Source organism: Vidua chalybeata, chromosome 6 (genome assembly GCF_026979565.1).
Source record: "Vidua chalybeata isolate OUT-0048 chromosome 6, bVidCha1 merged haplotype, whole genome shotgun sequence".
Lineage (NCBI taxonomy): Eukaryota > Metazoa > Chordata > Aves > Passeriformes > Viduidae > Vidua > Vidua chalybeata.
In genome coordinates this window covers 25,646,998-25,719,086 of record NC_071535.1, presented here as the reverse complement: position 1 = coordinate 25,719,086, position 72,089 = coordinate 25,646,998, and the positions used below count along the sequence as shown (strand labels likewise).

At 42.1% G+C, this 72,089-nt stretch overlaps 1 protein-coding gene across 1 annotated transcript; it reads right to left on the bottom strand.

Moving 5' to 3' along the window:
* Positions 1-23,926: 23,926 nt before the first annotated feature.
* Positions 23,927-51,957, bottom strand: EGLN3 (egl-9 family hypoxia inducible factor 3). The gene is made up of 5 exons (XM_053946586.1): positions 51,340-51,957; positions 31,232-31,351; positions 29,260-29,396; positions 28,501-28,574; positions 23,927-27,435 (listed from the first exon to the last, which is right to left on the bottom strand). Exons 1-5 carry the CDS (start codon positions 51,694-51,696, stop codon positions 27,398-27,400), a joined length of 726 nt encoding a protein of 241 aa, XP_053802561.1. The 5' UTR covers positions 51,697-51,957; the 3' UTR covers positions 23,927-27,397.
* Positions 51,958-72,089: the final 20,132 nt, after the last annotated feature.

Sequence of the window (72,089 nt, the reverse complement as noted above, 5' to 3'; positions counted from 1 at the left end):
ATAGCCAAAATCTCTAAGCAGCTTTGAGTGCCTAATCTCTTCTCTTCTGTATGTCCACTTAGAAATTAATGCTGCTGGGCTAGTCATTCTGGGCCAAATTCTGCTTGCCTTATAAATGCTGAGTAAAACTGTCTATTCACAGTTTGCAGCACAACTCTTTACTGTGAAACATACACTCGGCTGAAGTAAGAGCATGTGAATCTGGCTTGCTAGGCTGATTTTAAAAAAAAAAGTGTGCACAATTATAGCTCAGCGAGCCAGCCCAGTACCTTAATAGATTGAAGTCTGGCTCTTTCAGCTTCCAAGCAGTTCAGGATGCCCACTTCCCAGGCTCCAAGCATTGAGTTTGATACAACTCCACGTTGCAGGGGGTAGAAAGAAGCAGAGGTTAGCAGTGCTGCTTTCAGCTCTGCTTGCGTGTTCCAGTTGGCAGTGCATCCTGTTTATGAGGTAGCTAAGGGTGCCAATGCCAACCGAGAGGAAAACAGAATTTAAATGCAGATTGAAAGAACGACCAGAATAAAGCTTAATGGAAGAATAACGTGCCTGTTCCAAATAAGTGTTAAGCAGTATTACTAAAGCCACTAATTCCAAGAAGGGGCTTGAGAGGGGCATTTCTGAACAATTATAAGGTTTTTTTATATCTCAACCATACTGCCTACACATGCATCAGAGCATGGTCAAACTTAATGGACTGCTCTAAGATTTGCAGTTGAATGAGGAAGTTTGTGTATTAAAGAAGATTATGGAAAGGCCATTTCATGGAGGGGTTTTCCTAATGATGCTGTTGCATCTATCTCTGTTATCTGCAGCAACTTTAATAAACAAAATCAACTGCTTGAAGCCCTTTGAAAAGGTTTCAAAGCCCTTTGAAAAGGTTTCTTTGGGGTAGGCCTAGCTGCTATCTTTGTAATATTTGAGGAAAAACTCTGCCATGCAGGAAGTTGGGCAAACTTTCTCAAGTCATTTCATCAAAGAAGATTTCCCAAAACAACTAATCTTCTGTAACTGCCATCTCTAGAAAATTTGTTCCTGACCCACTTATTTTGCAAGGTGATGTATGCAGGTATTTAAAAGCTAGCTAAAGGGTCGCAAGAGGAAAAGGGCTCTTTCCAAGCCTCATGACGCTGAGAAGTTACAGTGAAAGAAAAATATTTCAGGAGTACTTAAATAATCAGCTCTGACAGCTTGCACTGGTGCTTTTGCACAGTGGTTGTGTCACTGGAGTAACTGCGATGCCCCTGACAGCACATTTATTGTTATGATTCTAGGAAATGCATTAGTTTAAATGTGTCAGTGCTCTCAGAGTTATTTGCATAGTATTTTCCCTTCTTACCATTGTAATTTCTTTATTTTCATTTTAGAGCTGGGGGAGGAGGGTGGAAAGACTGGATATGCATTGTCAACTAATTTAATGAACTGTCATCTATCCAGTGAGTTTACTGAAGAGCCTACAGAAATGTTAACAAATGGGATGTCACCAGAGCTACAGATGCTCAGGTAAGATCAAACCCTTTATAAATGCACATGCATGCACACAGGGTGGTACCTATGTATATATGCATAATAAAGGTTCTTTCTTCCTCTCTCACCTATTCTTTCATCTTTTCATACGTGAGAATTGGAAGTTATTTTCATAAAACCTATAAAATCACATCCACATTTTCCCAGCAAATCATAGACTCATAGAGTGCTTTGGGTTGGAAGAAACCTTAACAATCATTTAATTCCACCCCCCTCCAACTGCCCTCCATTGAGCAGGGATGCCACCCACTAGATCAGGTTGCTTAAGGCCCCACCCAACCCAGCCTTGAACACTTCAAGGCATGGTGATGCCTGGGTTGTCCACAACTCTGAGCAACATGTTCCAGTGATTCACCACCCTCTGAGTAAAGGATTTCTTCCTAGAATCTAATCTAAACCTGCCCTCTTTCTTCTTAGAAGCATTGTCCCTTGTCCTGTCACTATTTGTCTGTATAAAAAAAGTCCTTCTTCCTCCTTTTTTATAAACCCCCTTATGGTACTGGAAGGTTGCTAGGAAGTCTCCCTGAAGCCTCCTCTTCTCCATCTTGAACAACCCCAACTCTCTCAGCCTGTCCTCATAAAAAGGTGCTCCAAAGTTCTGATCATCTTAATAGCCCTAACAGGACCAAACAGAATCTTTTTGAAAGCAATACAACATGAGATAAGCCAAGGATTCAGATTTTTTCTTTTAATTGACCTGAATCAGGTTGGGTGTTCTCTCCTACAGTTTTGTTCAGAATCCTGAAGTCAGCAAGAGAGAGTGGAAGAACAGCTTTTATTTCCATAATCACCATGATGTGGGTCTTTCAGCAAAACAAAAACTCAGAGTCGTTCAGACTTCTTTTCATATAATATAGTTCACATTTCTAGAAGCAGCGTACTCTAGAAGTAAATACAGAAAGCTTAGTAACTCGAGTCTGAATCCAAGCAGACAAAGTCAATAACTATGATTTTGATTACATTTGTAGGAAGTCTTGAGTTTTTTCCCAACTTGTAGGAGCTGTGTAGACTAGATGCAATGTGGAAAATAAGGCTTCTTTTTGTAGACACCAAGAGTACAATGGGTACTGACTTAATGCTTGAGCAAAAAGATCATCAGGACCCAATAAAGGCTTATGGGATGTCAGTGAGAGAACGTTTGCATGCTTTGCAGATGGGAAACTGTATTGCCCAGCACTTTGTCTCAATTTACCTCTCACTGACTCTAGAGACATAGAAATATTGAGATTACCTTTCCCCTTATAAGTTTTCCTGAGCAGAAGGACTCCTTGTTTTTCTTCTTTGTAATAAAAGGGAACATAATATTTTCTGGCAAAAGGAAAGGAATCAGGTTTTCCTCTTGCTTTAAAAGCATTCACAGATTTATAGCGGAAATGACAGGAACAGGATGTATTAACCATATGACCCCAGCAGAATGAGTCTACGCTCTTGATTGATTTAAAAGTTTATCTCTGTCCTTTGAACAGCCACAAAGGGTCAAGTCTTGGTCTTGCTCAAATCAATGAGAGCTTGGCTAATGACTTTAATGGCTTCAAGACCAAAGTTTTGAGCCAATACTCATAATCAAATAACAAAGCACAGCCTATAGCATGAACCACTGACCAATGAGTCAGGCTAATTGTTACCCTGCATTGTTTCCTTTCTAATCCTGTACCACATCAGTCACACTCTGAGAAGCTCTTTTTTGTTTAATTAAAAAGCCTTTCCCAGTTTTCCCAAGCTGTATGGCCTGATGCATCCAGAGATTCCTACCTTTAAAACAGGTGAGGACTGAGGCAAAGGCATAGGTAGGCCTGCAAAGACTGCCTTCTCACCTATGATCTGTGGGAGTGCACCTGGAAGCATGGGTCTTTTATATAAAAACAATGGTGGAAACTGTGCTGGACATCAAATCTTATATTTTCTTGAACTGACAGCAGTATTGAGTGATGGCACATCAATGTCACCAGCACAGCTTTCCCAGACCCTCTTTGAATACCATCCAAGAGACGGAAAGTTTACACTGTAAAGAGATGAGTATTCACTGAAACCAGTTTCCAATTTCTGTTCAGTACTGTGAATTTCTGAGGTCTCTTAATGTCCTCTGTTGACTTTCCTGTACTTCATTTCTTTCTTTTACCCAGTTGTCTGATTTATTACAGCATGTAAGGTAGCATCTTGCAGGGTAGTGGCAAAAAATTATACAATCTCAGGCAATCCAGTCTCCTTAGATCATAGAAAATGGAAGGAGCCAGTATTCTCCGAAGATTTCTTTGAGCTGAAAACACAACCTAAATGCTATGATTCATCCTCGTAGCAAGGACCAAGAGATCTTGGACTTTTCAGGATAAGATCAGTTTCTGAGAACGTGCCTCCCATTTATTGCTCATTGGCACCTTGAAAAAGCTGTAAATTTTGCCCTCTCTCCAATTTAAAAGGAAAGGTCCTTGATGCTCTGTATACTTTTGCCTTGCTACAAGACCTGCAGCTTTTGCACCTGACTTGAGCCCCTTCAGTTCCTAGACAATTTTCTTCACTGAATATTACCTGAAATTTCGAGTTGCATGTTGGCATGATCATTTGCTTTTCATGAGACTGTAGCCTGCCTTCATGTGATCTTTTTGGCAGTATTTTTCCTCTTTTTTCCACCACCTTTGTTTTTAGCTTTGCCCATCCTTATAACCTGTAGAATGTCTTCAAACACACACCCGAGGGTGCATAGCACTTCCCCAGCACGACCTATAACCATTACTGCCATTCCATGGGTCTTGTTACCCAGCCAATTTTATATCCAATTGAGTATTTTACTATCAGTCCCATACTTGCAAACCTTATAAATTAATCTGTTATGTGGCACTGTATCGAGAGCCTTTTCAAGTCCAAGTAAATTATGTCTCCTTCTTCATCGCTGTCCACTTTCATTGCCACTTCCTCAGAGAAATGAATCAAGATTGTTAAGGATGACCTCCTTTTTGTAAATCCATGCTGACTACCTCTAACCAATCTATATTAGATTGATATTAAATCAGGACACAGACTCAAAGGGGGGCCTGTTATATAAATGCAACCTAAGGTTGCTTCATGTGGAGGTGAGAGATGAGAATCACTTATACACTGAAGTTAGATGTACTAGGTCTGATGGTTTGCCAATAACTTATCAGTGGCCAGATCCCTCCCCAGGGTCTCAACCAGAACTTCCCCGGAGAGAAAAAAAGCGTTTATCTGCATGTGCCTAGCCTGTTTCTATTGCAGAAGTGAATGTGATCACCGAGAATGAGAGCTGGTTCTGCTTTTATTCATCCATGATTAAGTCTAAATCACAAAGACATTGCAAAACCCTCATTTTCAACAGAATGTTATCCCTCAGCTTCTGAGAGAGCTCATGTTCATGTTCATACATCATGAACAGCCTAAGATGTATGTCAAAAGGCAGCATGAGTGCTGCTTTCTGTACAAATGCAGCTAAAGGATGCCAAGAGAATCTCCCACCTTGGCCAAGGTGCTGGAGAGCGTGGGTGCCAACTGCAACAATTTTCCCGACATCCCATTAAGACATGGGATCTTGCTTCCCATGAAGCATGTGTCTACTCTAAATACACATCACTACTGATTAATGCCAGAAAAGCAAGTTTTTCCTCAGCAAGAGGTGGGGTCAGGGAATACAAGGTGCAGCTGTGTGAACTGCCCCATGTCTCCTTGCTTGCTTGCTGGGGTATGAAGTTGGCAGCCCACAGAAGCAGGATGAGGAAAGAGGCTCTCAGCAGTGAATCCTGGGAGCAGTTCAGGTATAAATTAAGAATGTTTTACCAGCTTTTCTACCCCAGTGACTGGAAATACCTCCCTCAATGGTGTAAGCATAGTGATGGTCTCTTCAGTTTGGAAGGAGAAGGCAAATCGATCCCAACATTCTGTCTTGACAATATGTGCATCAAGCACAGTGAGATCCAGAGGAAGTCAAAGACATCCCTCAGAAAACTAACCTCTGGCCCTCTGCCTCATAGGATACCCAAATTGCACAAAGTGAGCCTTCTAATATACACCCCGTGGATTCTTATTGCTTGTATCCTATATATACACATATGGCTCCCTTCAAATCAGAAATGTGGTAGTCCGTGTATGGTGGGAAAGATGCCCTTTGGGAGAGTTCAGCACAGTCAGTGCTGCTGCAGGACTTAGATATTCTGGCAAACATCCACTGAAATAAAGGAAAGAGCACCCCCCCAAACAGTTTGGCTTGTGTTCAAGGCCTTGACCCTGTAACAGCCAGCACAGACATGCTCAGAAAAATAACTTGCAGACACAGTAGGTCAATACAGAGAAGCATAACTTAAAGATAAGGGTTATAAGGGTATGAAGAAATAGTTGGAGCATGTCTTCCCTGTTTGGAAGGGAAGATTGCCCATGTGCTTTATGATGAAAGAGTTCTGAAGAGAAGTGTACTTCTCTTGCACTTCTTATGCAAATATTAAAGCAGTCTTGTCATTGGCATTAGATACATCATAGCTACATGGAGTCCCACAGTCAAAGAAACGTGGTTTAATATCAAGTGCATCACTTAAACTCATATATACAATCCATATTGCTTAATATCTTTAAAGAATCAACTGTTGAATAAGTACAGAACTTAGAAAATATATCAGATATCTGACAAGCAAGTTACATAACACACCCTTCAAGCAGAAATTAAAAGAATGTTTTTCTAAACAAATCTGGTCATAGGTGAGAAATCAGATGATGGTAAACCTCCCTTCTGATGGTAAAGCCCTGTTGAAACAGTGACCTTGCTGAAACTAATGAGAAGTCTGCTCTATATAAGCACAATTTGTAGAGTTGAATCTTAGACAAATTAGGAACAATAAAAAGTGAACCAAAAATTTAAACAAAACCAGCAGCAACATCATTTGCTGTGACTGTAAGGTTCTGGCTATGATTTCTAGCATACTTCTGTGAGTAAATAGTGAAGTTTGTAAAGGATCAAAAGCACCTTTTCATTACTATGTTTTCTCTATGCTACCCTGCAGCAGATGAGTTGTACTTGCAGGAGCCCACAGTGCACTTCAGAGAAAGAATCTGTGAGAGAAGAGGGTGGGAACTGACATTTGAGATAGGAGAGATATCCTTTGACTTCATCATTAAATGTCTGCATGACATTTGCCTTCTCTGCTTCTTTGTATCACAGCTGAAGCATCCCCATACACCAAAAGTGATCTGGCTCCCTATGATAAGCAGGGACTCACACCAGCCAGACAGCTTGAGCACTGAGTGGCAGAGTCACAGCAGGCAACAGAGGACTGGAACTCCACCAGAGACCTGCCTTACATACATCATTCCTGGCTGGCAGTGTTAGGGATACGGTGACTTGCATGGGTGTGAGCACAGCACAAAATTTCTAAATACACTTTGGACCATTAAAGTTAAAATCAAGTTGCTTAAAATATGAAAATTCATATTACCAGAAATCATACCCTGAAAACAATTCGCCCAAACTTCATAAAAATTAACTTCAACATTGGCTTAATACCAAGTTTAAAAAGAAGAATACAAAGCTCAAAAATTCTTCTGTTACTTTAAAGGTGTGGTGCTGAGGTGTGAATTGCCTCAAACATGCACCACTTCAGCTACATGATGCTGCAACAAGACACAGGAGTTTGTCACCTAGTCATGCATTTATTTCCATCACTTAAATTCATCTTGCAGACAAGAGGAGGTTTTTTTGAAACTGAAATAAACCACTGCAATATTCTAGACCTTTGCTTTGACCATGAGCACAAACCTTCCTTTATTACAGAGACTGCAGAGGGAAAGATATCTCCCTGTAGTCAACACACCCCCCTAAAAAGTGGGAAATCTAAAATGCCTTCTTTGAGAAGGCTCAAAATATCCTCTCCCCATCTATTTTGGTCAGGTCCAGAGGACAATAAAACATTCGAGAGAGTGATAAATAAATTAATCTGACAAAACAATTACTTGTACTTCCCTAAAAATGTGTTGTGATACTACTTAGTAGCGCTGCTGAGTAATGATGCTGCTGCTGTTAGCAGTTGTATTAGCATCAGTAGTGATGTGCTGTACTGTAGTAATAGCATCACTTCTACTATCCCCTCCAGTAGTGATGGTACTAGTACAAGGATAAGTTCAAAGTACTTGCTGGATTTTCCTGTGCTTATGAAAGTGTACTTCACTGGGAATGTTTGCTTCCAACTTCCTTGACCCTCTCTGCTTGCTTTTACCCCTTTTGGTTACTGATAGATTAATTTTTTCATTTGTGTACAAGATACCACACTGTCAAAGGTTAGCAAAGGAGGCAATTTGGAGTCTTTATGTTAGAATATTATTTGTCAGTTGGCCTTGTAATACTATCATTTGATAACTGCATGTGACACCAGCATTTAATACTCTGTCTGGGCTGACAGATAAAATTCAAGGCACAAATCAGTAACTGTCCAAGGGCCTGATCACCACAAAGATGGCTTGCCTTTTCACGCCATGCACAAGCTAATGCTGCCCAAAGAAATCTGCATAAGCTATCAGGAGGGGTTCATCATGGTGGGTCACTGGTTCTCAAAATTAGCTACTTTATAATTTGCCACAGTGGGAACTTGACAGCCTTGTAAGAGGCATGCAAGGAGCTTTTCTTAGTTGTCTCAAACACCTGATAAATGCTGTGACGTTATATGTCAGAAATAACATTTTCTTTGATGATATGGGTGGGTCTGGGAATCTCTGCTCCATACTGTAAGAATATGTCCCAGACCAGGGCTCAAAGAGTATTTAAGTGCTGATCACTAACTCAAAACAGTACAATAGTGTTAAAAATAATGATAATAATGATGAATGGTAGCACAGTCTTATTCATAATTGTTCATTACAACTGACATCTGATTAGATCTTCAAACACATCTCATCCATATACCCGACAGCCCTCTGCTGAGCTATAAAGGTGAGTGGCACACGCTCAGTGAAGCTGACCCATGCAGTGAAATGGCTTATGAGAAATGACTATATATGATGAGAATACAAAACTTGATAATGGGTTTGTTTATTGATTGCAAACAAAATTCACGAACTGTGAAGCTGGAAATTGCACCAGAGAGAATTGGTCGAAGAGGACATTACAGGAGGAATGGGAGAGGGAAAAAGAGAATGTATTACATGTAAACTAAGTTAAAGGTTGCCTAAAGGCTTCTGATTCCACAAGCAGAGCCTCTGAGGATAGGATCTGAAAGCCTTTAATACTACTAAGGCTTTGTCAGTAAGATATTTGCATATTTTGCCTACAAACCCAAAATGCTGTATTAATTCATTTTTATTTACTTTTCTGCCACTTCTAAAAGAAACCTTGCAGGAAGCTATTAATGACACCGCTTCATAAGAGATAATTTTCAGAGAGGCTTTGCAGGTAGTGACTGAAGGGGGGAAAAAAATGTGTGTCAAATTTAGGTTATTAACAACATAATCCTTAAACAGACAGTATCTCAAAGACTAATTCATCTTCAAATTTGTCTGTAAAAACAGCATGATCCTTCACTGTGTGCATGCGAACTTATATTGCATGTCTTTTTTTCATCATGTTTACTAGAAAGCAAAGAAGGAGAGTTTTGCGGCGCTGGGCTGATGGCTGGAAAATACAATTTTGCCATGGCACCTTCATGCTGTATTCATTCAATCACCACATTCAAATTCAAGTCCCTTTCTCCACAGTCCACCAGCAAAACCAAGACAAGCAGCTTTCTCTCACAGACCACGTGCAAAGCAACACAGTAGCACCAGCAGTGAGATTGATGTATTTTGTTCTAAGTTACACAATATTTTTTGCTTAGTGCAATACCAGGTTCCTTCTGGACAAAGCTTTGGACAAGCTAAATTAGAAGCAATTGCTCTTAAATCTGTGGCTACAAGAAATCAGGAGTCCCATTTAATACAATTTTAACAGCATTTTTTAACCACAGTATGGCAAAAGGACTCTTGACCTTTTCCCTACTTAAGCATAAAATACTGAAACCTTTGTGTCTTCCCACACTGAGAGAAGACCTTTTTCTCATGTGAATTCATAATATTTGGTACAAGCTTCTTTTAAACTTTTGTTGGAGGTACATTTTTTCCTCCCTCTTCTAAGATCCTTTTAAGATATAATTTATTAGAGGTTTACTCTTCCTTCCTGTACTTTTCTGCTCTGGGTGTTCTATTTATAGTCTTTGTAATGTCAACATTTTCTCTGAGGGAAAACACAGTGTCATATATGTCTCCAACACAAATGGCACCCATTCCACTGCCCACTCCAGAGCCACAGCCTTTCTGGTGCCTCTCAGCCCTGCACCACATGGACATGGGCTAGCAGGGAGGGCAAAAGACAGCTATGGCAGCAATGACACGCGAGTGGAAAGGCCTCTGTCTACAGCAGAGCCTTATGTGTGGTCTAGGAAGGCTTTCATGACTCTGTACTGAAAGGCTACAGTGAGCTGCAGTTATATTTGTTCTTCACAGGTGCTGTTTTGTTTTCCTGGGGTTTTTCCACCCAAAGTGAGGAAACATTGCATCTGGAAAGTACAAGTTCTGCTCATGCCAGTAGCTATTTCTGGAGAAGCAGCCCTGTGACCATTAACACAGTTAATGAGTAGCAAACCTCAAAGATGTTTCTTAGATCATGGCACAAAGAGATAATAGAGAAAGTAAGAAAAACAAAAGTCTAAGTAGACATCTTCAAAATGGGATATACCCTGAACAAATTAATATGAGGGAATTTAAAAAAAAAAATGCTCAGCAATGTAAGGATGTCACAGAAGCACAGAATCACAGAATATGCTGAGTTGGAAGGGACCCACAAGAATCATTTAGTCCAAATCCTGGCCCTGCACAGGAACATCCCCAAGAGTCACACCCTGTGCCTGATAGTATTGTCCAAATCTTCTCAAACTCTTCTAGGCTTCCTGCTGTGACCACTTCTCTGAGGAGCCTGTTCCAGGGCTCAATCACCCTAATAGCCAATCTAAACCTCCCCTGACACAGCTTCAGGCTATTCCCTCTGATCCTGTCACTGTCACCACAGTCAAGAGATCAGTGCCTGCCCCTGCTCTTCCCCTCATGAGGAAGTTGTAACTGCAGTGAGGTCTCCCCTCAGTCTCCTCCAGGCTGAACAGAGCAAGTGACCTCAGCTGCTCCTCATATGGCTTCCTCTCAAGGCCCTTCACCATCTTTGTTGCTTCCTCTAAGCACAGGTGCTTGACATACCTTTGAAAACTTGCAGCAGCTCTGTGTGACAGCATCCTTTCCTCTGTGTGTTGCCCTGGGGACGTAGCAGGACAAGATGCCACAGTGGAGAAATCACATGTGTGGAAACAGGCTTCTCCAATGTGCCTGTTCACTGAGTGTGCAGGAGTAGTGTCTGGAAAGGTCTTTTGTGTTGACATTCATGCCCTGCAGTTCTAATGTGACAATTAGTTTATAATCCTTTAATATATTTTTACCTAATTTAAAGTTCAGTGCTGAAAGAAGATTAGCCATATAGCTCAATTACTTAAATGCTTAAGACTCTTCTTACACACCAAAAAGAAGGAAAGTTTAGGTATTTGAGCTTTAATGCCCCATGATAATTTCCCCCCCTTCCTTCAAAAACAGCTACAAAACAAATAAATTACATGAAACATTCAGGGCCACAAACACTTTCTCTTTGCTGCTCTTCAGAGGTCATTATCAAGGTTTTATGCTTGTTTGCACTCCAGTAAGACAAGCAAACCACAGACATGGTTTAGTGGCAAACACAGTGGTGCTGGTTGAACTCTGTGACCTTAGAGGTCTTTTTCAACTTAAACGATTCTGATTCTTTGACCTCCAGATATCTGGAAAGGTTAGTCTGGAATACCATGTACCTAATTCAGTTGCCGGGCAAGTCAGTAGTTGCAAACCCAGTCATTCAGCCCCTTGTCCCTGAAGGATTGAGTGCATCTGCTTCCAGGTGCACACAGGATCATCAGGACTGGGATGGGTCCAAAGATGATGCTCCTGGCTCTGGGCATGCTGTGTGCACACATCTGTCACCTACTGCCTTGAAAAAAAGCAGGACATGTCTTTGCTGCTAGTGTATTGCATATTGTTCATGATCATTTCAGTTTGGGCAAATCGCCTCCAGATTTGTTCTCACCCAACTATAGCTCTATAATATTTGGCCTACTGTTTTGATCACCAAAATATGCACACTCTGCTCAAAAAAAAAAAATACACCTGAGCTTTTTGGATTTCCTTTATTTTGTTTTGTTTCTGTTTTTTTCAACAAGATACAGAGATTCACTAGAGATTTAACAACTGCGGTAGAAGCACTATATCTATACCATAAGCAAAAGTAGAAACCGCTAGAAAGCTTCCTGGACTTCGTAAAATATTAATAAAAATAGAATGGTTCAAAATAGTTGTCTAGTTGTCAAATACCTTGCTTAAAACTACTCTTTATTGATGAACAGAATTATAGTTGAAGTCATGGTTGTCCAGTGATGCCAATTGTGTTTCATTTTTACATGGTTTTATGACAGTTGCTATTTATGTTTCTCTCTTCAGTAAGAGAAAGAGTTCAACAGAGGGGAAAAAAAGTATATACTTTGTCTATAAATACAGGTGCAACAGATATAGCCATGTACAAACTCTGTCTTAAGATTTGGCCTCTGCCATCTGCAATTTTTTATGGGAAAATAAAGAAAACCTAATTTTGCTATAATATTTTCCAGAATAATTACTTCATCTGCTAGTAAATGTATTATATCAAATTGTCTGCTTATTTATATCTATTAATTGTTTATTAAAGGAGCAGTAGTAAAACTAAGAACTGGAATAACTATATGCAATTGTGATGTCTAAAGAGGAGGCATCATATTGGAAAATAATTAGTTATTCAAAAATAATCACATTAAACTTACTCTGTATAACTAAAATATAAACCATTTTAGGCAAATCCCCCTGCTCCCATTAAGACATATTTTGTATAGATAGGATCCTAATTTTAATTCTTTCCCTCTGGGTAACAATGGTGTTATTAAGGTTAATATCATATTTTGCATTTATTTTAATTCTTTAATTGAATTTATAATGTTAAAAATAAAATTGAAATGTACTCACACTTGTAAGAGCTTTGGAAATCATGCAGCAAGGTTTTTTGAGATATTTTCTCCTGTTAAGTTTTAACAACACACACTTACCAATTCCCTTCTAGTGGTTCCTTTCAGGGGACCAGCTGCATTAATTTAACTCCTCTACTGTGATTTGTAGTTAACAAAGACTACACCTGGGGATAAAGGAGCTTGGTGACTGATTCTGCCTTTTGCCATCATTTGCTTGGTCTGAAGATAATGGTGGCATCACTGACAATGTTTAAAAAAAAAAATGGGGAGTACTTCAGATTTGCACTCTAAGAAACACATGACAGAGAGGAAGATAGAGGTTGTTGAGGCAAAAAAGTTGAGAAAATATGTCAGCTTCGAAAAAGCATCTTTTTAACCTATTTTTTTTCTGTTGGGCTCCAGTCCAGATGTTCAATTAATCTAAGCAGCCAGTCCAGCAGTACACTATCACCACTATCTCTGTGAGGGCCAACCACAATTTTCAGTTCTCCACACTCCTGCACCACCCTCATCTTCCCACCCACCAGCAGAAAGGACCATTCAGCTGGTCAGTTTGCTGGTGCCAGAGGCCACCTTGCACAGGAAGCAGAAGGGTATGAGACCTGCAGACCCTCTGCACCCCTGTCACGTGCTGGGATTGAAATATTCCTGTCCAGAGATGGGATCTGTGTGTGCATGTGCACAAGTCTCTGCATCACCCTGCCTTTTGCTGCCTTGTGCCCCAAGTGCCTCTGGGGAACCCTGTTCCCATGGGAGAGACATCTCTCAATAATAATGTGTGCCTCATAACATAAATTGCAAAGAAGCACCTCAATCTAGTTTCCAGAAAAAGTTTCTTTTTTTTTTTTTTTTTAATAATCTAGGATTTCTAAACAGCAGGGAAGCAAAAGACATTATTCAGCTCCTGCACAGTAATGAAAAATATGTGGCTAAAGTACAACATACTAAATACTTCAGCTGAAAAACAAAACACCTCAGCACACACATAAGCATCATTAAAAAATCATGTAAATCTGCACATGATTTCAAAAGGTCCCAAGTTCCTTAGGATGGGTTGCACTAGAAATGTCAGGGGAGGGCTGGGAAATTCCTCAGCCAGTCTCCAGGACCTGGGGGACACATTCCACTGTAGACCACTGTCTCTGCTCACATGTGAGGCTGAGGAGGGAGGGATATGCCACATCCCAACAAGACAGGGGGCTGCGTGAAGACTGCCAGAACTCCCATACATCCAGAAAGCCCTTCATGTTTGCCTCTCCACTGCCTACAGCTCCAGAAGAAGCTGAAAGAGGCATGTCATACATTCTGTGACTCCATGGAGATGGGTGCAAGCATCATCATTTAGCATCATGGGAAGTAAAATAAATCTCACACACACACACACAAAAATATAGGTAAACAAAGGAAAAAGGAATCTTTTTGTAAAACATCAGAGCATCTCAGATACATCACTGTGACCTAGAAGTTACGAAGCATTGCCTAATACAGTTTGTACCACTTGGTGGCAACACTTCCATGTTTGATTTATTGAACTTTTCTCATAATCTTTCTTCTGATACTTAAAAGGACAAGTGTAGGCTCTGGTGTGTGCAATTAATTACTGCAGAGAATAAAAATAAAAGGTTTGAATGGCTTTGGTACTACTTTCTGTCCAGGACTCATACTAAATTATTTTCAAGATTACATTGTTTTTTGTCCTGAGACATTTCTAATAGGAAAATTTCATATTCCTCGGGCATCAGCGAGAAGCCCTGCACAGCAATTTCATCTTAAATACTGGCAGAAGATATTTTTTTCAATGTGCAACCACAACCATGACAGAAAATGTTGAGCAGCTGCTTGCAGAGCACCAGGTGCTCAGGAAAGAGAAGTTAGATGGCTACCACTGTGCAGATTTCTCCACTGCAAATATGTTTTAAGACTGCAGGTGAACAATTGAAGGGCATTCAAGCTGTAGTCTTGCATGCTGCACAATAACAATGCCATGGCTCTCTCTTGCAGTTTAAGTTTAATCTACAAGACTCATTCTTCCAGCAAAGATGCTCAGTGTCCCCACCTGCTCAACTGTGGGCACCCCACTAAACCTGATAATCAACATCATTAACGTCAGTAATTTCTAAATTAAATGATGTGCAAACTCACTGGCATTGGGTTCATATACCTGCAGTTTGTGGTGTCCTGTTCTGCCACCTGTCTCTACGCTAACATGCCACTCTAAGGTTATCAAGGGCTAGGCAGGATAGCTTTGGGAAAAGCAGCCTGAAGTTACTCAGTGGCCCAGGGGTGGTACTGAGAATGAGGATGGTCCTGGGTCTCTGTTCACAGTCACAGGCACATTCTGGGTAGAAAGCAGGCCACAGACAACTGCAGGTGAGGCTCATGTGCTGCAATAGCCTGCAAGAGTGCTCACCAGCCCAGACCATGGCAGCCTCAGCAAGAATGGGGACAATGCATGTGGTTCTGTAATGATCAGGTGACTGGCCAGGATTTAGGAATGCTGAATGTCTGCAATCATTGCCAAATCAGGCAGCAGCCAAGTGAATAGAGCACCCAGGCTGCTGCTGGCTTCCCTGGGTCCTCTGCTGCATTTCAGCTTCCCTCCATGAGATTCGTAACTACAAGCCCCCTGTGAGACATTGGATTTTAAAAGGGTTTTTAAACAAATAGGTTTTTCCACCCACATTGAGCCTGTAGCCCAGGTTGCACTTGCAATACAAGGAGCCAGGGGTGGGTGGGTGTGCTGGCAGCCAAGCTCCTCCTCCACACACAGGTTCACCTCAGCAAGACAGAAGAAGCATTAGATCAGTCAGACACATGGGGACCCTGGCTCTGGCACATGTCCTGTCACTGCAGTTATAGCCACCAGTACAACCTACACAGACCCAGCCCTTCCAGCCCCAACACTAACCTGTTGATTTCCAGTGCAGACATGGGCACTGTGAAGGGAAGGTTTCTGAACTGCCCTAGCCTTCTAATTTACCCAAGTGCTAAATCAACACTGGGTATTAAATGATATTGCTGATAGCTTGAGCTGAGTAAGCATAAGCTTGAGCTCAGCTGGAACGTGCTGCAGGAGCCAGATCTGAGTGTCTGTGCAGCCAGAAGCCTGTGGAGCCAATGGGAACTGGGCAGCAGGGCAGGCAGGAAAGGGGCAGAGAATTGGAGGCAAAGGCATCAGGTGCAGGAACATATCAGGGTCCTGGGAAGCAATATCTTGTCAGGCTGGACTCCGCGAGCCCAGCAAGCTGAGACTCATCATGGCACTAGTGCAGTCCCTGGCAAGGAAACACTGCCTGGAAGAGGCTGGCAGCTGCCTTCTGCCCTTCAACAGATGCTGAAACGGGTAAGGTCTCACCAGACTGCTGAAATGCCAGGTCTCCAGCAAAGCCTACCAGCATGGTGAGGGACAGACAGGTCCTGACCTGTGCCAGCACCATCATGGTGCAAAACAGCTTCCTGGCTCACAGCCAGACACTCCTGAGCACCACGTGGCCAGGGATCTCTCAAACACAAACATGCAGTGGATGCCATGCACATGTCTACATAGGGGGTGATCCTGATAGAGCCACATTACTATATATATATAGATCTGTGAAAAAAAAAAATATATATATATGGCTCTCATATATATATGTGTCACCCAACTTATCACACCCAGGAAAACTAGCTCCACATTTCCTGCTCTTTAACATTTCCATCACTGCTACCACAATATCCTAGATTGGGCCAGAGTTACCCATCACAGGTGAAGAAAAACACTTGCTTGCAATGCTTTAAAACCTTCCCTATCTCACATGGGGAAAGGTGGGCAAGTGGAAAGGCCACCCATCCACCCATCCCAACACCTCCCCATTGGGGAGGTTGCTTCCCTGCCTATGCTACTCTTAGCAAGGGCAGCCACGCTGAACACCCCTCTGAAGGTCATCTTCTAGCCCAGGAGAGAAGCAGGCACCTGACACCGGCAGCTCTCACACACTACAGAGCTTTTCCTGGAATTGTTTCCTAAGCTGCCTCATGAGCTCAAAGGACTCCAGCAGCAAGACATGCTCCTCTAGCAGCTGTGAAGCCATGGCCCACAGTGAATTCACGTCTGCCTGCTGGATGTCCATAGAGTATTATCTGTTCCAAGCCTGGGGGGCCACAACAATGACATGGTCATGGGGTCATGCATCCATCACGAAGAAGGCAATGCAGGGGATCTCGTTGTGCAGGAGGTGCATGCCCTCCTGCATGGTGAAGGCCATGTTCACAGTGTACTGTTTGGCCATCCCCTCATTGTGCCCTGGGTCACTGGGATGCTGTCTAAATCAAAGAAGTGCACACTGGCAAACTGGAAGATACTGCTTTGGGCAGTTCTCCTGTTCCCTCCACAGCTCCAGGCTCCCCTGGGTTTTGCTGCATTTTGCCAGTTCCTGCCTAAAACTAGGGCTTGCCTTCTAGCTTGGATTTTTTTTAAGGGCAGAAAATGAGACAGTATAAAGCACAACTAAATTCACACACATGGCAAGGATTGAGCTGAAAACCCTCTTTGCACATATGGATGCTACTACTTCCAGTGCAAACTGGGAGAGTGTTTAGCAAGTGAAATGTCAATTAACATATTTTGCTTGACTTTTGTGTACTTAAGTCTGGGATAATTTGGCCGTAATGGTAAGCAAACACTTTGAGTCCCCTTGGGATGATGCCCTGTCCTGGGCTGTTTTCTCAACTGTTCCAAAGGTCTCCAAGACATACCCACTACTTTCTCCATTTGGTGCCTGCACTGTGATTAAACTGGGATTGATTTAAATCTCTCTGCCCTGGGAGGAAAGAAGCTGGTGCCCATGAGTTTGATTTGTCCTTCTTCCCTAGGAGACCCATGCAGAAAGGGGATTCCACCTCATGCCTGTTAATTACTGCCCAGTTTCCCTAATGATTCTGTAGCTGTATTCAGCTCTACGTAAAGTCATTTATTAAATAACGGGGACACTATTTACCAAACCCATATAGACTTTCTGGGCTGTGCACCAACAATTTAGCACTTTTAATGAGAAATACAAGCTTTGGATTAATTTTTAAGCCTTTCTTTGGTGTCCAGGAGCTGCTGGGGCTGAAGAGTATGGTGTGTGCTTCCAGATGGTGCCAGGATCTGGCAGGGGTGGCGCTTGGAGCCAGCCATGCGTTCAAGGGAGGAGATAAGAACAAGAAGTAAGGCTTGGATTCAGCTTGAGAGAAGCTGGGGAGGAAGAAATCCATCTGAAGAACTTTTGATAGTATGCAAAAAAGCCTAAAATCAGTTTCCATTGCAAACTCACAGGAAATAACCAAGATCAAGGCCTACATGGGCAGAGGAAAACCTGCAGTTCCAGTGTCAAACTCTGTTGAGGGTCCTGTAGAGCCATCCCCATCCCACAGGGCTCATGCTTTTCTTAGATCACAGAATATTCTGAGTTGGAAGGGACCCACAAGTATCACTGAGCCCAATTCCTTAGTGAATGGCCCATACAAGGATTGAGCCCACATCCTTCATCCATGCCCACATCTTTAATCCATGCTCTGACCAACTGAGCCAATCTCAGGGCCACCAGGAAAAGCTTCCTCCTGAGGCTGCAAGGCCTAAGCTGTGCAATCCCTAGGGTGCTGTGGCAGATGCTGCATTTTCCAGGCCTGAGCAGTCTGTAATTCCTGAGAATGGGAGGCCACATGTTGACCCTACATCTGCAGCCCTGCATGTGTCCCAAAGGCACTGAGGAGCCTCAGCCTGCCCCAGGAGCCCTTCTAGAAACCCATCATGGGGTTGCTGCTGCAGAAGCACAGGGCTGGGTGATGAAACAGGTAATCGTCAGAGCTGGGGTGCTTTTATCTATTCCTCAACTCTCAGGGGACAGAGCATAAATATAATAGCACAGAAACCTCAAAATCAGCAGTGGACACAGCAAATTGAGACATTGAGTCTTAAGATGGCAGGGGAGAAGACTCCTTTGTGCTGCTGCACAGGGTGATGCTGGTCAGGGTGCTGGCATGGGTGCTCTGGCCAGTGGGGATGGCAGAGGGATCCATCCCTTCAAAACACCAAGCCAGCTTGGGGAAAGCATGCCACCTGCAGAGGCTGGGGACACCCCATGTCCTCCAAACTGGCCTTGTCTACATCTTATGGTCATGATTTTCTGGCAAGGGGAATAAAAGGAAGCTGAGATTCCAACAATTTTCTTGTGTTCCCTGAGCACAGTCGCAGAGGCTAAGCAAAGGAAATACAATAACAATAAAGGGAAAATGTTTAGCTTATGATATTAGCATGTTTATAGCAGCAACAATAGTATAGGTTCCAACCTTATATAAAATTTTGATGAACTGCCAGTTTTAAAAGTGAAAGAAAAGTTTACAAGAGCTACTCGTGGTATTTAATATTAATAATAAACACATCTATGCTCAAGTACTGATATTCAAAGACATTGAATTTATGATCACATTAGTTAACTCGAGTCTTTTCAGATGTGTGAATTAATGACTCAACTGAGAATTATTTAAAATATAATTGGAAAGCAACATGGACTTTCAAAGGGGAGAAAATGTTTAATGGACATAGCAAACACTGACTCTCAGACACATGCATATTTTTTTTAATCAGAACATGAACTTTTGTAGAGAGTGGAGGTTCCTGCCTTTAAAACCATATGCCCCCAAAGGCTAACTTCTGATACCCCACTGTATATTTCTTCATCATTCCCTTTTTTTCCCTCCCAATATTATTTCCATGAGTAGTGAATGATTGATGACCTATAACACATTTCCTAGGAAACAGACAACCCAACCAGCTTCATGGCTGTTCTGGACAGGAGGGGAAGTTACTTCCTACTCTATCTTGAGTCTGGATACAAAAAGGCAGCACATTTAGGATTGCAATTCTTGAATTTGAGACAGGAAGAAGAGGATGAAAGGAATGCACAGCTTTAGGTTTGGATAACAAATAAGTGTAACCTGCATGAACTATCTTACAGCAAGCGGGTTCAAAAGGAGATACCAATGCCTCATTGCTGTGGAAAATGTGGGTTCAGCTCTTTGCTGCCCAAGAAGAGGAGAGGTGCTGTTCAGCACAGAGCAGTGCCAGGCAGCAGGATCCTCCTGAGGTGTGTGCTCACCAAGCCCAACTTGCCTGTGGTAACTGCAAGTGCATCATGACAGAAATAAAAGGGCACGGAGAACAACTGCGCATGGCAGGGTTGGGCTGAACTTCACTCCTGGGGAAGGGCAGCCCTGGTCTAGTCCTGCAACAATGCATGGTAGTGGTCTCTATAACCTTTACTGGAACAGGACAACCACATACCTCTTCCCTTCATGGGATACCTTGACCATGTAAGTTCCAAAATAATGCTAAGACACCATGACACAGAACATGCCATTTAACCTGATTGGTCCTTACTCATTGCTCCAAGAAAAAAAGAAAAACAACGACAGAAAAGAACTTCTACTTACATTAGTCCTGGCAGACATTTCTCCAACCAAGTCTTTGGTAAGGGCAACTCTACAACATCTTCAGATAGTCCAGTGGTTCAGCATCCCAGCCATAAGAAAGCTTTTCCCAACAAATGACTTGTAACTTCCTTGCTCCAATTTTATCCCATTATTTGTGTGCTATGCATCACAAGTATCGAGAACAATCTACTTATAATGCTTTTACTTCCTCCTTCACTTGTCTTCCCACTCTCCTTGTCCCTGGAAGGAACAGTATCAGATCTTTTAGCTTGTCCTCACAGATTATAGTTTGTAGGTCTCTGATCAAACTTATTTTTTCCAGTGGACTGATAGGGGAACATTTTTTTCCACATCTTTCTTGAAGACAGAAACCATAATATCTGAGTTCACACAAATTTCCTCTTGAATCAATGAAAATTTATTAATTCCCTCAGAAATGTAACAACTTAATGGGTTCAACAGAAAGGTCACATTCCTCCCTCATCATGTGGACATGCTGTGCAGCCTAATACTGAGGATCTTCTCCTGTGGGATAAATGAAGCCAGTCTGACTGTCCTTGGGTAAGCCTAGTGTCTGACCTTTGGCACCCTGCATCCATGCACTGACAGACAGGGATCAGAGAAGGGTAGAAAGGGCAACTCCTCTCCCTCCTGTTTTTGTCTCAGTGCTGGCTTTGGCTGGGGTAGTTAATTTTCTTCACAGCAGCTGTTTTGGATCTGTGCTGAACACAGGATTGATATAATACAGAGATGTTTTTGTTATCACTGGGAAATGCTCATACGGAGAAAACCTTTTCTGCTTTTTGTACTGCCACAATGGCAAGGGGGCTGGGGGTGCATGGGAGACTGGGAGGAGACACAGCCAGGACAGGTGAGCCCAAGTGACCAAAGGGATATTCCAGACCATATGACATCATGCTCAATATATAAGGTTGGGGGAAGAAGGAGGCATTTGGAGTGATGGTGTGTGTCTTCACAAGTCACTGTTACACTTGATGGGGCCCTGCTCTCCTAGAGATGGCTGAACACTTGCCTGCCCATGGGGAGCAGTGACTTAATATTTTGCTTTGTTAGTGTGCACAGGTTTTGCTTTCCTTTCCCCCGTGTTTATTTCAACCCACAAATTTTCAAGCTTTTACCCTTTTGATCTTCTCCACAGTCCAGCTGGTGGGGGAGTGAGCAGCTGTGTGGTACTTGGTTGCTGGCTGGGGTTAAACCATAGCATCCACATGGGACACAGGCGTAGAAGATTTATGTCCGCTCAGCCCTGCCTTAGGCAGCTCTTGACAAACTAGCAGGAGATCTGTTGGTGCTCTGGGAACTCTGCTAAAATAAATGTAGATGACTGTGGTTGTACGCAGGAGGTTGGGAAGCTCCAAGTGCAGACCTTTGGCATGCAGTGTAGCACTTGGGTACCCACGGCCACATGGTTATTACAGTTTAAAAAGCTGAGCTGCTTAACTGATGGTGGCTCAGGTTCCTCCATCTCATTGGCCCTGGAAGAGACCCAAGCACTGCACTTGTACAATTGCACCCAGACCACAGTACTCACTTGGGTCTATTATGTGCGTTCGTGCAGCATAGGGAGCTAAAAATAAAGTAATTGACCTTTCCCAAATCAAGGAAAGATATTGCAGGTGAGAATGAAGAGAGTAGAAGCTAAATAGAAAGCAAAATAAAACAGGTGAAGAAAGAAAAATCATAACTTTCTGTATTGACACTTGTTTTCAAACTAAAGACATAATTATCCCGTAGCAAGCCTTGGCTACAGAGAAAAGCATTTTGTTGGGAACTAATTAAAGAATTAGCCAGTATTTAGCTTCTCATAGATAAAGGAGCATAAGCTTTGAAACAGAAGTGTTTGCAGTATGCTTTTGAAAACTCTCTGAAGACAGCCGAGCTTAAGTCTGTTAAGACTCTTCCTTTGACAATTAAATGTCTGTTCAGATGTCTTTTTTTTCTTCCTTGATTTTTTTCTTCTTATAAAAGGAGCAGTCTGTACCTCTTAACAGCAGGCATTTTCTCCCTTGCTTAGAGGGGGAGGGGGGGGGTTACCATGTATCACAGTCATGAACACAGGTCATCCAGTGAAGCACTGTATAGGTGGGACAGGTGTCAAAGCTGGCATGAATTACAGTGTTTAGTAAATTAAAAGCAACCTGCTGGCACTGCATGCCACATCAACCCCCCAAGACTACATCCTAACCAGTCTTTTCCCTGGCACAAGGTGGATCAGCACCGTGTCCTTGACACAACCTCTGGGTGCTGCAGAGGAATGCCAAGTCCCTTTTAGGAAGCTAATCAACTTCTTGGTTCAGCAAGAGGGCACAATGATAGTAACCATTGTCCCTCATCCACTTTAACTCAACATCTTCTGCCAGGAAAAGAATAACCCATCCTGAAGAGGATGCTCTGCTCTGCTCCCTCTATCCAAGGAGCTGTGAACCCCTGTAACCACAAGTGATTTTTCAGAGCTCTACTAGTTTGGACTACAGGGTCTTTCTTTCCATGCTTCTCACCAGCCCCACACACAGCAGGGTTTTAAGAGCCAGTTACACTCTTGACTCCCCTCCTGTCAAATCAGGGTGTTGGCTAAGCTCAGGGATCACAAACTCCCTCCTCTCTAGCAGGACTGTGGGGGCCCAGCATACTGGCATTGACTCTGTTTGCTGCCAGTAAGAACTGCTGTTGATTGTCATTGACCCAGTGTGGTTTATTTAGCATCTCCAGCTTTGTTTAAAATAAGCACACATGCAGATTAAATTATCTCTGCTTTCTACAAGACAGATAAAAAAAACTCTATCTATGCCTTGTGGAAGATGATGAGAGTTTTAACCAACTCTCTGAAGTAGAAGTACTCCATGGAGACAACATTATGTGGGAAAGGGGAATCAAGTTTTACTAACCTCTCTCCCACTGTCATGCTCCTTCACAATTTTCAGTGCAACCTCCAATATCAGATGCACTCTCAAGAGTCATGAGAATTGTCAGTGCAAATATATTTAGCCATATCCCTTTGGGTAGGTGGGGGAGGAAAGAAACCCCTAAATAGCTGTAAGATAACAATTACTGCAAACATATTTGCTTAGAGAAAGTTTAGTCAGAGTTCAAAGTCCTTGGCAGCTGGATGGCCAATGGCCAGCTTCTTCTCAAGCTGTCCCTAGAAACTTTTACTCTTTGAGGAGCATGCTCAGAAGAGAAACCCCTCTGCTTTCCATAGGTCTTCTCTCTATGCTCTAAGAACTCCTCAGTCTAAAAGAAATGCTTTAATCAATGGTAAATTATTTAGACATCTCTTCCCTCTCTAAGAAACAAACGCCACAAGTCAAATCCAAGCCCTCCATGATAGAAACCATGTTTTATACATGAAAAGGGAAAAATCTCACTCTTCATAAGATTGTAAAGGAATCAGAAAGTTCACAGCTCTACCAAATGAGTGAAAATGCCCTGGCTTTCAGTCAACTGCACTGTTAGTGGGAGTGAGAAGTCATTTCCCACAGCCACAGGAGAAAACTGTGGGATTCAGACTGGAAAAGTAGCTGGGGAAGGACGTGAACACTGTTAAAAATAAAACTTATCAAACAACAATTGAATCGTGAGAATGTTATCTGGTTCAACAGGAGCCTGAAAACAAATGGGCATTTCAAGAAGAGGGTCACTAACAAGGTAAATAACTTCAAAATAGCAGGAAGTGACCAAGGGAATGTGCCAAGCCAAGGGGAACAAAAAAGGTCTCTCCAACAGCAGAAGACAGTTGTGGATACAGATTTCAGTGTCACCCTACATTGCAGCTGCATGGCACTGCACCCACCCCTTGCATCCCTGGCCACAGTAAGACACAAGACTGAAGAGATTTGCACAGGACAGTGTTTAACATGACCCAGTGTTTATTGACTCCTGCAACATTTTTTTTAATAGTAACAGGAACACAAAATGTGATGTGTGGTAAAATACTACTAGGGGTTTCTATATGAATCCAATGCAAAGTGCCAGCATTGTTGACCAGCATACAACCTGACAAGAGAAGATGTAGTCATAACTCACTCTCAGATATCTGCTGGGAGTACATCACAGTCAAAGTAGAACTAGTCATTTGCCTGCAAATAGACACATTTTCTTCTAGATGCAAGTGGTGTTAGAGCCAGCTATTTTGCAACAAGAAATACATATAATACATTCCAACATTTAAAAAAACACACAGGACTAAAACTGTTTAAAAATAGAAGGGGAAAAAAGACACTATTTTGTAGAAGTCATTCTTCATAGAACCAGAAGTAATCTAGAGAAAAAGATTTATTAGAGGCTACTTTGCTCAAAAGGCCAGTGCTCACAGGTTTAAGAATAAAAACAGTCTCTTGATTTTCAGCACTGTCTCCTGGCCTTTTTTCCTCCCTGCACAACAACAACCTCCTGCTGAAAATTGCAGTGGCTCTGCACATTTTTCCCATGCAATTGAAAAGGCAACCATGTTTTTTAGAGTCATCAAAAACTTGCATGACATGATATGTACGTGCAGCATGAAACATCTTCACAGATATGAATAATGAAGGCACATTACCTAAAGATTAAAAAAAAAAAAAAAAAACACCAGAATTTTGGAAGATTCAAAGTTAAATACCTTAGCATTCCTTTTCACAACTGGCTGACAAGTGCTGTTTAGCCATTTTATTCAACCAGTTTGCTATGAAGACAAAACACAAGGAAAAAGCCTCTTTGAAATACCCTCCCCATGTGTATGTCACACATGACCAACACCCCCTTAACACCCTACTCCCAGTTAAACTACAGCTTCTTCAAGGGGATCGTCCCACTGGAAATGGAGTAGAGATTGAAACAGAGGACTGAGGGATTGGTTTCAAGCTCTCAAGCCCCCAACCTTTTTTGCACTTGATTACAAGTGTTAATAAAGACAACACTCCCTGCCACAGAATAATTGCTCTGTCTTCTATATATGCAATATAGATGAGGAAGATATTCACAAAAAAGAAAATATGTATTTATTTACAATAAATGCAACTATACTGCTCCATGCTCCATTCACCACACGTATTGCTGACCACTGCAGAAACCTGGTGGTAGCAACAGTGATAACTGAAGTACCTTCCTTTTCCAGCCCTTACACAAAGCTTTTCCCCTTCCACCACATTGGTTTTCCACTGTTCCAGGCTCCAGTAAGATGTGTACTAACAATGCTTTCTAGTTCATTTTTAAGGTTACAGTTTCAAGAGGCAAAGCAATATTTGCTCTGCTCTGATTTATCTGATTTTTCTCCTTTTAAAATCATGCCGGAGTTTCAAATTTATGTGCCATTATCAACTTTGCATACTAATACAACAAGTTTTATTCTATCATCTTCTCTAAATAGTAATGCCATCTTTTCCAACACCTCTTACATTTCAAAGGGTTACCTCTCATTCTCAAGGAAGAGCCCAAACTCTTTCGCCTCCCACATGAACATTTCAGAATGAGAATTTCAAGTTACCACTTCAAGTCTCTGGTGTTACTTAGAAGCAACCATAGTAGAATAATGTTTTTCCTAACATTAAAAGACATTTATCATATTCCTTGTCTTTTTCTAGTCTTGAATTGTAAGAATATTAGTCACACATGTTCCCTCATATTCCTCTCTTAGGGTGCACAGTGGTCAGGCCTATAAGACCATAGCTGGATCTCTGGGAGATTCCAAAGAGAATAAGGGGTTACATTCAGCATTCATGGGCAGGCTGAAGGATGCTCAGCTTTTCTTTAAGAACAAAACTGCTTTAAAAATACTCCATTTTCTATTATCATTTTTTATGTCATGAAAGTTACTTCTTTTCTGTCCTATGCAGCTATTACCTTGCTGTCACTGACATTTAATAGTTGCCAATGCACACTACTTTTCCATTCCCTAGCTCAAGTGCGGCCCCATCACAGCAGGACAACCCAGCAGAGCGTGGGGAAGCGGAGCAGGGCCGGCGGTTCAGACACACCACCTTCACCACCATAGGCAGGTGGCACTGCCACTGAAGGGGGCATCTATTTGGAACATTTAATAGGGTCTGACACACACTGACAGCATGAGATAAAAATGAATGCAAGTGAGTGTATTAAGCTGAGAACAATTAGTGTGATAAATACATCCACTGCCAGATCCCAGCTTCGTTAAGAGCTATTCTGAACTGCATAGTAAGTGCTGGTTGTAGAAGTTTAGACATATTAGGAATAGGTCACCAGTTACTCATTGAGTCTAATAAGTTAAAAAAAAATAGAGAAAAAAAGTGTGTGTTTTGCCATTGAATAACTCTGATCTCACAGCTTGGGCACAGCAGTAGTAGTTACCTGGCATCACAGATCAATTGAATCGGAATTGCAGTTTCATTCAAATTACATACGCATGCAAAATTAAACAAGTGTGTTCACTAAGAATATGCAGCATAAAAATCAAGTCTAAGTTACCCATTATTTATCATATATTTGTCAGACTGCCAGACATATCTTTCTCTTTCAGATTCATATCTATGTCTCACAGAACACAGCTGATGGAGAAATCACAAAGCAAACACTTCTCTACATATCACTGGCCTTAAGGGCCCATGCATTGTGTACCCATAAGCCTTCCAAGTTTACCAGACTTTTGGGAGAAAACAGCTGCTTTACCAAACTGTGAAAATAGAAAACATACAACCCAACCTGCTCAAAACAGAAAAAAAAAATGGTTTTATGAAGTTGTGAACAGATATATAACTACTTTCCCCTCGGTCCTGGGACATAAAGGGCAGTACAGCTGCAGAGCTGGAATGTGCCTCTAGAAGAGCAAACAAAATCCAGAAAATGTGATGACTGTGTAGACAAACATCTGGGAAGTCATGTTTCTGAAGAGCTGAACCAATGTTCTGCGCAGCAAAATGATGAACAGTACATCAACAGGTCCATTTGGGATAGACCGTAAAATGCTCTACAAATATCCGATTTCATTTCCCATTGAACTAGAACTTTTTCTCCCCATAAAGTGCAAATAAGACTCAGTTTTTTACCACTAGTTCCAATGACCATTATCTTACAAGAGTGATCAAAAGCCAATTGGCTGAGTCACTACCACTAGGCTTGAGTATCACATACTCTTTTTTTTTTTTTAACCCTGGTTATTTTTTCCAGCAAAAGGCAAAGAGCAAACAAGTCTTTCTTCTACCAGATGCAGCATGACAGGAGGCTGCCTTAAGTACCATCAGCATAAGATGCATGTGCTAGACACAACCAGTGCATTCTTGTGCATAAAAATGTTTTGCCCTTATTTGCTGGAAATGGAAGTCATCTTTGGGATCTTATTTCCTCACAAAGAGTTCATCAACAGATGATTAGTCTTCACTAAGAGGTGCTTCTCTCTTCCTCGCATCTACATCAAAAAGAAAAAAAAAAAAAAACCCAAGAAGTGGTTAAACCAGGGGGTTCTGACTGTATTCATCTGAAAACTCAGAAACAAAAAAAGTTGGTTTGTTTTCAATGGACAACACTTTCCATTTCAGAATCATGACATGAATCTACTATGTGAACTGAACTGCTTTATGATACCAGAGCATGTTAACAAGGACAGTCACACATTTTTCATGTTCAAATTGAAGATAACTCATGCAATATTTAAGTAGCCCAATAAACTGAGACTCCAGATCAGTGATACTTTTCCCCCACTGCCTCTTGGCCCCTTTTTCATGATCCTCTTTAAGGGTGAAACCAGTATTTGCTTTGCATACAAGCTACAGAGATGACAACAGTCTGTTCAATTTGACTAATTAAAATGTTGCCCCACTGCACACATTTTTAAAAAGAAAAGTGTTCTCCACACTGTATTTTGAGGAGGAAACCCCTGAAAACCACATCTTAAATTGCTCTGAACAGCAACCCTTAGATCATGGTCCCAGGGTGTTGGAACACATCTGGACAACTCAGTCCGTGACTCACATGCCATTACTACAGCAGCAGGCAATGTGGCTGCCATTAGAAAGCTGGGTCACCTCTTTGTGGGCTTCTGCCTTTCACTAATACAGAAGACAGATACTATTCATTCAGAACGTTTAGAGAACACAATTATTAAACTGTCTGTGAAAGTCCAAACAGGGTACTAAACAGGGTTTGGAGGAGGCAAAATATACCTCCCAAATAACAAAGAGCTGACGCCCTGTGATTGGAGTAGCCACCCGAGGTAGGAAAAAAATCTAAGTCATTTGGGACTCAAATAAGAAACTGTCTCTCCCATTCTCCCCATTTTGTTCATCAGGGATTCTTCTGTCACAACTTCTCCACTTTGCATAAAATAACTGACTAGCAATAAGAGGAGAAAAAGCTTTCTAAAAAAGTGTTACATATGCTTGTAGCTACAGAACCACTCCTGGTCTGTCTGTGACTTTGGAAATATCAAAATGCATTAAATTCTTTCTGGTGAACATTTATAAAAAAATCATACCGGTTAAGTTCCTGAACTTCTTTTTGGCTTCTGCTCTTTCTTCAGCATCAAAATACCACACAGTCATAGCATATCTATAAAAGAAAAACTTTGCATGTCTTTCCACCTTTGATATTAAAATAGGGCACTGGAGTTTTATGCTCATGGAGAAAACAAAAACAAAACTGGATTAGTAGATTAAAAAAGTAGAATGAAAATGACACATCTTTATAGGCAAACACAAACAGCATTTTAGTGTGTATTTTAACAAATCAGATAGAAATATAGGTGAGAATTTCTGCTGGAGGCACAAAAGAGAGCACAGCCCCTGGTAACAGAGGGCAAAAGTAGCTTCCAGACCTTTGCATGTTTTTCTGCTCTGGGACGCCTGTAGGCAGCTTGGGGGCTGCCCTGCATCACATCAGCTTTTCAAAGCCTGCTGACAGATGGTAGCCCCAACAATCCCTATAGTGCTACAAGGGCAAAAGACTAACCCAGCACCTCCCAGCTAAATAGCTATGCCCAGCTTGGAAGATTTCTCCTGTCAATGGTTAAGGGGCTTTTTTCTAGCATATAAGGAAATGTATCATTCGAGCTTGCTCCTCCTTACTTAATGAGAGAATTCCCAATGACTCAAAACCAGGAAATTCACTCAACATCTGTCTATTTTTTATGCACATGTATTTAAACATGATGGCCATAATTTTGGATAAAAATATTGGTAGGAGAGATGCTCTGGGTTTTTTCCTAGCCAAAACCAATATTAAATATGCTACTTACCTGGTTGCATAAGAAGGCTGGACTTCATGTGGGTTCCTTCGATCTGACCAAAAAAAAAGTAATCGGTCAAAAATTGGCTCAACATCTGCTACATAGGACTTTCCTTCTGGAAATATTCGAAGAATTCCACCATGCAGCTGAAAGAAACGGAAAGATTGAGTTTTTGCACATATAAACATCCACACAGTCACATGAGAAATAACTTATTTCTCTCTCCTCCACACCTAACAAATGGTGAATAAATATCTAATGATAAACACAACAGCTACATGACAACACTGGAAAACCTTACTGTGTCTTTTGGCCACTTTGATTTTGCCAATTTGTAATGTTTCAGCTTAAGCTTCTGTCTAAAGCAAATGAACCAAGATAAAGGTAACACCAGCCCTGCAACAAACACTGGGAAACTTCTAAGCTTCCAGTCACATTTCCAGAACCAGTGAATACCACAGAGCTGCTCTACGTGACCAGTCTGAGATCAGGCTCTCTCCCCAGCAATTGTTAGATACTGCTTCCAGTATTCAGAAGCCATGCTTGATCATTTAGGAGTTAACTTCTACACCTCTGTTGAAGTCTGTTTTGTTTTATTGTTCGATTTGTAAAACTTCTCAAACACATTACAGATTCCAGCCACCATTTTCCCTACTCATAACACAGCCTGGTTTCTCTACCATATAATTTCTGCCTTTCCATGTGCCATGATTTTCAGGAAAAAGGTCTGGTGATCTGCACACACTCTAGAAACTTCAAAAGCTGAAGATGAATCCTGCTGTTAGAGGGCTCTTTGGAGACTTTAATGCTGCATCACAGAGTGCAGTGCAGCACCGACCTGATGTGGTAGCTCCATGCCACATGCAGACCTCAGTGAGAAACTATTAAGCCAGGTTTAAAGCCACATGGTTGCTTTCAAAGCCCAGTATGATTATACTCTTATATTGCATGTCCTCCAGCATACGCTTACATAAAATCACCATCACATCTATATAATAAACTCCATCAGTGTCCTGCATTTCATTTAGCTTTTCTTAGTGCTCACTTGGGTGCCTCCTCACTATTTGGATAAGGGTGCAACGCACAAAATAAACTGGATATTTGCATTTCCTCCCACATGTCCTCATTCATTTTATTACATTGAGATGTTTCACTGTCATACTCCCTGTAACAAGATACGCTTTTCTGCAACACTGCATTTTTCAATGGCATTGCCTCTGTCTGAACTCACTTATTGGGGTTCATAGTATTTACCTGTTCTTAAAGAACATATTGGCCTAAAAAGAGGAGAGAAGCAAACAACATTGGACAATTTTCAAGCGATAACCCCCATGAACAGTTTGTGGTGTATTACGACAACAGACTTGCAAAGAGACATCCTGCAATTTTACAAACTCTTCTTTTGTTTCTAATTTAAAGGCATGGCACATTCAAGGCTGACTTAACTGCCTTATAGTAATATAGGCAGAAACAAGAGTTCCATCCAGTCAAGAGACCCACTGGTGGAATCAAACCATGTTTGCTCCTCTTCCTAAGCCCCACTGCTTCATAAATAAGAAAAGGGAGCTGCCTAGAATATCTTCTATGGGTTAATCTGAAGTATCAACAATGATAAAGTCACAAAATTGGGTCGTCATTTTACACTACTCCCACAATCCATTTGTTTTGTAGTGAATTGATTTTCTTTTTCTGCTGTTTCCTCTAAGCAAAGTGTTAAGAGCATACAGCTCAGTGCTTATAACTTTATCCTACAGCAACAAAACAGTATGTGTGTAGAATGGGAGAGAGGACATAAGGAAACAGTTCACATTCTTACATCCAAAGCGTTGCCAAAAACAGACAAAAAAAAAAAGAAGAGATGAAGAATGGACCAGCAATTCAGAAGTTCATCAGAGTTCACAGAAACAACAGACAGTTCCAAAACTCTGTTTCTGAAGTAGTTTTTCCTTCCTGTTCTGCCTCAACCCCATGGCTTACTCACCTTGGAGTCCCAGTTCTTATTCAGGTAATAAATACAGGTGATGCAGCGCCCGTCACCATTTGGATTGTCCACATGACGAACATACCCAGTTCCATTTCCAGGATAGCAAGCAACCATAGCCTGAAATATACAGATTGTAAAATAATTAATTCTACAAGATGCCTACCTTCAGTTTTAATTTGCTAAGCATCCTCCCACCACCAGTTTGGCTCACTATTTTTCAGATGATCAATCCAAAATCTAGAGCAGACATCACCTGAAGGTATCTTTGCACAAACGTCTTTCACAGGACAGCTCAGCCAGTGTGAAATTCAAAACTGGAAAATAAATACCCCTCATAATTCACAATAAATACACTAAAATAAAAGGGAAAAAATAAACTAGAGCACGAATATGCATGGTACAAGCTTGTTACAAGCAACGTGACTTTGAGGCAGTTTCAGCTGAAATTTGCTTCGGTTTCTACAGATAAGCAGTCATTGCAAAACAGATTTTCCAGTCATAATGAAAGTAGAAAGCAATCCCAGGATGTCATGCTTTACTACCACCATCATCCTCTATTCATATCTTCCAGTCACTGTCATATTCACTCCTGTGTGCAACTCAAAGTGAGTGGTCCCCAGGTGGTGTTGGTAAAACTCCATAGAGCAAAGTCTGCAAAAAGCTGAAACTCCTTTGCTCTGTGTTTGCACAGGACAGTGCATGTTTGCTTTCATGGACTGAGCCACAGAATTAACCAAAGAGCTTTCAGAGCATTTCTCTCTTTGATCATCCTCAGACTTGCTGATACAATCACTTAACTCATGGTTTAAATTTCACCTTGAATGATGAGATAAGCCTAACATGAATTACTCCAAACCACATGGCAATCAACAGGTCTTAAAAGGTTTTTACAGCAAAAACATATTAAACTTAGTTGATTTAATTAGCAGCCTAAGCAGAATGCGGGCAAGAGCAGGTGACACTGCTGCTAGGGTACTAGATCTTTGTCTCAGTCTCTCTTCACTACTGGGGCTACTTGGCAGTGATACCGATCACCCCTAAAGCTGTTGCAATAGAAGTCTTGTTCCCACTCCCCTGACATCTCCAGATTGCTTGCCAGTATTAGCAGCAAGAGTGATGGGAAATGATGGACTAAATTCAGCTGAAAAACTGCAGATAGTGTTCAGATGTGGTTTCTGCAGAGATGAGGAGAGAGCAATTATCACTCCTCAATCTGTGTGCTGTGCTCCCATAAATAAGTTGTGCAGGAAGCACACCATAGGCTTAAGTTCAGCTCACTGTCCACCAGGATGAGCTGAGGGTTCCCAGGTTCCCCTGGGGAGGAGATCTGCTGGCAGCTCCCAACCTGTACTTCTGCAAGGGACCCTTCCTTCCCAGGTGCAGGAGTCAAATTTACCCATGTTTAATTTCATAAGGTTCTGTTGGCCTGTTTCCCCAGTCTATCTGGTTTCCTTTTAGTGGCAGCCTTGCCCTCAAGGGCATCAACTGGTCCCTCTCACTTTGGTGTCTTCTGCACAGTTGAAGAGCACACTCTGCCATCTGTTTCAGGTTGCTGATAAATAAAGTTGTTTAACATAACAGGTTCCATGATAGATCCCTGTGGTGCCCCATTTGGTAGCAGCCTCCAGGTATAAGAGGTCTGATAGACCATGACCCTCCAAGTCCGACCAGTTTTTTACCCATCCACTTTTCCATGTTTTCAGACAATAAAACCCTAACTTCACATGTAACAGTATTTTACATGCCTGTGCCACAGAATTATTTAATTGTGCACCATTTGCATGATCTGCTCCAATGATTTGATATGCACAGTTCATAATGTAATTGATAGTTGGAGATTGACAGTATAGGCCTTACTAAGAATTTTTTATTTAGGAACCCCAGAATTCTTGTTTTCTTCTTCCAAGCACATGCAAAAGGCACACTGTTCTCAAGGGACATGACCAAGTGCAGTTTAATCAACAAGGAAATTTTACTGTGCCAACAAACACCAGCACAGAAGCTACTGCCAGCCAGCGCAGTGGATCCCTTGAACCCTCTGCTACCAAGAACAAAACCTATCCATAGGAGTCAGCAATGAATGCATTAACTTTCCTTACCACAACAAGCACCAGAACAGTACCTGCAGGCAGCAGTAAGTCACCAGGGCCCGCTCTCCACACCTCAGGCCAAAGATGCCTAGAGACTAGTGGCCTGCATGATCAGCACATTATGCTAAATAAAAGCAAATACTTTTAATTCCAGGTAATAAGCCCTCTTCCATCACACCTGGCAGTTAGGTAGATGCCTTGCTGTAGATCCTATATGCTATGTTGTCATTCTGCTGTTACAAATGGCTCCAGAGCTGCACTACATTTCACTATCAGCCTGAAAATGGCAGTAAGGGCCAGACTACAGCATAGTGCTCGAAACATGTTAAGGGCATAAGTCTGGTGGAAACCACAAGTCAGCTGTATCTGCAATGTAATAATGGTCTGAGGAAGCTGGGCCCTCATTGGTGAGGATAACCCAGTTTGTGCATTCCCCCATCCCAGGTACTAGCACAGCACTTCATGCAGGTGCACCTTCACCCATCCCACATGCAGTGAGCTGCATCAGGTCTAACAATTAAAATAGTAACCTTGTGTAAAACGGATCTTCAAACACTGGGAAACATGACCCTGGTGCCCCTGAAGCCACTCCATCACTCCCCTCCTCAATTGAGCAGGGAATGAAAGCATAATGAAAGGATCATGGGTTGATAAGGATAGGGAGAGATCACCCACCAGTAACTGTTGCAGGTAGAACAGACTAGACCTGGGGAAACTAATTTAATGTATTGCCAATCAAATCAGAGTAAGATAGTGAGAAATAAAACCAAACCTTAAGACACCTTCCCCCTACCCCTCCCTTCCTCCCAAGTTCAACTTCACTCCCAAGTTCTCTACTTGGCCAGCATGGGTCCATCTTGTAGCCGGCTGGCATTGGCTCTTTCAGACACGGGAGAAGCTTCTGGCAGCTTCTCACAACAAAACCCTGATAGCCTCTCAGCTACCAAAACCTTGCCCTGCAAACCCAACACATCCTGAGAGCTAAGAATACCAAGGAGAGGGGGCGATTCCAACCGTCGGGCAGGGAGGAAGGCTGTGCTGGAGCTGGGTGTGGCACAGCCGCTGCCAAGGGCACGGGCACCGACAGCGCCAGCTCGGCCCGGCCCTGCTCACCACACCAGGGGGATGATGCAGGACAGGAATACAGCCTCGCTGACCGACAGTACCTCGTTTTTAAGTCGATGTACAGCACAAAATTGTGGTGATCTTAAGTCTCTCTTTGGAGAGTAGTCATTATTCCAAGATTACTGAACTGCCTAAAAATCAATCCAATATTACTACTATTTTTAATGTCACAAACAACAAGCTACTGTACAGCAGACTGAGGGCCAGATCCTGAAAGGGATTTAAGTGCTTTATTTACTATGGAAATCTAGGCAGAAGGCCAGAGTTTCCCCTGGCCTCCCCCACATAATATGTTCTCTTAGAACACGTGCTTTGTCTCCAACATTGATGCATAATTTATTTATTTACAGTGTGCAACTTTTGCAACTGCAACACTCCATCCCTGGAGATTAAGTGGAACAATTCCCACATAATCCTAAAGCATGGGCCACACTATAGCTTAACTTTCAGAAGAGCAAAGAGAAAAAAGTTTTCTAGTAGCAGCAGCAAAAGAAGAAAAGCAGAAGTGAAAGATCCTGGCACAGCGAATATTTGAATGAAACCTTAAACAATGAAGGGAAATCATTCTGGTCCTCCTAGAGACTGTTGAAACGATATCAAGCTTTATCAGAGCAATGGCTGGAGCTGCTCCAGAGCAGATCAAGCTGGCCTCAGCAGGGATTCCAGCTGTTAGCAGTACTTTTGGATTCATTTAAAGCAAACAAGAAACAGGAGATGAGATGCGTGACCCAGACTTAATTTAGGTAATTTGTGAACACTGGTATCTGCCAGTTTAGTGCACAGTCCAGCTACAAAAGCCAGAGGCTCGATAACAATAATCAAACCATTTACCAGGTGTGCACATGAAGTGTTAGTAAAAAATGTTTCCTACACTTTTGGCTATTGTGTCCAGAAGAGCACACTCCATTTTTGGAAGCAACTCCTCTCTTCATTAACAATCTCCAAACCTAAACTAATCAAACTTACTATAGTAGGCAGTAATAAGCAGGAATGTACCTAATCTTTTATTTTTCAATACAATCTATTACAATGGCTGTTGGTTGGCTTAACTTCCCAGTGTAAACACTCAGAAAATTTTTGCAACACTCCCCTTTTCTAAGTTAAAAAAGAAGAGTTTGTCTTACACAACAGCTGGATAGTTAAAAACTGATATCCAGATGCATGCTTTTGGAGTCACACTTACACACCACCATATGAAGACCAATGCTCTGGTAGTCTAGTCAACAGTCAAAAATTAAACCCTACAAAATTTGGAAAATGAAAAGTAAATCATCAAGACTAAAGCTTCTGCCCTGTTATTTTCAGGGATGTTAGCTTGCCCAAGAGGGTGCAAATCAACCACAAGTTAAACAAGCAGCAATTACCAGCTTTAGTAAGGACCCAGGAATCGTTAGTAAATTCCATGTTGCACAGAAGCTTGCAAAAATAAGCTATCATTCAGTCTAAGTATTACACTCAAGTCAGCCAGAGAAATCTGCAAGTCAAACTGCAAGACACTAGCAAAGTTTGAAGGCAGATAAAAAACAACTGTTGCATTGAGAGGATTTTTCCCTGCCTCCCAGTGCTTCTAGCAAGCAGAAAAACAAGTTCTCTTAGCTGATGGCCAAGATCATGCTGTGAGACATGATTAACAAAATAAGCAATGATAGAGCAGCCTGATACTTGGAACAGAACATTTCAGAAAATATCTCAGATGGAAGATGTTTATAAGTATAAATGAACACTGCTTAATAGGAAGCAGTGGTGACACCAGGTCAGAAGGTCCCAAATTTCAGCCCCAGATGTGGTTCTTAGTTCTGAACTTGAGGACAAACAAAAATCACTTTTGACCAGTCCTCCAGGGTATTAGGATTACCAGGATTCACTTGATTGTCTTAGTTTTGAATGTATATTGCACTCAACCTGATTCTAGTTCAAAGATGTGCACAGTCTTTACATCCAGAAAGGGAAAAGCACCCAGCATGCTCTACGTTAAAAGAACATGAGTAGTCTGACATTTCATGATCAAAGGCAAGAGATTCTCAGTTGAGGCTTGACTGACACACAAACACCATGGGGTGTTTCTTAGGCAATTTCTTATTGTACCCAATTGCACCCAGGTGTTTTCTGCCACATAGCTTATAATGGTTAAGTATAAAATATTCATGAACATTATTAAATATTAGTTTGTTTAATTTATGAAAGTTAAAATATTCAACTGCAATACTGAAGCATGAACTGGGAACATTGGTCTAACCTAACACTCTATAGAGATGGGAAGGAACAGAGGGAAAAAATTATGCTGAAACACCAACAAATCAGAGACATTAGCGTAGTGCCTGTTGGAAAGGGAATCACCAGTTCCAAGAGGGAGTAAAATTCTGCTTACTTCAGTCAAGCAACACATGAAATGGGCTTCAGTGGCAGTATTGCATGAGAAACTGGTCCCTCATTTCCTCACCATAACTTGGTTATCAGTCTTCAATCAATCTATTACTTGTAACTGTATAAAAAAAGTCCTGTTTCCATGGATAGCACTTCCACCAGGTGGTTTGGTACTTGCTTCTCCTTGCTTACATGCAAGGTTGATAATCAGATTTAGATCTTCCAGGAGCTGAAACCTCATCTCTCCTTTCTTATTTAGTCTTTTGCATGCACCACAGCTTGCTTGTTGCTTGCAGATACATAAAGGCACTTTTTAAAGAATTTTTTGAGGAACAACCTGAGGGTGGGAATTGTGGGAAAGACTATTCTCTCACCTGCAGGAAGAAAATGCTAAGACACTGGTTTATTTTTGCTTACCAACCAACAGTCTTTTATTACCTGATAATATTCTGATTACTGCAAGATCGAAAACTGTTCCTGCTTGTTACATTTCTTCTAAGAAATAAGGGTAGAAAAAAGAGCTGCCCATGAAAGCTCTGTTCATGGATTACCTCCATGCCACACAGCTATTGATGACTGGCATGTTATCTAGTTGTAGTTCAAGGAGCCTCTAATAAGCTTTCAAATCTTATGGAAGGTGTCTGTAAGGAAGCCAGATCACAGATTGATGCTGCTTTAAAAATGAGCTCCCTGTTAAATGAATCTGTGATGGGGCTTAAGAAGCTCTCCTAATAATTGGCAACAAAATTTAGTTTTTCATAGCCTATTAATATGAAGGACTGTTTCAGCCTGTGACTACTTTTTTTTCTTTTCCTTAAAAGAACACATGCTTAGAAATAAATCTGGATGCCCTTCAAGTTCAAGCTGGCTGCCAGAGCAGTGCCACTGTGAAATAGGAAGGCAGGAAACAGCCGTGCCTCATGTGGGCAGCAGCCATCTGCAACCGTCAAGAGAACTGGGAGCATTTGTGGACCAGCCTTTGGAGACAGCAGTGAGCTCTGCTGAGCTGTTCCCATTGCTGGATATGTCCTGGGATCCTACAGGATCCAAAAGTCAAGGGACAATTCAGAAACTCTGAAAGGATCTGAGCATGGAAGAAGTTCTCCAGGTTTCCAAGGACAAAAGAGTTCCAAGCATTCATCTACCACTGTATACTGTCTACATTGCTCTCATTTTTAAAAAAGCCAAGGAAACCAGCACTGCTTTCAGACCACCACCCAAATTCTCTGTATTCAGCCTCTGGGCACAGCACAGAGAAAACAGAACACTGAAAGTTAAGGAAACAAATCTGAAACTGCCATAGGATCAGAACTGTCCTTGCAGTGAGCATCTTTGCCTGTTGTAGTAATTAAAAGAATTAATTATTTCTTTGTATGCTTAATTAATCTACATATGCCCATGCGCATGTCAATTAACACTTTTTTCCAGTAATTCAAGTCCTTCTCTCGTCTTCTGCAAGTGCAGAATCAGGCCAGATTTTTATTTTACAACCTCCTCTGACCTAAAACTACACTTTGGTCTGTGTTGTTACTGGGTCGTCGTGCCTTGCACGCACACAGCGGCAGCACCGCTCCAGAAGCGATTAGCGTGCTGCGAAGAGCAGGCATACCATGATGGCAGGACCTGAAATTTAAAAGGCTATTGCCAGTGAATTAGTTCAGTCAAGGATATTCAGATTAAGTCTCCAATTAGCAGCTGTAAACATGCGCAGTGCATCGATGTATCAATAAAGGCTGTTCAGTTTAGAGAGACGCCCGCCCCTGCGCCTCGGAGCCCTGGCTCGGGGCCAGCGGGATGATGGCTTAACGACAGTGCTACGTGCGGAGCGTGAGGCGATCGGCGATCAAATGCAAACTTTACTCCAGAGTGCACTTCAGACAGAGGCTGCGGAGGGAAGAGGGGAAACCCACACAGGCAGCGAGCACACAGCCGCTCAAGGCACTTCTCGGCTCTCGTTCTTACTGAGCTGTTCCTCCCTCCTGTGTTGCAAACACAGGCACAGAGGCTTATCTCCCACACTTAAAAAAAAATGCTGTCTAATTACATTTAGGATTATTTTTGCCTTTTGCTGAAGCACTCTTTCATCACCCAGAAAACTCTTTCAGCCCTCTCCTCTCCCCAAAGAACCAAACCTGGCCAAGCTGCACTAATGAGAAAGCATCCCAAGCAATTGATGCAGATGGAGAAAGCATCCCCTGTAATGAGCCCTGGGGGACATCGTGACAAGCACCACCCCCGCAGAAAGGCAAATTCATAAATAAGTGCAAGCTCATTAAGGAAATCTGTAAGGACTGTCCCTGTATGTTCCGTTTCTCAGCAGGGAATAAAAGCCCGGTAACCAGCACAGACATCCTTTGAGGAGCATTTCTCATCTGTGGGGTAGAAAGATAATCTCACAGTTCCTGAAATATTCCAGCCTTTCATTCTTCATCAGCAATTCAGACCTTTTCAGTTCTGCTACTAGTCACCCAAAGGATTACACCACTTTTTTTTTTTCGTTTGCAACATTTAAATAACTGCATATTTTGATGCTCTTGTGGTTGCACTAATAAAGGTCAGGAAAGACAGCCACAATATAGGCAAACTTTTGCTGCTGTTGGAGCTGCCTGAGCTGCCAACATCCTTTTCTTATTATTACCCATTTATTTTTAGCCTGTGGGCTCAGGGCAAGTGAGCAACAGAGCCCACAAGACTTTTATCGGCTCACATTTGGTATGCAGCACTTCAAACACTTCCCGCGAGCTCATCAGGGGCAGCCCCGGACATCCTGGCAGGCAGAGGTGATGAGCCACCACCTTGAAGCACGCGTGCCAAGGGGACAGGAGGCCCCAGCTGCCAAGAACAGTCCTTCCTTGAGGCCACCACGCAGGACGCCTCTTGTGACCCCGCCTGATCCCGCCACACCAGAGGCAGCGCCACACTGGGGGAGATGTTTTCCTTTGCCCCCTCTGGCTCAGTGAGAAACACTCTTCACTGCCAGAGAGGAATGCAGGGCTCAGAGAAGCACCACCACACTCGGCAGGTACCCCAAATATGCCTCAAGGGTCCTCCCTGTCAGAGCCGTCTGGGCTCCTGAGGCTGCTAAGACATCACTGCGCTGTATAAACAGAGATCAACGCTCTTAAGTGCTTGTTATCACAGCAGTAAAACCAAATTAATGCTAACTGATGAGACCGGTTATCTCCTATGTTAATTTTGGAAGGAAGCAGTCTCACTGACTACCCACACATCTTTTGCTCACCCATACATTTACAGAGGACTTGCCTAAGATAACAGTATCCTGCATAAGATTTTGAATGAATAATTAAGTGTAAAACCCATTAAAATTATCTATAACAAATTACCATCAGAAATAATTTCTACTATGGTTCAATAATATGTAGTCTTTACCACTAAGGCTTTGCCTGCACAAAGTTGTACTGCTCTGTCTACTTGTGCACTTTACAACAGTGTAATCTCTCAGTTAAAGTGGACAGATGTGTATTCAGTGACACACCCTCCTTCTGTGCAGGAAAGGAAACAAGAGATTCAGATTCAAGGGAAATTTGTAATAATAAAACTGTACTCCTGTTCTAAGGCTAGGCAATAAAATGTATTGGTAAAAAAAACCAAATATAAATCTTCTTAAGTATTTTAGTGCCTTCCCTCTCCACCATGTACACAGCTGGTACTCGCACCACTAAGGTATGTGTAGACAGACACTCGGCAACTCTGAGCAAAGCAAGCATGCATAGACAGACACACACACATCACAAACTGACTGCCAGCCTTACATCGGCGTGTCTCAAAGATATCCACAAAAGCTCTCATCTCCTGAACAAGGAAGTTTGTTCCTGAACCCAGCCATGGACAACATTAGATTCTGGATTTGAACACGGGCTGCTGAATTCCCACTTCCCTTTATTCACTGGTCAAGCATCTCCCGTGGATTTATGCTGCCACCACCTGACAGAAGAAACCAACCTAAAGGCCAGCTGTGTTGTGGCCACTGACACAGGCTTCGACTCTCCTGCTGGGGCAGTGGCCCGGCACAGGGACGCATCCATGCCTGACAGGTTTCAGCCTGCTCACATCTGCTGCTCTGCTTTGCTGCAGTCCCCTCTGGAGCCTTACACAGCCATTCCCACCACCACAACTCACTGAAGCAGCAGCCTTTAGGAGATTTCTCAAGGCCCAATTCAGGACTGAGTCTTACAGCAATAATGTTCTATAGCATCTCAGGTAGTTTTTGCAGGAAGCACTGCAACTGTTGAGCAAGGGAGGCAGTCTCTCTGGTGTGACTTCAGGATGTTTCCTGAGGATGCAGAAAGCCTGGAGTGTTCTTTCTGGCTCACTTCCCTCCTTCTTCCTCTTCCTCTCCATAATCTTTCTTCTGGCAGGCAATGTGACAAGACTAGTATGTACTCAGAGTCACCAGAGGGGAAGCCAAGGCTGAGCTAAGCTGGAGGTTGGACAGAGGCTGCTCTCCCAGGATGCCAGCTGCTTGGGCAGCCAGAGGAAGCAGCCCTCATCCCTGTCTCCTCCCTGGGATGGACATGAGAGATAGTGACTGCTTAGGCATAACAGGCTGTGGTAAGAGCAGGGGTAAGAAACCACCTGGTGGGGATCCTGCAGCTGGCTTTGCTAGAGATATGGGGTACAAATGCATCTCTGTGGTGGAAAGCACAGAGGGGGAAGGCAGGACAGATACTTGAGGAAGCGGCAGAGCTATAGGGTTACATATGCCCTTTTCAGTGTGGGGGTCAAATAGGTACTATGTCTGCCTGTAGCTATGGTAAGCATTGGCACAGCCAGTGCCTTTTCTAACTGCAGCCAAAACATTGTACTAATACAGCTTATAACTAGCAGCAGTAGCTTCTACAGATGGCAAGTAATGAAACATGCTTTTAACCAAGTGCCAGCAAAGAAAAAAAAATGTTTCAGTTGCAGGCATCCAAGTGTAAAGAAACAAACAAAAAAAATGTCAACTACATTTTTACTCTTGCCAAGAAATTACCAGTGCAAATGTGAGACTGCACTGAGCCTTTACATCACCAGTTAAACATCAAGTTATGCATTCAGATATCTTGGTAAAATGCACAACTTCGAGACTTCAGTGTTTGACCACCATGAAATGTTGAATTACACCAAATCTGGCAATGAGGACCAGCATTCACAAATCCTCTCACTGCTCCTTCATGAAGAGGAAGTGTATAAAACAGTTAACCAGGCAGTGACCTGTCCTGTTGGCCTGCTTCAGAGACACCATGCACGTGCTCCATACAGCAGATGACAGAGGGCGAGTTAACTTACTTAGGTGGAAACACTGGTGAATATTGTCAAGAACAGAATTATTAATTCATTCTGGGGGACTCTCTCCTGTTCGTGCACATCTATTTATATGGCATGGCTTTTATGTCTTAACAGCAGGACACGTTATAGCATTTATGGTGAAGCTTTTTCCACTTTTCAAACCACTTCTACCAGATTTCCTATGGGAAATCAGAAGGGGAGGGTGCAGTTACATAGACAGTCTTCAGCAAGAACAATACCCTAGGCACAGGTAAGTTAACTACCCAGGCACAAGTAAGTTGAGGACTAATTGACACTTCCCTCCTCCCACTACTTCTTCAATATCTTCTCTCTCAAATTGTCCTTGTTCTGCTCTGCTTTTTCTACCTGCGTGGTCCAGTGAGGGGCTATGCAAGAAGCTTTCTTCAGTCCCTGGAGTTCCAAGGCAGTCAGGAAGCTCCACACCGATCTCCACCACCACAAAGCCCATTGTTCTTACACCCCAGGCTTTTCCCATTCCATATGGCATTCCTCACCTCTCTTTGTGTGCATTACTGGAATAAGTGCTATTGTTAATGGTATTAAGACAAGTTTGCCATAAGACAGTCAGTTGCAAAGGTTAGATAAAAATCATAGCTACTATCTATTTCATCAAGTGAGGCTCCTTGCTGCCTCCCAGGAGACCACATAAAAGATTACCTGCATTTCAAATGTAAAAAAAAAAACTTTACAAACACCAGGGATGGCACAAGATACGCAATTTTTCCTGAAGTTTTCTAAGCATATTCTAGCATAGCCTAAGCCAAGCACCAGAATATGTGCTTGAAGTCCCATTGATCTGAAAGTGCCTTTAAGAAAGAATAGTTATGTGAATTGCTGAACTGGAGCCAAAATTTAAAAAACATTTGTCTTATCACTTTGTATAAAAAATTACAGTGCAAGAACACATAAGCAATGATTAATTATATCATGGCTTACAGACAGGAAAAATGTAGACATATCTTGTTTGGATTTTCAGGTCCAGAAAGAAAGTACAGAAAATAAATTATTTATTTTGACCAAAGGATTCACATGAACTAGATAGATACAAGACTCAAAATGGATATTTTTTTTGTTACAAAATAGGACGCAATTTCCTGATGTTTGGCAAAAGACATGGTTACTCTGCCATTTCCAACTGCAAAGCTTTGGACAAACTGTGCTGTTTCCAGTCAGTGCAAATAGAGTACTGTGCTGTACTCCCGTCATTTAGGCTACTCATTTTTATCTGGGTAGCTAAATGTGAACATTTAGTAAGCCTCCATGGAACCACTATGGTCAGCAAAAATCTCTTTGATTATTTTATTTGTGAAAAATCAGAGCAACAAGTAGGTTGTTTAATCAACTGCTTTCTAATAAGTGATTTGCATGTTGGCACTAAGTTTATTCACCTACAAATCTTATCAAAGCACAATTTCAAGAGAAAAATCACTGTAGGGGAAAAAGCTCCTTTCTGTCACTGAGAGATACTAGATGCGTATGTGTGAGTGATGGAGGGGAAACAGAGCTTACAGCTCTCTCCAAATCATTCACAGGAATGATCATGAGTGGTGTGCTGATGGGATGACGTGTCTGTGAATAGTTTAAACAGCAGGAGATAGATGACTTACTTGGCATGAGACCCCTTCATGATCTTCCTTCACCTCATTGACTGAACAGAGAGACCTCCTTGCTTTTCTGACCAACACTGTAACGTCTTTTCAAAGCAATAACAGGTCTAAACCAAACTGTTACTAAGCGTTATGCATCAGTCAAAATCTTCTGTCAAGCCCCACCAAGTTCTGTACCACTGCATCAGTTATTCACCCTGGAGCCCACCACAGCAGCCATCAGCCATAGGCACAGGTACCAGAAGCAATTTCCAAAACACCTCTTCCCAAGAGCTCCTCTACGAAAAACCTTACCAATAAAGCCTTTTCACAGAAGCTTAGGGAGACATGTTGTTGGCAGCTTTTTAACAATGTTGTTTCAGTCTTCAGCTTTGTGACAGAAGGATTACAGTCATGACAAATCCGACCCAGGGCTTTAAATTCCCTCAAGCTGGTGTGCTCCTCCTTCATAGAGGTAAACACACATCCTCCTTCATAGAGGTAACACCAGAAACACTCCTAGGCTTTCTTTCCTAACTGCCTCATTCTCCCAAGCCATCCGCTGCAAGATGGGTGAGTGCTATGGGGCCTGATGCTACACAATGGAAAAACTCAATCCAATTACAAGAGGAGCAGAAAAAAGTGAATACCTCAGAGAAACAAAAAAGAAAGTACCTTGTCTTAGTAAGAGTCATCTTGAAACATTTGATAAAAGTATTAATCTCTTCTAAGTGTATTTAGTTTGTTCAGGAAACATCAAACATTTATCTAATTAAAAATGCATACATGCTTGGGTCATTGTGGTTCTATCTCCTCCCTCTCTCATCCCTTCCACAAATGGGAAGGACTTGCAGTACTGATCCACCACCACCTCAGGAAAAAAAAAATTTAAAAAAAAAAAAAATCTGTGCAATATGGAAGAGGATACTTCCATGTAATAAATCAAGCAAATTTCTCAGAAAGCAACATGCAAGATAAGTCTGTATTACATTGAGCCACCGTCCAGATAAATTTGGAAGTCAGAGAAATTTTACTGTGAAATCAAAGACATTGGGATTGACACAGCTGGAATCTTTAATGCAAAGTAACAGGCCACTTTTCCTGTATACTTCCTGTACTGCACCAGTGTTATGAGAATCAATGTCCATTTTACCATATACTGCTCTTGGCAATGAACTGTATGAAATGGACTGAATTATCCATTAACAATTACCTTGGGAAAAGGCACAAAAATATTAATAGCAAGGATCATTAGGAAGAAATTCTTCGCAGAAAGGGTGATTAGATGTTGGAATGGGCTGCCCAGGGAGGTGGTGGAGTCACTGTCCCTGGAGGTGATTGGATGTGGCACTTAGTGCCATGGTCTAGGTGACATGGTGGTGTTCAGTCACAGCATGGACTCAATCTCAGAGGTCTTTTCCAAACTAATTGATTCCGTGATTCCATGGCCAGCTCTCCTCCCTCCCAAAATGCAAGCTCAGCGGGACAGGGCACTGAACTCTGAATCTTGTCATTTCCTCAGTGGCTTTCCCAAGGATACTGCACCTTGTGATGCAACACACACATCCCCATGAGTACAAAGGACAAACACTCCCCATACACAGAGGCCTTAATGCCACCTTTACTACAGTCACACCGGCATTCAGTGAGCAATGGGTCCTCACACAAAAGCAAACTGAGTGGCACATACTTAGGCTTGCAAGTGATCAAGCTATTGGCCAGCACACCAGTAAGGCAACATCTGCAAGTCCCTGGCATTAAAAGCTGACATGGTAGTAGCAAGAACTGCTAGCAGAGCAGGCACAGCAATGAATAAGAAGTTACTGCAGAAAATGCATGACCAATATATGAGAGATTGTGGAAAACGTCACAGTTTTGCCACCATTGCGTAACACCAGAGTCTAGCAAGACTCTCAAAGAACTGCTGGACTGTAAAATTACAGATAGCAAAAAAAAAAAATTGCCCTGATGCCACAAACACATGCACAAACTCAGGGTAAACAGACCATTCATATCTATACATTGCCTGAGAGCACTGACATTTCCCTTCACTTATAGGATTAACCACCTTCTGCCTTTCTCTGGGACTTTGGCTCCTGGCACAGCGTGATAAAGGTCGCTGGGTGGATACAGACTTCTCTGGCAAGAGGGGGAAAGGAAGACCAAGAAAAGGCACCTGGCAGCCAAAGGCTCTGGTGTAACACACACTGAACTCAGCAGGTTTTTGCCACCGCCTACTATGAATAAGTTCACTAGCGCACTACAGTCAGGTTTTTAAGAGTGATGATACATAGCAGCTACTGAATTCAAGCTGCTTGCAACTTCAACACCTGAGTATTAACTCAAATACCATTCCCTAGAGGCTTCCCATGCTTCTGAACCCACTTACAGATATGTGCATCACTGTCTGTAAAATATTGATCCATTTCTCCAATGCCCTGTCCCTGCTGAAAGAAGATTTTATCCAAAAGATTCTCCAAGCGCCTCTTTCAGAGAAGTAGTTCTTTTGGAAGTTTCAAAAGTCATTGAGAATAATTTGATGAAGAACAAAAACAAGTGTTATTATGCCCAAGTTTATACTTATCTGATTGTCAAGTAAAAATTATACATTCCTGTGTATAATTAACCAGGCTAACTAATCTTGCTTGACAAACTCAGATATAAACATCAGCTTTGACACTGAGCCAAAGCAACCACACTAGGATCTGTGCCAATGCTGAATTCTTCAGTCTCATATCATAAAATGACTTGTCTGTTATATTTACAGTTCCAGTGGCTCTGGACTCTGCCGGCAGCTGGCCAGAAGAAGAGATTTGAACTTGAATTATGGCAGAACATGTGCATTTGATTAGAAGAAAGAAATTATGCATATTTCTTATGCATGGTGGTATTCATCAGACCTCCCATTGTAACTAATTGTAAGGCATGTTGCTACCCAAGTATCAGAAATACCTTTGTAACATACCAGTATATCTCAAGAGGCAGTACCGCTCTTCAGCCTGCTATAGCTAAAGTTTTCTGTTATCTCACTCTTCAAATGAGAAAATTTAGCATTTCACTGTGTTTTAGTTGCAAAGGATAGAATTTGAATGTTATAGAACAGCACTTTTCTTTCTTCATATATAAATGCAAAAATACCTTACCTCCTTACCTGAGTTATGAGGGACTTTGTAAAACTGCTGCTGTGACATTTCATGCATTTCTTCAATCCTCAGGAACAGATATCTTGATAACAGCCTGCTATGCAGACCGTATTTCAAAACCTACCTAGGAACACCCCATCATGTGATAGGCAGAAGAACTCACTCTGGTTTCCAGCAAACACTCACTAGCTATGAACTGTCACCACAAAAGACCTACTTATCCTGTGACCATTAGAGAGGGTCCACCAGGGTGGGATGAGCAGGGTGGTGTTATGGCAACAAGCAGAGGAAGCACATTTTTGAGGAGGTTCACATCCCATAGGGACTTCTAGATTAACTAATCTCACATTGAAAACAGTGCTTTTTTTAAACTTCAGGCTATGCACTTGACACTGAAGGCGAGCAGTTCTGTTCTGAGCTGAAAACATCAGTCACAGGCTTCCTTCAACACAGAGCAGCTCTTAAGATTATGAATTCTTGCTTTATTTTCAAACCAGCAGGACTCACTGGTGTCCAGCAGGTGCAAGATGGGCTGAAGATCCCCAGTGGCAGCACTGACATGGATTTCAGCCCTTGGTGGTACCCAAGAGGGTATCTGTGACTCAGAGCAGGACATGCTGCTCTCACGGCGAGGTGCAGAGTCCACTCAGAGTGTAGCCACACCAGTTCAAAGTACCTTCCACCCCTTGCCATGAGGACCAACGCAGCGCTGGCAGCACGTCAAGCACTGAGTCAGCTGAGGTAGCGCAGGGCAGCAGGCACCGATGGCATTGCTCTGGGACCCTGCACAGCCACAGGGACAGCTGCCCTTCTCCAGCAGAGGCAAAATGAGAAAAGGGCAATACCACAGCCTCTTAGCAGCAGATGAATTACACAGACACCCCACTGCAAACAATTTAACACTTTAACATTTCCACACACCAGCCAGACAACCTGGTTCCTACCATACTCCTGCCTCCTCACATCAGGGACTTCCAAGTGCCCCCAGACTCCACAGAGTCTCTTAAAAAAAAAAAAAAGCTCCAAAGACACTCCACCCACCACCAAAACATTTCTCAAGTCTTCAAGGAGAAATTTATAGTACAGTATTTTCCTACAGGGCACCCCCTCAAGCCCCTGCAAATGGCAGTTAACCCCAAGAAGGAACTTTGGGACCTGGGGATTCAGAAGCTGCAGCACGTCACCCTTTCACCTGCAGTCCCTGGAGCATCACCTGATCCAGAGGGCACTCTGGGTGACTGGCCTCACAGACCAAGCTGCAGCTTTGCTTCTGACCTGGAACACCCACTAGCTTTTCTCCACCAAGTACAGCTCCAGCAGAGTAGTGACAGGTCCTCAAAAACAGTGACTTCTGTCCTCATGCCAGAACATCCCTCTGCACAAGGACATCAATCTTCTCACTCTGAGGAGAAGACTGAACTTGGGTCAATTATGCCTCAGTGATGGCCTTAGCCATTTACCTACTAGAAAAAGGAAACCATTGTATTATCTTACTAGAAAATGGAGACTAGTTGATGAGAATGCAAAAGCCAACAAGCAGTGCATTGGGTCTGTCAACCTTTAACCATGTTTCAATCATTTAACCAGCCAGTATTTTAAAATACGACTTTCACCAAAGACAGACTTGTATCACTGGTCTTCAAAGATGAAAAGTTACATTTAATGATCAGCCCTCAAATGTCAACCAGCAACTCCTATGAAAAACCAGTACCCTTGAAAATTTTACTTCTGTTCATTCTCTTTGATGCAATCTTAACTCTCTTGAAATGCTCTTGAAATCAATTTGGAAACAGCATGATCCTAACTGACTTGTTTCTCTCATTTAGCTGAAAGGAAAATTTCCTTTATTAGACAAAAGTTGTTCAGGACTTATGTTTGTGTAGCTACAAAAATATGAAGCACTTCACACTAAAGTGATATAATCTGACATCAATTCATTTACTAGGCAAATCTCTCACCTTCTTCCAACACTTAGGCTGAAGACTAAAGTCATGCTACTTATTAAAAGTATAAACCTTTAAATAATGATGGGCTGATATGGCATAAGTACATTTTCATGACAAATTGAGTTAACATGTACCTAAAGGCTTACATTTTAAACAAATTGTCCTGAACCCTTAGTTCTGAGTAATATCTATATCCCAAAACAATAAATTACAACCACACATGTCCTACAAAGATATTCTGGTCCAGTTGTCCATGAACACCCCACATCCCCACAAATGTTAAGCTGTGAAAGTTTTGTGGGCATTCATTTACATGCATAATCCGTCAGATAAAATAAAAATACACTGAATTTAAATTTGGGATTTGTGTGTATGCATCCTTAAGACTTCCGATGATAAGCAGAATGGGACAGTTTAGTGGTAGAAATGTCTCAAACCAACGTGGGAACCTGCACACACTGCAGTAATCAGTTGTTAGTCACAGGAATAATCTTCCGCTGAAGGCATCCCATGTCTCAGTTACAGACAGCAGCTGCTATTCCAGGGCCTCACATACCCACAGTACTTATAATTATAACAAGGGCATTGGTTACTATTAATGACTGATGAAAATTTATCTGCATTTGGTTTTACAAACAATATTGAGATATTAAGTCCCTTTCAGTCCTGGACTGTTGTGCAGCACTTCCATGTGCTGTTTGGAGTCTGACAACTTTCACATTAAGGCACAAGAGCCAGAAGTCTTTCTTCCCAGTAAATAGCTTGCTGCCTACTTATAAAACAAGTTCTATTTTTTATTACTATTTGTATGAGAATGCCTTCAAAAACACCAAAACTCTGTTTTAAAACCATCTCTACAACCCAAAATCACTGCCCAAAAGACCCTTCTTCGCAGCCAGTACCAACAGCCTTCACTCATCCAGCTGATTTGTTTTCCAAATACCTTGTAAAAAGGCTGGACAGCCTCCTTTCACACCAATCCAGCGTTTAAATAACCTCCCTCAATATCCACCCCTGCACACATCCCCTTAGCCAGAAATGCACTTTCAGTAGTAAACAGAAATCACCCAGAGAAAGGATGAGGATGACCTTAAAGATGTGCCAAGTCAGGATGGTTATTTATGCCTCCTAATACAAGGCTCTCAACAGGAATACGTAAAATGCAATCTACCCACATTTTAAAACATACCTACCCAAGCTTTAACTGACGATCAGTAATTCAATAGAGCTAAGCATAAGGAACAATGTTTCAACCTTTATTATTCACACTACTGTGTATAAATGTGTGGGGGTGCATGCACAGGTTTCAGTGTGTTCCCAAGCAACTGGTAAACATCACTGTACTTTTTTCATCATTTTTCAGGGGGGAATCGCAGTACCGCTCACACATGCCGTTAGTCCAGTGCAAGTCAGGATCAAGAGAAATGCCTAACTTGTCCGTATTGACATTTTTAAAAATAAGTTTTAATGCTTTTGTTTCTGGCATATCTCTAACAGCAGTGGACCTTTTGGAAATGTACTATGTCAAGTCAAAAATAAGGATGTTTTCAGCATTCAGGACAACAAAGTAAACTTAGCTCCAAGCTAGTTCACTTTGCCGTAGCAAAACAGACAAGGAAAGAAAATACAAGTTACCCCCACACTAATGGCATTGCAAGTGCAAATAAACTTCATTGGAAAAGAAACTAATACCTGTCCCCTCCATTTCTGAGAAAGCCTAGAAAAAACAATTTGTCCCTTTAAAACAAAAGTTTGCTGTGCTCAAACTACTAAACATCCCGTATTCTGTGCATACTCAATGCAGTAACGATAACCTCTTCAGCTGTAGAACGGCGACAAAGTTGGAACCGCGAAACTATTCAGGATAATACATGGGCGAAAACATCTAAACAATCGGATCAGAGCCGGGTACGTTCCCAGGGAGAGTGTGGAGAGCTTGCTCCCCCCCGAAACGTAGCCAAGGTTAGACGTTTTTGGTGGGGTACGCCCCGCACTGGTCCGCCGTGTCTGCACCTGGGGCGAGCACAAGGAGAACCGGGGTGCAGCCGGCTCCAGCCCCATCGCGAGAAGCCGCCTGCAGCCCCCGGGACGGCTGCGAAGTGATGGCCGGTGTCACACAGGTGAAAAGCCAAGGGACTGGACGGGGTCCGGCAGCCGAAAAGCCCGGAGAAAACCCAACAAGGGAAGCTGCGAGGAGCCGCCCCGGAGCGCTGCTGGCACCGGCGGGGCGAGGGATCCGCAGGGGGCGGCCCCGCTTTCAGCGGGACCCCCGCACCCGGCGGCAAGGGCTGGAGAGCGGCTGCCGTCACGGGAGTCCCTCGGGCAGCGCACGGCGCCTCCGCCACCCGGGGCGGTGCTGCGGGACAACCCCACGGGACTGCCCGAGCCACAGGCACCCGTCGATAGCGCCGACGCGCCACGGGCGAGTGGCCGCGCAAAGTTTCGGGCAGGTCCCACCGGCAGCTGCGAGGCGGGTCGGGCCGGCTGGGAGCCCGTGCCGGCGGGCGGACAGGAGGTCGGGGCCCCGCGGACCCTTACCTTGGATCGCTCTTTCACGTAGTACTTGCCGAGCCGGCTCCCGCAGTACATCACCAGCCGGTCTATCAGCGTGAGAAGAAAGTTGATGGCCTCGCAGCCCTCCTCCGTGCCTCCGATCCACTTGATCTGGTCGCCGCGGAGGTGCCGCTTGGCGACACCGCGGCTGGGGCCGGCTAGCTGCCCGTCGGCCAGTTCCCCGTCGCGGTGCATCCGCTTCACCCGCTCCAGCACGCAGTCCCCCACCACCTCCCCCAAGAAGTTGTCCAGGTAGCAGAAGCCGATGTCGTGCAAGCAGGGCACGACGTACTCCAGGGCGATTCTCTCCAGGTCCAGCCTCATGATGTGTCCCAGCGGCATGGCGCGGCGGGGACGAGCGCACCGCTGCTCTGCCGGCGCTCACTGGAAGGCGATGTCCGTGGGGCCGCCGTCCGCTCCAGGCCGAGCCGGGCAGGGGCTCCGCCGCGGCGCGAGGCCAGGTGAGGCGAGGTAAAAGTTTCGCCGCCGCGGGGTCGGCTACGCACCGCGGCCCGGCGCTGCGGGAGCGGCGGTGCTGCCGAAGCCCCGCGCTGCTGCTACCGCCGCCGGCGCCCCAGCAGTGTGCGGGAGCGCCCCGGGGCGTGCGGGAAGGGCGCGGGCAGCCCCCGCCCGCGGCGCGGAGGGCGGCAGATGGCCCCGCGCTGATTAATACGCCGGCTACGTGCGGGATGTGTGCTCGCGCCGCCGCACGTGGGAGGGGCCGCCCGGCGCGGCGCGATAGCCCCGCCCCCTCCCGCCCGCGGCGGCCCGGGCAGCCAATCGCGTGGGGCGGGGCGGGGCCGGCCCGTGGGGAACGCGCGGCGAGGGCTCCCACACGTGCGCGGGGGGCGTGGCCCGCGGTCCCGCGCGCCCCCGGAGTGGGCGTGGGCAGCGCCATTGAGGAATTCTCCGCCGGCATGTCGGCTGCGACCCCCGCGCCTCGCCTCGCCCTGCTCCGCCACTCGGAGCTCTTGGAACAGTCCAAGTGAAGTCTGCCAATGCCCCGCCGGGGCTCTACGGCCGCCTCTTACCTCCGCCTACCGCGGCGGCAGTTTCGGCACCAGACGGAACTGTTGCATTAAGCGGCAGATACAGTTTTTCTGGGCGAAGAATGCACCTTTTACAAAAGGTTTACGTAGCAAAACAGCACTTCCCTTGAATTATTTATCCCCAAGGGCCCGCCGGGTTGCTTGGCTCTGGTAGCAGGAACCACCTCCCGGTGTTCGTGCCACGACAGGACAGCTGCGGTCAAACCGTGACGAAATTCGTTCTAAACCAAAACTCGCCTTACCCCCGCGTGCCCCTTGCCGGTAACGCTGTCCCTGCACCGGCCGGCCACTGAGTACGGCCCCGCGGTCGCTGTTGGGTCTGTTCGACCGAGCCAGCATGCTTCCGCGTAAAATGCCTCCTGAGAAGCGAGCAGCAGACAACTGCTCAGCTCCGCTCACACACGCCCGGGATTTGCTAAACAAACGAGAGAAGACTCTACAGAAACCAAAACCAAAGCAAAGTCACGTTGCGGAGAGGCGCTGCCTGCGGCCAAGCCGGGCGGGACAGGGCGGCCGTGCCCAGCTCGGTGTCTGTGAAGTTACCGATGCCACACAGCCCCGCAGCCGTCCGTGTGCCGAGCGCATCCATCCTGCTCGGCGGCACCTGCGCTGTCCCCGCCGGCTCCGCGGAGTCCGCGCACACAGACGCACTGACACACACGCACCCGCTCCGCACCCCACGGGTGGCAGCGAGGGCTGAGCTCCGGCCGGGAGCCCGCAGGACGTGATCCGCGTGTGTGCCTGCCCGTGGGGGACGTGCCCCGCGGAGCCCGCTCAGCGCCCGGCACAGCGGCGCGGCACGGCACGGCTCGGCACGGAGCGGGACTGACATGGCTCCGGCTGGAACCCGGTACATTTCACCCCCAAAAAAGGCAAAATTTGTGCTGGTTCTTTTCTTCCCATTCACGTTGCGAATCCTGACGGGATTACAAGCAGTCCGTGCTGCTGATGCTGCTCGAGCTGCAAACTCCAGGCCCCGGCATATGCAGGACCGGGTCACGTATTCCACGTTTGTGCTCCTTGAATCCAGTGGTATCTACCCCTCAGTGCATAGCACTAAGCACAGGTCTAATCCTCTAAAGTTATTCCCTGACAGCTCTGTCGAGAGCCGAGCAACATTATATCAGATAAATTCATATGTGGTGAGATATGGACTATCAAAGGAACTTATTTGATTTAGGTACACACTTCACATTAAAGTGGGGTTATAATTAATAAGATACAATTCTGAATCTTATTAATCCCTTAATGCTTATCTGAAAAATTAGTCATGTATGATAGGTTAAGAGCAGTTGTCATAATCAGCAAGAGATGCAAGATTAGTTCAACTGCAAAGTCTCAACGTTATGAAATTTGCATACATTTGGAAATATTGCTGATGCATACTGTTTACATATTGATGATGAGTACTGTTTACATATTTTTATTACATAAAAGCCATTGTGTGCCAAACCCCTTTGATTTTTTTCCCTTTTCTTGTTTACACAAACATGCAAATATACAGTCCTGTACCAGAATCAAGTATTTGTAGACGCTGAACTTCCAGCCTTTCTATCAAGTGTAATGATGCCACTTGGACAAGTCAAGGGCTAAGAGGGATGCCTTCTGGCAGTAGCTGAAGTTGGTCTTTACAGCTTTATTTCTCTCTTTTTGAAAGTTTGAAATTACGAGTTAGACTGATGCCAGATCTCCATCTGAAAATGTCACCTAAGAGAGTTAGAGATTTGTCTTAGAAAACTGAGTCCACAGCCCCAATTGCAGAATGATGTTCACAGAGTTGTAAATACTTTTGTTCCTCCAGCATTGATGTCATGTCTTCCTCAGGAGGGCATTCGCTGCCCTTTGTTGGCAAATCAGGTTTTCTGGAAGACAAATTGTTTTGTCGCTTGAAACATGATGTGCTTTTCATACTAGCATTTGCAATAGCAGTCAGATGCATTACTGTTCCATGTGAAGATAAAACATCAGAAGGAACGAGAGTACTGATTCTATTTATTTTTATTTATTGGTGCTATTTTACTTAATCTCTTTGTCCCTTGATGACAATTAGAAACAGTTTTAATTCCATCGTTATAGTTTGTAACCTGAGCAAACACAGCCTCTATCGCACATCACCTTGAGCATCACCAAGGAAGGATAAATTCCTGCCTAGCCCACAGACACTCTTCAAGAGCTCTCTCATTCCCCTTAGGGGTAGCAAAGCTGAGTCGAGAGATGCTGGGCTGCAATTGTAGTAATTCCCAAGCTAAGCCATGAACCTTACAATAAAAAGGAAAAGCACTCCTCAGTGTATACTACAGTGTGTGAGAACCACCCAGAAGAATAAAAGAGCTGGAACAGGACCAGACATTGAACCTTCCATAGCACTTTTTGTGACTACTCCACTGCTCTCCAAACAAAGCTGTCACAGAGCATGTACAATATAAGTGTTGCACAGGGCACAAACAAAGGACTGAGGGTGTGAAATCAGGCAATTCAGGTCACCTGCACTTTTGGACATGCATAAAGTTTGTTTACAGTGCTGTGCATCTCAGGCATTAAAGGTGTCACCACATTTTAATTAAAAATCCTACATCATTCAATTATATATGAGCAATCCCTCTGCCATGTAAAGCTCTGTTTATCCTTACAATGTAGAATTTTTTTTCACTTCTAAAATTAATTCTGTATTTTCTTATTTTCCATTTCATCTAATTTTGAAAACTTCTGAGTCCTGCATATCTGTTGCTTTCACTGCCAGTATGGCACACGTTAGAGTTCAGTAGACTAAAACAGGACATTAGCAAGCTGGCAGAATGATTTTAAGGAGATTTGTTTTATAGGATTAGAATAATTGGTGTCAGTCAAGCCTGGATATTAGTTATGCACTGATGCTATTTTTTTTTTTTTTTTGACAAGATAATTTACAGATGAACTGCTTCACATTTTTTTAGAGCAAGGAGTTCTAAACATTTTGAGTCTTGTTTTCAGATTTTTCCTGCTGGAAAGCCAGACTTCTTCAGTGCCAAGGGCTGAACTGCAAAGGCCCCAGCAAGAGAAAGGGAAGAAGGGAAGAGTATTCTTTATATCAGTGAGAAACTGTAAAACTGTATACTCATAGCATAATTTGTAGAGCTGATGTCTCATGATCTAGTGAGAAAATACCTGAAGTTCTGCCTACAGAAGGTACTTTTCTGACAATGTTGGTATGGTTATACAACCCCTCTGGCCAAGGGGCAGGTAGTGTTTGTACAGGGATGACATACCAGTGCTACCACACCTTGCCACGGCTTGCTAAGAGGTCACTAACCCCACCTGTCCTTCCCATCCCTCTGCTGCAGGTTTCAACCTGACCTCTACAGCACTGGCAGAAGAGAATATGTTTCTGCCTCAGCCCCTTCAAAAGTGCAGAGTCCAGAGCCTTACATCCACCTTCACTGGGGGCTTAGTTTTACACAGAAATAGCTGAGGCATCAGCAGCTGTACCATTCCTTTGCCGGCTGTGCAGGTATCAACTCCTGGCAGAGCAGCTGTGTTTTGGTGTGATGTGTCCTCCAACTGCAGCCACAAGACTTGACAGAGCTCCTTTGTCAGCACCCTTAATATTATGTCACACTGAGAGCAGGAGTGAGGGCAAAGGTACCTGTCATGGCTTGAGCTGACCTGACAACTCATTCAGCATCTTTTCCCCCCACACCTCGGTTTGTACTTGCTTTGGCACACTTTGGACTCCTTGACGGCTGATGTCCTTTGCTAAGGTGGCAGAAAAGCAATTCTGCGCAAAAAAAATAAGAGTCATTTGGGTAGTTATCTTAGGTCCAGTGAGATGCACTGGAAGGATGGGAACCATTGGGACTGACCCCTTTGGGGAGCAGTGAACAATTTGATAAACAAGAAGGAACACCAGCTGTCTGGCTGAGGTGGTGACTCTGCCCCTCAGCTCTGCCCTGGTGAGACCCCACACGGAGTGCTGGGTCCAGATCTGGAGTATTCAGCACGAGAGGTACATGGACCTCTTAGAGCACGCCCAGAGGAGGGGCACCAGGATGATCGGGAGCTGGAGCACCTCTCTTATGAAGACAGGCTGAGAGAGCTGGGAGAAGAGAAGGCTCTGTAGAAACCTAATTGTGGTTTTTCTAGGGTTTTTAAAAGAGAGTGAGAGGAACTTTTTATATGGGCAGATAGTGATAGAACAAGGGTAAATGACTTGAACTAAAAGAGAAGAGGTTTAGACTGGATGTAAGGGGGAAATTCTTTACTGTGATGTTGCTGAGGCTCTGGAACAGGTTGCTCAGAGAAGCTGTGGATGTCCCATCCCTGGAAGTGTTCAAGGCCAGGTTGGATGGGGCTCTGAGCAATCTACCCTAGTGGGTGACATTCCTGCCCAGGACAGGGTGTTTGGAACTAGATAATATTTAAGGTCCTTTCCAACCCATGACATTCTAATGATACTGTCATTGGTATCTTCCCTTCCTTTCCAGCCATCCAGCCTAAACAAGGTTTGAGTTAGTTAATGTGTGTTAAACTTCCAGGTAGGTATTGACTAGTCCAAACATCTGCTAAAGATTGCCTTGTTTGTAGTGGGCTGAGTACCTGATGCAGCAGTATCTTCCAAATCCTCATCTTGGGAAAAAACAACACTATAAGTGTTGTTATGGCTAAGGGAGCTCAACTACCTGTCAGCCACAATCAGGTGTTTTATCAAGGTTTTCCTAAAGCAGTATGGGAGTAAAAGTGGCTCTTTGGGAAATGAGATTTCCACTTTCCTGATAGGATTAACTGCTCCTATCTTGTTCCAGCAGCTCCTGAGGAATGCCAGACCTTAAACTTGCAGCTTTTACTGGCCTGTGGTGCATCTCTTGTAAAGCAATGAATGTTTGTGGCATGTTGTCAGCTGCCTGAGGAGCCCTGGGTTGTTCCAAACTGTCCTGCAGGGAATTAGCAAGTGAGCAGAATGCAAGGAGAGCAAAGTTGTTTAGTAAATGCACTTCATGCACAGTCTGAAAATATTGCACTAAGCAGTTCATTTTATGGCTATCAAGTATCATACTATCAAGAACTTGGAATTAAGTATGGATATGAAGTTAGGAAAGGCAACTATTGAGATTTTCATTATGTAAACAGAGAAGTTCAATATGGTAAATAAATAGCACAAAAGGGAAAACAATACATTTTGAGACTATAATATTTTTGTAAAATGACATTTCAATGAATTTTAAATTGTTAACATCTTTGTAGGAATCAGTGTGCAGATATCCATATGTATATTTCCATGTTTTAGAGAGGTTTGTCTTCCCTTTTTGATTTTGATTGATCACTTAAGAACTGTATCCAATGCAAGTATTTATGTTTGAAATTAAATAGAAAATTACCATAGATAGCATTATGATCAATTTAAAAGTTACTTCCTTTTTAGTTAGATGTTCCTCTCCATAAACCATATCCCTTTCTCTCAAGTGCATCTCAGTGTTTCTGGAATTAAACAGTAAATTCTGATGAAAGAGAAATAAGTCTGCCCCAAATAGTGCATTGTAATAAAATAGAGGGTATGTCCAGGAAAACAGTAATCCACAATCCTTTGATCAGAAGACTGGAGCCATAGATGTGTTAACTGTATTGCCAGGGATTTCAAGCCAAAGAACTATAACAGTCAGAAACATAAATTTTGACAAACAAGAAATCAAAGTTCTCAATATTAAAGACACTTTTACTGATAAAACCAGATCTCAAAATATTTTCTATGTCTTTTCTTTCTCAAAGACATTAACTTATTATTAATATAGATGAAGAAGAATGCTAGAAAGTGTTTATAGTATCTTCCCTGCTGGTTTGCAGTTGTTGAGTTTTCACATTTCTAGTTTTCCCATAGCTTCCAAGGAAAACAAGAAATAAGTATGTGATGTGAACAAAAATCAAAACAAGAGGATATTTGAAGATAGACAGTTTAAGGGATCAGATTTGCCACTTTTCCTGTTCTATTAGTTAATGAATGAGCAGTCGTTTATTACCTGGGTTTTATAATTAAAGTTGCCACTGTGCAATTGTCAGTACAGGCAAATTTAATTTCTGAGAAATCTCTAGCTGGCAAGAAAAATTACAGTTGAATTTCAGCAGTTACTGAAATGCCAGTTAGATAGTAGAGCTGTCTGGGTTGGGCTGTTGTTGACTTTTCTCTTTGGATGTTTTTTGTGTAAGTGTGTGGTTTGGGGTTTTTTTATTTTTTTAAGTTGCTGAATCAGAGATAACAAAAAACCTTATAAAGGGAATAAAATCATAATTCTGGTTCTTCTTACCTGTTTCGGATCAATATGAATACAAAAATAGTCTTCAGCATGGGGGAGTGCGATTTTGCTTTATTTTATTTAATCTCCTTGCTTTTTTATTTAGGAAGTCCTTACCTAGGAGTGGAAAATTTTTAAGCAACTTAGTGAGCATGCATTTTAAAACTCATGCCTTATCTCTCAAGAATTATGGTCCTCCATTTTTGCTTTAGATTAAGATATGATACAAGTTAAACAAATAAACAGAAACAGATTTTTTTAAAAGTTCCTGAGAAGTTAAAATGTTTCTAGACCACTTAAGATAATTAAAGCGGTGTGTTTCTGCCTTTTATTCCTATCCTACAAGTACAGGTCCTTTATACTAAAATATAGGGTTTTTTTTGCATCAGAAAGATAATAAATCCCATAAAATTCAAGGCATAATAATTTTATTAAAAATAAAATTTGTATTTTTACATAAAGATCACAATAAAATATTTTGGATTTGGGTTTCTGTCATACAAAATTAATACAGATGTAAGCTTTTTCTATATTGTAAGTTTGAGAATTAGGAACAGATGTTCAAGCACTTGGACATCTTACCCTATATGTAATTACTAGAATTGTCCTAATCATAGCATGCAAAACTGATCACTTACCATACCTAATTAAAACATTTTTTCTGCCTAATGCAGAACCATGAAAATACTGTTCCCTAAATTCTCTTCTGAATAACTTGCTAATAAAACTTACACAAAAGATTTGTTTTCCTCTCTTAAATTAATTTTTCTAATAAAACTCATCTATTTTGTAGGACATTTGCCAGATGTTAATCTGAACAGTAGTGCCTAAGTTTTACTTTGGCTGCATAAAATGTAAAATACATGTTCATGTAAAGTTTTTAAATTGATAATTTATGCATATAAATAGTTGCAGTGCCAGCCTTATAACAAAACTGCAGTTAGTTTGTCCTGTACACAGTTCTAAACACCCTCATGGCAGGGCAGAGGATTTGATCTATTTAAAATATGACTTTCTTTTTTTGTAAAAAAAATTAATCAAAATCTTGACAGTCATGCATTTCTGAAGATCTTGTGGGTGGCTACCACTTCTTCACACATTTAATTTTCTGATAAGCAATTTCTTTTCTTACTGCAATTTTTTTTCCGATAGCAAACACTGATAGCAAGCTACCCAGCCACATAATAGCAACAAAAATCAATGCTATTAGGTGATTTTCATAAGTCAAGCGTTAACAGCAGAAGTCACAGTAGTTATTGATCCCACTTGCACAGCTTTCAGCTCATGTTAGCCAAATGCTATGCTATTCCTCTTAAACCTGAAAGTCCTTGTCCTGGTGTATAGAACAGTGTGCACAAGGCTTTTCCATTTCTGACATGAGACTCCAACTCTCTTTGCTGGCCAAATGACATAACTTTTCACAAATTACTTGCAACTCAGCAAAAAAACCCCAATACTTGTAATTAAAACCTGCCTTTTCAAACATACTTTGCTGTTTCCAACTAGCCAGTAGTGTCTTTACCCAGCAAAACTTTCTAAAGGTAATTCAAAAAAGAAAATTCAAGCCTTCATGTAGTGCATTAAAAAAAAAAAAAAGGAAGACTCTTAAAGGAATTATAAGTATTGTGGAAAAAATACTGTCCATATCTGTTTTCATAAGTGTTGAAATTATATTTGTGTCCTATGGGAAAATGTAAATGGAATTTGTGTTACAGGCACAAGATGGTGACTTAAGTGATAGATCAGGGGATTTAATGGAGAAAGGCCTTGTGTGATGACTTTCTTGCCTAATTAAAGCAGAAGGAGAGAAAAATACCCTAACCAAAAGAGTTGACCAATTATTTCATTCATATATATTTAAAGCATTGATTTTGTAGACAAGCCAATGTTCCTACAACTCAAAGTAAGGATCCAGTTATTCCTATTTTATTGTCAGAATGGATTAATTGACTTTAATTCATGTTTTTCATCATTCTTCCACAGAGAAGAAGTTGATGTTAATGTTTTTTTCACTGTCTGTTTGACTGTTAGCATGCTAGTATGTTCAAATAGAACCCTTGGATATTGCAACCATAATCTCTCCTTTGAAGAGGGACATTTTTGTCACCAACATTTTTTTTTCATGAGGGATCTTTTGAGCTGCCTTTCCTGAACAGACACTGCAGTAATTAGACTCAGTTCAAAATGTCATTCTTATTTAATAAACAGCTCAATCTCACTTTGCAGTTCCTTCATTGCCTTTTTGGGGATTTCCAAGCCAGAGGATAAGTAGCTATTCAATGCCAAAAACCTACTGGGGGTTCAAAAGCAGCCTCAAGGACGTCAAGCCTGGACATCACAGAGCAACACCACCTTTGGGAATGTGGGTGCTCAAACCAGTGAGGAGCAGCTAGTATCTTCAGTGGAGATTTACCTAGATTAAGATAATTTGAGCAGATACAGAGCCTTATCCAAAGACTACAGCAGCCAGGCACATCTTCAAAGCTTTATGTCTGTGCTAAATGAGCCTCTACCTAATTCATTCTTTAGCAATTATCTGAGAAAAATATATTTTTTTTCTGGATGTGTAGAATAAATATAAATAGAGACTACCCTTGACTAAACCTGTCTTCCCATTGTGTGGTTGTGAATAGAAACTTCATCTGGGCTCTTCTCTGCACTGCTGTGCTCTGAATGATCAGATAGTGTGATCTGAAGAAAAAATCCCATCTTTAAAATTGTTCTTTTTCTGTTGCATCCCGGGTTTGGGTTCAGATTAGGGGTTCTGATATTTGTTAGTTAGCCGGTGCTGTGTACCCCTTTGTACATCCCTGTCCCCACCCTGCGGTAGCCCGCTCCAGGTCTCTTACCATTGGAGCTCACCATGCCAGTCCTGTATCCACCCCCCTGTCCACTCCAGAGAGTTCTGTGTCTGTTACCCCATCCCCGCAATCCCACTCGCCCCGGAGCCCTGTGTCCGCCCCTGTCGTGTCCCCGTTGGTTACCGCAGCCCACACCACTCCCCCGTAGCCTGCCCCCATTGGGCAAGGGGGGCTTCTGCCCCTGTCAGCCCACCCCTATAAAACCCCGTTTTGTCCATGCGGCGCTAGGGAGCGGCCGCGGTTCTCCACCACAGCTCCCTGCGACAATAAAAGCTCTCCAGGCAGCCGCGCGGACAGACTGGACATTCCTTCCGTCTTCATCTCGCCCCCGCGCCGGCTGCAGAGCGCGGTCAGCCCCACCCCGGTGCGCCGAGAAGCAGCACCATTCCAGGCTCTCAGGAGCTGCCCAGGATCGGTGAAAACAACGCAACACTGCATTTTTCTCCCTTCCTGAAGGAAGAAAGAGGTGTTTATGTTTTGCAGAGAAAGATTTTTGGCAAATGACTGCACCCTTACTTAACTAGGAATTACTGATGATGCCCTCTGGCTTGGGGGTGAGAAATCACCTGAAGAGATCTGTACCACATTGTGTTGTAATTTTAGAGGTTGATTACACTCTTTGCTTAGGCTTGATCTAGGCATGAGTTTATCCTGCGGTCCCAGGAGAGTATTCTTAAGGTCATGTTATATCCCAGAAGCTGCTCTGCCTTTATACGTAAGAGAAAATTGCTTGATGAAAATCCACTGAAATCTTGCATGTGACCTCAGTCAAGTCTGGGGGAAAAAGAGATTTCTTGTAGTAGATTTATTGCTTTTATAGAGGCCAGATCAGTAGGCTATAGTGTATTGATCCTAGAGTGGATTGATTCATGTTCATCTTTTTTCTTGACATTTTTATTATAAACTTCTGTCTTTTCCATGAAATACAGAAAAGATAAATCAACATGTTAAAGATAGTCTTTCAAGTAAGCTCCTGTTTCATCAACAAGCTGTCTGAGTGTATGTGTATTATTAAATGTGTGACCAGGAGTAGTCACAGCATCAATAATAAGGATAGGTTGATTTTAATCTGTCTAGTATCAGCAACACATTTTAGTGCAAATGAACTATGCACTAAGAAGCAAAGAACATAGATAAGATTTGGGTCTCGGCGTGCATGTATATTTAGATGTATAATAGCTAAACTGTATCCTATTTTGTGCTCTGGGATCCACAGTGATTTTCAAAAGGTCTTAAAGGTCAGGGAAAATAAGTTTGCTTTGCAGGGTCATGGCTGAGCAAGTAATGCAATCACGACAGGATTGTTCATCTGAGCATGGAAATTATGCCATGAGAATTTGCTTTCCTCTAGCAGAAATGTATATGCATCCCACCCATATCTATCTGGCACTGACACATCCTCCTGACACTTTGGCACATTCTTTTCTAGCAGTGCAAACCCCTCCCAGAGGGCCACATCAGAGCAGTGGAAATGGTGACTTACACCAATAAAGCCATCTCAGGGCAGGTCACATCCCACAGTCAAGTGTCTGGTAAATGTTTTGAATGCTGCTATCCATAATTCAAAGACAAAGTGATATTACAAGACTTTTTATATTATGAGATGCTACATTTCCACTTCTATTCCCTGTCAATGAACATGAACTACCTGGTCAATAAGGTGCAGAGAGGAAGTCATGGATTGTCTTGGACAGAGGGCAAAGTACAATAAACTGAAAGCCCAACATTGGTCCATGTCCAACCCTAACACAGAGACAGAGCCCAGAATCTCACTCTGACACCTTAACTTTTATTAGTCCACAAGAAACAAACTCAGCTAAATATTTGGTACTCATGCTCTCTGTCAAATTCCTGAAGAATAAGCTTAAATTCAAAATAATGTTTACTGCACAGAAAATTTTGAGTAAGTATCTCTGACCCTACCTTCCCAGATGATGAAAACATGTATGAGTGAAAATGTGGGAATCCTATCTTTCTTCCAGCTCATTCACATGCTTTCAAATTATATTCTATTTCCTCTCTGGCAATTTTTTTTTCTGATTCTCTACTATCCAAAACAAACAAACAAACAACCTCCAAAACCCCAAAGATTTTCCCAAAAATAGATCATAAGTTTCCTTGAATTCACTAAAATCCTCTTTTATAACTATTCAGTAATTTCCAATGAGCAGTCTCCTCTACCTCTCATAACACCCAAAGGCAGCTAATTATTGCCAAAAGCTGCATGCAAGAGCAAAAGGTAGTGCTTGGGGAGGCAGCATTTTCACCTCAGTGATACAGTACACAGTAATTGTTGATAGTTTTAAAGCACGTGATTCAAACCAATAATGAAAAATATTTAAATCCTATGAAGTGTATTATGTAGTATACACTTTTATGACAAAACTAATTTTCTGTAATGCCATCTTATGGAAAAGTAGAGGAATAAATTATATGATGGATGCATGCAAACCATATTTATTGATTATGTTACATGTGGTGTGAAATGTGATGCACACATATAAGCAAATAAGGGAGAAGACATCTAAGATTGCTTACAGAAGTTCAATTACATTATTTCCAAGATAACATACGTGGTTTTTAAGTAGAACAGGATTTTTTTTTTCTGCTACAGTCACAGGTAAGTAAACTTGTTGTGTGCATCACCTACTCTGTTTTTTGTTCACAAACTTGAGTAGTGGATTGTGCCATGCATGTTTCAGGTTATGCTCTGTCTTAACACATGATAGAAGTACTGCAAAGGCAGTATTTATTCAGGGCATGGGAAGTAGTGGCATCATCTACAGGATAATGTCACAGCGCTCTAAGGAGCTTCTCGGCCACTGCGGCTCTGCTCTGATCCCCCAGTGCAGATGCACAGTGATGAGCCACTACTGGAGAGGGAGAGGGGAAGGAGCTACAGGAGCTTCTAACAGCACACTGGAGGTAGCCACACTCAGTCCTGTAGTTTATAGCTATGGAAACCTGTTAGCACTCATGCATTTAAAGGCAGTATTTCACAAGATGCTTAACATTTTGCCAGCACTGCACACAGGAGGAAACTGAATGTGGCAAGAAAGGAAAACATTCCTCATATTATTCTACCAGTTCTTCAGAAGGCTGTAAAATATATTGGCGTAATATTTTCCCAGCTTGTCTCTTGCCACTTAGAGATTTCTCTTGAAAGATATTCCCTCAAGGATTCTGTCTGGAATAGTTTAATATCCATCACTAAATACTTCTTCTGCTTACCCTTCCCTGTCCCTTTAGATCTGTATTCCCAGGAGTTTTACAATATGCTGATCTTGCACAGTAAAGGAAAAAAAACCTCAAATCCAAGGCCTTAAATAGACTCTTTGCTTCAAAGCTCTAATAAAGGTTTAAATTTATGTTTTTAAGTGGGGAAATAAAACAACTAGGAACAATTATCTGTTCTTTGTTTTTCCAGTTCCCCCATGACCTCAAGAAGCAAATTTCTGCAATCTCTTACTACCCCTCTGAAAAATTTCTGGTCAAGGTTGGAACCATAAGAGAGGGGGAAAAAAAGAGTGGTGAGCATATATTTTGTAATCTTATGTCCAGAGGCCAGCAAAACACCCACAGAAATGGTAAATCTAAATGGTATATCTAGAACTTCACAAGGAGTGGTAAGTAACTGGATTTCTTCTCCAATCTAGTATGGCCATCCAGCTGGAATGGGAAAAAATGCCAAAAGACATGCAGCTGTATGCAATCTGGACAAGGAGAACCAAGACAGAACTACTGCAAATTACAATATTGCCAGGAATATGCTGGCAATGGCAGGAAATATAAGCCCAGACCTATAAGAGCCAGACATGCAAATCACTGCTACCAGCAAATACATGCATCACACTCCATCAAGCCACCTCCTCCTTCTTCTGTGGAACTCTCAATTGACTTCATCATCTTACAACAATGCCTTGTTAATAAAGTTCAGGTGTTTTGTAAATCAATGCCCTTTTATTGTAAGTGATAACCATAACAATAGATAGGAAATGAACAATAGAGAGACTAGAGATAAGCACCAGGGCAAAGCCTTACAATCACTTTTATATCGTGATCACCTACTCTCAAATTAGTGCTGCATTCCCCATCACCACCCAAAATGGCAGTCCACCCACATGCCAAAGGTGAACTTCACAAATTTTATGTACCAAAAACTAAGCAGGGGAAGTAGTCTCGTGTATTTTCCTTGTTGAACTTACACCATATTATAAGCCATATCCACTTGCCTGTTGACTTCTTGCAGAACAGCTCCACACCCTCTGTGGTCACGTGCCACTTGTCTTCCTTAGCAGGAAGAGAGCACTGCATTTCATCAGACTGGAAAAGAAGAGAGACAAGCAGGGACAGCTATTATCTTGATTAGTATAATGAATATCAACTAGGTAATTAGGGAGGGAGAAGTCCTTACTAACAGCTTTGCCAAATGCTTCCTGAATTGCCTAATGCACTTCTCCACCCCAGGCTGATGGTCCCGAGGCACTCCCAGTAACCTGCTAACATGGGGGTTAGTAGCTCCTGGTTATCTCCCTGGCAGGTGGGTGAGGATGTCTAAAAATAGCACTTACAATCAATTAGGAACTTGGAATAAGTGCTTGTGGGAACTATATTCTCCCTGTACATTTTCTTGCTGAAAATCCACAGCTCCAAGAACATGATGCGCCCGGGTTTTTTTGTTTCATCGCTGGCCAATATAATAACCAGATTCACCAAATTGAAGATCTGCCTTGAAAACACAGCACTCACAAGAAGCTATGCTTTATTCCTCTCAGGCTCTCATGTTCTCCACCCTTGGGCAAAAACACTTCTAGAGTCCTTCCCATTACAGCAGCATATATGCTGACCTAACAATAGGAAAGTACTTAACTCTTCAGTCCTCATCCATGCAGGTGATGATGCACTCAGGAATGAGGCAGTCAAATAAATTAATAGGTTAAACAAAGCAAAAGTCAGTGTTGGAACCTCAGCTCCCACTGTTATGAGGAGAGCTGGTATACAGATAGGGCCTCAAGACCGTCCCTATTCCAAGAGGACTGGCTGCAGGGTGCAGGGTCCCTTTGTGGCTGTGGGGAGTCCAGGCAAGACTGACTGGGTGGGTACCCATCAGAATTGCTTGCAGATATTTTTGAAAATTACATTCTATTACTATTTTTACTTGTATCAAAGGTGTTTTTTTTTCTCTGTGGTCTCTGGAGCTAGACTTTCCTCTGATTTTATCAGTAAAGACTGAAGCTGTATTAGTCCAATGAACCTGTAATATGTTGTCCTTCTGCTAATCAAAAATACATATTTTTGATACGGTGCCATTTATACCTGGGAACATAATGAAAGGAAGCCTATGTAAATTGTCCAGTTAGTCTGTGCCAAAACTCTTTCCAGGGTAAAAGCACTAACATCTTTAAATGAATGAAAATATTTAATATAAAACACCATATCCTGTCCCTGTACTAACACTAAAAGGGTTAAGCCTTCTATTTTGTTAAATTAACAAAAGCACTGCTACTATTTCCTCCTTGCTTGCCAGTGTGGTTTCCTCTGCAATAACATCTGTGACACCACAGAATTTTTTCAAGACCTAATAAGTGATGTTAGAAGAAAATGTTAGTTCACCAGATAGTTTGAGGAATAATATAATTTATATATATATATGTTTGTTTAGCATCTTGAATCTTCCTCACATCCCCATGAATCTTGTGTGGTAGCAGCCCTGGAATGCAAAAATAATCTAGGAAATTTCTGATCACTAAGTTTAGGGCTAAAGAGCAAATAGTTTCACTAGGCTGCATTGTTTAGATGTGAGGTTAAATTCAGAGATCAGACTAAGTTGCTTTTCTGGAAAACCAGTCTAAATCGAGTTAGGCTATGCAAGTTCCATTTTTACTGCGTGGCATTGGGCTGTGGAGGGAGGACCCCAGAAAATGCAGAACAATTAATTTAGGAGAGCAGTAGTTTGACTAGGAAAGAAAAAGACAGTCAGGTTTTTATTTCTAATTCTCCAATCATTAAAATATTTTCTGTCACCAGAAGGAGAAGGGTTAAAAAAGATCACTGGCTTGAAAGAAAATACATTGATTGAATTCTTCAGAAAAACAGAGCTGATACATGAATTTAATTTCTGCATCTTCAAAGGAGTCAGCTTATACAAACTGTCTTATATAAATTAAAATGTTCAAAGGATCTGGTTCGGTGTAGTTCCTGAAAATCAAATGTATCACACTTCAATTTTATAAATTTTTATATCTGGAATTTTCTTTTCAACCTGTGTTAATATCTCTCTTGTTCAACCCTTTTTATCTCCTGACCTATTTTCAATGGATAAAAAATTGACTTTTAGTCATATTCTAACACTACTGAAGTGATCTTAAAGGTCTCTTCTAACTAAACTAATTGTATGATTCTTTGGTTCTATGACTGCTGAGTTTGGCCAGAAATCTGTGTCTTTAGAATACAAGGGCAGAAATCTGCTGTTAATGGCTGTAGCTATGTCTATAAAGACTGTGAACTAAAACCAGAGTTGTGCAATCTGCTAGACTTAAAATAAAAATAAATTTATTACCATCACTGGAAATAGCAGCCCACAACTGAGAAACAGAATTTAAAAATAATTTATTTTAGCTGTACTTACATAACCAGGGCAAAAGACAGGAAAATCAATAATAAATTTTAAAAAGATTAATCAAATACATTCTTCTATGACCTGTGCCAGATTCCAATAATGAGAACAGTTTAACAACAAATATAGTGACATGAGTTAAAGACATAAACCCATATCTCCTTCTGCTTTTTTTACCCAATCTCCGTTATCTCAAATATGATGATGCGAAGATAATCTGGGAGTTATAGAAAGTGGTTCCTATAACACAGCAGTACCAATTACTCTACATCTTTTCCAGACCAGCTAGTGTTTTAGATGGCTTCTCTTGGGTAACCTGAGAAGGTTCACAAACCTATAGTACAGAATACTGTTTTCTGATTTTTCATGCAAGAACTCATGATGCCTTATATTTACCTAGCATAACCTTTGAATATGATTCAGTAGTAGATCCTAAGTTTTCCGCAAGCAGTTTTCAAAGCCATGTGTTTATGAAGCTGATGGCATGTTTATAATCCATGTGCAGCATGGATTTAATATTATACATAGAACAGATAAATGAGTATATATGAGAAAAACAAGTTTTCCTACCTATGCTATTTCATTTATGCTGAGAACATTTAGAGTTAAGTAAGGAAAAGCAGAAGAAAATAATGTAGGTTTTCCAATGCCATACATCTGAATAATCATTCCTTTCTTTAAGCAGATTTAGGTAGACATAGTGCAGATTGTGAACTCCTATTGACAGTAAGCAGAAGTATAAAATGGCAGTAACACTGGTAACTTAAGCATTTCCAAAGAGATTGCCTACTGTTTAAGGTAGGATACTTTCAACAATCAAAGATCTATGCAACTTCATTTTGTTAGAGATACGGTAATTTTCTACTAGCAAGATGTACTGTATTTTGCTATTTTATGGACACTGGTGCTATTCCATCATTCTGTAGAAAAAATCACCTACAGAATTGTCCATTTATTTTTGTGGTAAGGACAAAATAAGCTTTCCACATAAATTAAACTAGATTGAGATTGTATATTTTAAAAACCCAAAACATTCCCTTCTGATCCCTATCTGAAAACAGCAGCAGGCTGCATCCAATATTACCACTTTTTTTTACATTGAAAATATTATATATATAGGAAAGGTAGCAGACAATATTAAATCAGTTATGTTATATATACTGAAATGCTAAGCCAGAATTACATAAAGAAACAGAAACAAAAAAAAAAAAAAAAAAAAAAAAACATAAACTGCATTTTAATATTACAGTAAAAGATTAGGCTTATGATGACAAAGACCAAGCAGAATATATATACTACCAACTTTTTAGTAAATGTGCACTAGGGCATAACATGAAAGTTTCTTTGTAATGACAAAATTTCTCTGACCCCAAGATGAATTTGATGCTGGAAGATATTTCTATGAAAAATATTGTTTTCTTGAAAAAAATGAGATAATCATAATGACTCTTTAATTATTCGCTGAGACTTACGACAAAATACATCTGCACCCAGAGTTGCTAATAGCATCCACTTGATGTAGGTCTTTGTTCCTTCCACACAGCTCAAGTCACATGAGGATAACATTGACCTTATTTCAAGGAAGAATTATTCATGTCATTTCTCTTAGTTATAGAGGTTGTTCACCCAGTCACGCCTGACTGAAATGGAAAGCATGGATTTACAAATTCAGTGCCAGACACACTGGGTCAACAAAGTACTTCATTTAATATGTAAAATTAGTTCCAGAGCTATGAAAGGCAGAGACAGATCCAGCATGCTCACTGAACTCTATGATATGAACTTGACTATTATTTAAGACCTCAAGCAGTCACCTGTCAACTTCTATAGTCTCTCCCCTGCAGACTTTTTCTCTCTATCCTCAATACAGTCCATATACCTGTCTAGCCACACTGCTCCATTAGTCATTTGTTTTCTTTCCACTTCCACTATCATCTCTGTGCTACCATCTTTCACACAACAGACCCTCCAAAAACCTGGCATTCTTGAAGATGCCTTTAGAGGATTGCTCTCTGAAAAGTAGACTTATTCCCAACCCCCAGTCACCAATCCTTCTCTTTTCTTTAAAATCCAGGGAAAGAAAACAGAAACTCTGACATGCCAAGGTGACAAAGGGAAGCTGACAATTAAATTCAAGACATCTACAGTCTTCACAACAGGATATCCTTCATGTCTTCCAAGTCCCCTTTCCTTCTTCCTTAAGTTCACCTTTACTGTTAGTTGGAATTTAGCCTGGGTAACTACTTTTAAAACAAAAGGCTAAAATTACAAGGAGTCCAAACCTTTTTGGTCCTACACGTGAGATGAACGATGTCTCTGCCTAGCAAGTAATGCTCCTTACACTTTGGACACAGGCCTTGGGATAATTCAGACTACCCCTAAATCCCTGCTTGAATCTGGCCCCAAGAGAAGAAATTGTATCAACTTAGTTTCATTTTGAGTAAAGAGTATCCATGCAGTAGGATAAATACTATTCAACACTACACTTGGAGTATCGTTCAGAGTAGACAAATATTCCTATATACAGAAGTTTTAATGGATTTTCCATGCAGGTACTAGTCCAGTCAAGCCCTGTTCAGCATTAGAGGTGTGCCTTATATTCATAAGACACCTTATTCTGCAGATATATGTTCTGTGTTGTCCATTTTAAGTAAGATATGCTGTGGGGCATAGCACTTGGTGCCAGTTATCTTAATATTTATTAAGTGACTCAAAAAGGTCAGCAAATGACAAGAATTGCTTGTTCTGTCATACACCATTACTTGAATGGACATTACAGCAAGCAGCACTTCTACTCACATTTTAGTCCAATGTGACTGCTGTTTTCCACAATGATACAGTAAAAGGTAATAACTACCTTATGACAAGCTTACTTTGTGGAACTTGAGAGCCCAAGCAGTGAAGGGATTAGTAGTGCTGCTTTTATAGGTCATTTTGATATTGGTATGGAAAGTAGCTAAACTAACAAGACAGCAGTTTTTCACTTGAGTATCTTTCTATTTCATCTCTTTCATGTAAGTGCATCCATTTCTGTGTTTATTCCATCATCTCACTAATACAGGAAATAATTGTGAGACTTTCTTTCAAACAGCTCTGCATCATTGACTCTATTTTATCTTTGCTGTAGTTATGCTAACAAAAACAAGTATATGAGCAATGAATGGTCTTGGCACAGCCATTATCTTTCTCCTGATGGCTTTTTGAGTTCAGCATGAACTATTTACATGTGGCTTTTGGAATCACAGAAACAAGGGCAGGGAAGGACCTCAGGAGGTCACTCATTGCCTCTCCCTGCTGCAGGGCAGAGCCAAAGAGCTAAACCTCAGCTAAAGAGATCTGAGCTCTGCCTAGCTGTTACTATCTGACCCATGTCCACAAAATAGCTGCTGGTGTCTGTTTACCTCAGCTTCAAGATCTGATCTGTTTATAGCTGCTTTAACCTGAAGAGATTATGTGATCCATACTGTGCATTGCATATGCAGCTCTTTTCATTCTGCACTCTTACAGCCTCCTTTCACAATGCTCTGTGTCCTCTGCAGCTCTGGAAATCTACACATTGCAGTGGAAAGAAGGGCATTTCTGCTGTCCCTATAACCACCCTATGATCTGCAAATAGTTTCATCACTCTCCATGTCCTCACATAAATCCTCTGCTTACACAAGCCTGAGCAGTTATAAATAACAAGACATGATATCATGTCTTTAAAAAGCCACAAAATTTCCCAAGAAACCAATTGCCCATCAGAAAATGAAGGGAAAAGGACAAAACTGACAATGATGCAACTGGTAAGCAAAATGAGTGAGACTCAGTTTCCTGCTTGCTTTCATTTGCAAACCACTCAGACACAAGTGTCATTTTGAGAGCTGACAGATAAAACATGACATTCCACAGCTGATTGAAGAATACATTTTTGGGGAAAAGAAATTAAATGTTGTGAATTGACTTCATA

Excerpts from the sequence above, each read along its gene's own strand:
- EGLN3 (XM_053946586.1), bottom strand. The coding sequence starts at position 51,696 with ATGCCGCTGGGACACATCATGAGGCTGGACCTGGAGAGAATCGCCCTG. Across the intron at positions 31,352-51,339 it reads ACGTGAAAGAGCGATCCAAG|GCTATGGTTGCTTGCTATCC; the intron begins GTAAGGGTCCGC and ends TGTATATTTCAG. Across the intron at positions 29,397-31,231 it reads ATAAGAACTGGGACTCCAAG|CTGCATGGTGGAATTCTTCG; the intron begins GTGAGTAAGCCA and ends CGTTTCTTTCAG.